The 60,948-nt window shown below is 37.6% G+C and overlaps 4 protein-coding genes across 4 annotated transcripts; 2 read left to right on the top strand and 2 right to left on the bottom strand.

Moving 5' to 3' along the window:
* The first annotated feature begins 1,015 nt into the window (after positions 1–1,015).
* Positions 1,016–32,775, top strand: LOC142981418 (nose resistant to fluoxetine protein 6-like). Its single transcript, XM_076127328.1, has 11 exons — positions 1,016–1,129; positions 6,600–6,772; positions 15,640–15,776; positions 17,038–17,246; positions 25,536–25,729; positions 26,170–26,342; positions 26,712–26,897; positions 27,273–27,603; positions 30,148–30,331; positions 30,613–30,755; positions 31,071–32,775. The coding sequence occupies exons 1-11, from the start codon at positions 1,039–1,041 to the stop codon at positions 31,242–31,244; spliced, it is 1,995 nt and encodes a 664-aa protein (XP_075983443.1). The 5' UTR covers positions 1,016–1,038; the 3' UTR covers positions 31,245–32,775.
* Positions 32,776–33,118: 343 nt separating this feature from the next.
* Positions 33,119–35,018, bottom strand: SmD3 (small ribonucleoprotein particle protein SmD3). The gene is made up of 2 exons (XM_076127824.1): positions 34,572–35,018; positions 33,119–34,113 (listed from the first exon to the last, which is right to left on the bottom strand). Exons 1-2 carry the CDS (start codon positions 34,879–34,881, stop codon positions 34,031–34,033), a joined length of 393 nt encoding a protein of 130 aa, XP_075983939.1. The 5' UTR covers positions 34,882–35,018; the 3' UTR covers positions 33,119–34,030.
* A 252-nt stretch (positions 35,019–35,270) lies between these two features.
* Positions 35,271–38,221, top strand: LOC142981651 (uncharacterized). The gene is made up of 7 exons (XM_076127691.1): positions 35,271–35,545; positions 35,774–35,901; positions 35,985–36,304; positions 36,548–36,860; positions 37,020–37,139; positions 37,321–37,396; positions 37,618–38,221. Exons 1-7 carry the CDS (start codon positions 35,390–35,392, stop codon positions 37,705–37,707), a joined length of 1,203 nt encoding a protein of 400 aa, XP_075983806.1. The 5' UTR covers positions 35,271–35,389; the 3' UTR covers positions 37,708–38,221.
* Positions 38,222–38,287: 66 nt separating this feature from the next.
* Positions 38,288–40,533, bottom strand: LOC142981652 (alpha-ketoglutarate-dependent dioxygenase alkB homolog 7, mitochondrial). The gene is made up of 5 exons (XM_076127692.1): positions 40,334–40,533; positions 39,747–39,934; positions 39,341–39,523; positions 39,038–39,162; positions 38,288–38,833 (listed from the first exon to the last, which is right to left on the bottom strand). Exons 1-5 carry the CDS (start codon positions 40,452–40,454, stop codon positions 38,662–38,664), a joined length of 789 nt encoding a protein of 262 aa, XP_075983807.1. The 5' UTR covers positions 40,455–40,533; the 3' UTR covers positions 38,288–38,661.
* Positions 40,534–60,948: the final 20,415 nt, after the last annotated feature.

Here is a 60,948-nt window from a genome sequence, read left to right as displayed (position 1 = left end):
AGACGCCCAGCTCAAAGACCAGTATACAGTCACCCATCTATGAAATGGCCGCGCCAAGGTTTGCTTAACCCACAGATCGTTTACCGACCGGTGAGCGCAACTGGCTGTGGGCGCCTCGAATTATGTTTATTTTATTTATTTATTGTACTTTTACAATTTACCTTAATCTATTAACTAGTTTATACTCGCCAAACTTATTAGTTTATATGTACTCCGGTATGTGATCGTACATACCCTCGACCCGTAGTGCACTCATTTTTTTTAACCCACTTATGTCCAACATCTGGCCAAGGGTTTTCTGCCAAACGAGAAAGGGGTTAGGCCTAAAGTAAAACACGCAGGCCAAGCACTCTTATAGCGGTTAGTTTGTAAGCAAATACGCCGAACCGATTAGTCTTATAAAAAGAACCGACTCTACCTTCTTCTTGGTTGCAGTTTCATTCGCATCAAATAGATAAGCTATTATTTTTACGATTAAAATATTCCTATATGAAATTATCTTATTTCATAGTTAAGAAAATTCTTGATTTCTTGAAAAAAATAGGCATTTATCCATAAAATAAAAAGTAGTACTTAGTTATCATAATATTAAGTTTCAAACAATAGAGTAGGGTTGTCGCAGCGAACCGAGTCTCCTTATTTATAATAAATAAACAATTACAATCGCAACTTTATTAGAACTACTAGAACTAAGCTAACTTAGAACTACATTGAAATGCGACTAATATATTACAAGGAAATGGATTTACGGCTTTATAGATAAAAGGCACAATTGCTAAATAGGTTTAATATGTAGAAAAGACCCTAAGAAACAAAGATTCACATTAAATCGTACATAACCTACCTGAGAATAACAATAACTAAATCTACCAGAAAACACAAAACTGAAAAAAAACCTACCAATAAACATGCCTATCTACCCAAAATCTATCAACAAAGACAAGTGGTACCCCTGGCGCGTACGGCTCGCGGTTGCGCAAGCGCATGTTGCAGCGCAGCGCTGCGCTGTGGTGCGCGGGCGCCGGCACAGTGTCCGCCATGCCTTCACCGCGCGCGCTGACCGCTCTGGCGCTGCTGGCCCTCGCCGCCCTCGCCGCCGCCGCAGAACAACCCCTGTTCGATCTCACCGGTAATAACACACGATATCTGCGAACTAACGCAATCTTGTTAAATGTACAACCTCTTTCACCCTTAAAAGGATAGTGAGATTTTTTGTGGGAAAATTATGTGGAAAATTTGATTTTTATGACCAATCAGACCGGTGACAGTAGTGAGTGGATCACACAAATATTTGTGCGGGAATCGAACCCACGATACGGTAGAGACGCGAACTAATGTTGTAGGTCTTAAACGTTCGGACTATAATGTTTTTACACGAATTATGTATCTACGTGTAGTACAAAAGTTGTCACCATTCTACGACTATTTCTTCAAGTGTCGTTAATTTGATTCCCATTCAAAGAAATTGATGAAGTTTTAGATGGCTATAGAATTTGTTCATAGAAAGATAAATATTTTAAAATCAAAAGGTTAAAGTTAACGTTACAAGATTGCGTTACAGCATGTCCTGATTACTTAGATAAGTGAAACTTATTCGTGAATCAAAGTGACTGTGTAATATAAGTTATATTGTGTTTAGTGTTTAAGTAAAGGGTTTGTGAGACGGCTTTCGGTGAGGCTTTGATACAAAAACTCATGTTATACAGTAGACAATGTAGTGTTGTTGTAATGGTGGTAGAGTCACAGTGATAGCAAAATGTAGCAGAAGCATTTGCTTAATACGCTTAATTTTTAAGTGTTTCTAAATATAACCTATTACTTTTCAAAGTTATAGATGTGTGAGAAATAGCTATTATAAACTTTAGCATAAAAACACGTTACACCCCCAAAATTCTTTAAACGCATCTTGAAACAATGCAAAGCCTAAAACGCACTTGATTAGCGTGGTAGACTCAAGGCCTTATCCCTCTCCAATTTCAAGATATGTTTGTCTAGAAGTGGAACAAAAGCCTAGAAGTTATACTGATAATACAAAGTGAAACTTTTCGAAGTATATCTAAAACTGAGTAAAACTACGAAATAGTAATAATAAAGTTAGTTGCATAAACAAGTGTAGAGCGGGTAGGTGCTGCGCAAGCGCAAGGAAAAGGTATCAACCTGAATACCACGCCGACTGGCTGCGGTCTGCAGATACATTTATATTAGTTAATTGACGCTCAAATCTAGACAGACTAATTCTATGTAGGTACTGACCGCAACTACCACGTTGTAAAATGATAGGGTCTATATCACATACAATGTATTTTATGAGAAAATCTAGCTTATAAACAGTCTGTTTGCCAGATTACCCAAATTTCATCAAAATTCAATTACATTATGTTTTCGCGTGATAGACTTACAAAAATGTATGCATCGTAAAGTTTAATAAAAATATTCCTGTTTATTTTCACCAAGGGATTCCGTTAGACGGCAGTTATTATATTTGCTTTAAATAAAGTGGTAAGTCTATTCTTCAAAAAGTAAATGCCTCGAAGAAAATCTGTAACAAACAATCATGATAGCTTTATAAACTAACATAGCTGCAAAAACTACTATAAGAAGAAACAAATGGCTATTATATGTCGAAAAAGCTCCTACTCACAACTTCGTCTGCGTGAAAAGATTCCCCAGAGTAAAAAAAAAAATCATATAACCCAAGTTACAAACTGTGTTCCTATCTAAATCCTTTCAGTGGTTGTTAAATCCAACCATCCATCTTGACAAGCTTTCGCATTTATAATATTAGTAGAATACGAACACACAATGCGCTATTACCATTAAGTGCACAGTGGTTCACAAATCACTTGTCACCATACACCATCCATTAACCGCTAATAGTGAAGAAAGCTGCACTCTATACACTTACGAGTAGCAATATGTCTTACACATTATGTTTATACACTAATGGTTGAAAGTGACATTATTCGTTTTTATTGCAAGCTTTATAATATACACTTTCTTAAATGTCTCTTGTAGATAATGAAAGAAGTAATTAACAATATAGAAAATGAATAGGGACGATGATAGAGTAAAAGAAATAAAATTGTAGTTACACAGATGATAAAAAATATGTATAAGTAAGAGTGGTTAATAGAAAATATTAACTCATTACAAAATTTTGTACTGCTGTAAACGATCGCTTCTTGGAATGAGAGAAGATTATTTGAGTTTTAGTTGCGTTTGAGTTTTATGACCATCACACTGGTCAAATGCGGGCTAAGGGCTATATGTTTCTGAAATAATTGTTTATGGAATCCTAAGAAAACGGTCTTCTGGTGATATTTTCTTTAGACTTTCAAAATGAGAGAACGAAAAATCAGTAATGTGTTGCAATAGGTGTGGACCTTTAAAAACAGTGTGTCAGAAAAAAAAAATATACCACTCGGTTATCATTCGTTTATGCGAATTTGATAAGGTTTCATAAAAATATCTTCGTTGGACTCCAGTCTAAGGGTGCTAGTATATTTCGTTATAACGATGACTATATTAAAAGTGCGCAAGTGTAAAGTTCATACATAATTATTGTAATGTAATTATACAACAAAGGAGTTAATTAAATGTTCAATCAACGGCAGGAAACGCCGCGGTACACAATACGTTCATTCATTCACTTAATTACACCTCAAGTTTAAGTTCAAACTAATATACTTAGCTCGGTATTATACGAATAATTTTAATAAATAAAATCAATTCATTACATTACAGATATGTCTTTTCAGTATTATTTTAAATTTTCTTAAAATTTTGGTATTTCATAATATATAAACGAAGTTTTAGTGAAACAATGCATTGGTTATTTGTTTAATTAATTATTACAACTTTTAAAGTAATCGTTAAAGAAAACATTTTAAACGACTGAAGCGCTATGTTTATTCACTTGGTTCACATTTCAATGATTTATAGATAATTCTGACCTCCGAAAGGAATCTACGTGAGCTACATAAACTACATACATGCTACATTATTATCTCGATAATAATATTTCAACAAGGTTTCAATGGTCGTGATCTCTTAATGATCATGCAACGTGAAACAATGTATTAAAAGCAAATGCTTTACTGGCTTCTGCCGCGACTCTATCTGCGTGCCCTAAACGATTTGCGTATCAAATTTTATCCCAATCCCTTCAACGTTTATGCATGAAAGAGTGACAAACATCCATCCAAACACCCTAACGTTTGCACTTAAAATATAACAACTACTATAGTAAAGGTTTTGACTGCCTCCGTGGCGCAGTGGTATCCACAAATAATTAATTGTTCCGGGTCTGGTTGTACTTTGTGTCCGTTGTTTGTATATTTGTAAAAGACCCCGCGACACAACAGCAATTCTTAGTACGGGAGTCGTCTTTTGAAAAGAAAAATAAAGTCTTTAGTTTAAAAATGTAATATATAAAATTCTCGCATCACAGTTTTCGTTGCCATAATCCTCCGAAACGGCTTGACCGATTCTCATGAAATTTGGTGAGCATGTTGAGTAGGCCTGAGAATCGGCCATCATGAGTTTTTCACACCCCTAAGTGAAACTATTTTTTTTTAATTTATATGGCAAAACAACGTTTGCCGGGTCAGCTAGTATTAGTATAAACATAGAGATCGAACTAATTCACGTATCAGTTATCAAAACACAGCTCGCTGTTAGCCGGTGGTTGCGTACAGCGGTGGACGGAGCACGTTGAGCAAGCGCTCGCCCTCGATACACGGCGCGGACCGCGTGCACCGCTCTTACCCAAATATACCAATATTATGAAATATATATCATTTATTATATCACTGCTTAGCCTTTGTAATGTCAGCGATAGTGACGGTTCACCCAATTTGGACTGATTGTAAAATTGTAGCAGGGGACTATTGACTTATAGCGGGCAAAGTCCGGGCTTATATTGATAATACATACGTACATAAAATTACGACATATTTCCGTTGTGGTAGGGAGATAGGTATTCATAGGCTTCTTCAGCCACGAACGAAAGTGCATGAATTCTACCTGACGTCACCTTAATCATCTGCAATAGATGTATTCAGGCCAATGATGATGATGAGGGAGTGATCGCATTTTATCCCAAAGGGATTGGCAAACATCAAAATACGGCACTTAGTGTGATCCTTACAAACTTCTCTTATTCACATGTTCATAATTGTCCATTGGAAATTGGAAAAACCAATATCACTTTGTCCAATTAAGGTATGTCAGTAAAATGCATATTTTTCCCCACACACTGTGTACTGTATTATGTGTTTAAGTAGTCTCTTTAGGTGTCCGAAACCCAGAGGGTAAAACCGGGACCTTAACTGAGACTTCGCTGTCCGTCTGGCTGTTTGTAACCAAGCTATATCTCATGGAATGTGATAGAAACTTCTTTTCATTAATGATGTATTTCTTGTGCCACTATAAAAACCGAAATTAAAAACAACATAATAAAAATATTTAATAAGTTCATGTAAAAAACGTCACCGCCTTTTTTCGATTTCACTTTTTGTCGTTTATATCTTTAGAGGACAGCTAAGGACAACTATTTAAAACTTTAATTAGTTTTACACCTATAGATGTATCTAGCATATTCTTTATTATGTAAGACTAGAGACCGTCCGCTACTTCGTCCGCGTGGAAATCCTTCCCGTGTTAATCCCGTTCAGTCGGGAACTCCAGGACAAAAAGTAGCCTATGTGTTATTCTGGGTCTTCTGCTACCTACACACAAAATTTCATTGTAATCGATTTAGTAATATTTGCGTGAAAGAGTAACAAACAGGCACACATACATACATGCATTCATACTCACAAACTTTCGCATTTATAGTATTAGTAGGATAACTAACAGAGGCTACGTGTAGTACGTAACAATGTGCCGGCGCATTCTACTTGAAGCAATGCCAATGTCGATGCACTCGCACGCGTGATGCATTCACTAACACCCTGATAACCACTTCCGATACTATTACTATACAAGTGCATGGAATTTCTACCACTATAGCCTTCTAGCTTTATTCATAAGGCCCTTAAAGCCCCGAAGAATAGAAGGAATTGGCTTGTTCATATCTAACTTTTCGATATAAATGAATGTCTTTATTGATATATTATATTGGTTATGTACCGCTGCCAAATTTCACTAAGGCACTTTAGTGATGCGGGCGTGAAATGGATTTTGTATGACTAACTTATTTTTTCTATAATAAGTCGTTAAAACGTATAATTCAATACGTCAGACTTTACGTGACATCAGGACCAAACATCACAAAGTTTTATGTACCAAGTAAGTACATCTAACGATAACAGAATCAGCAGCGCGTACCAAGAGGTTGGAATTTTAAATGTGCAGCAAAAGAAGTTAGAGCCCGCTAGAGTTGCTGATCAGATTGTCATACAACATGTTTCTGTAGCTAGTCGATGGTGGTAAACAATCGACTATCGCTACAAATACCTTATACTTGGACAGAAGTAAAATAAGCCATAGAATATTCCGAGTTTTATCAATGTAATCCCTTGTAACTTGCGACCCAAGTGTTCATCATCTTTGCATCTTCATGAGTAACATGTCCTTACATCGTTGTGTTGTTTCAGATGAGCAGTACTACTCAATGCCGGTGCTGTTCGAGCTGGACGAGTGGGCGGGGTGCGGCGCGGGGGGCGGCGCGGGGGGCGCGGGCGGCGCAGGAGGGGGAGCCTACTGTGTCGGCAGCTTTGAACTGCTGCCTGAACACACACATGATACGCAACTGTATGACATGATGAGGGTAAGCATCTACTATAAGACTGGAGCAATTGCCTTCAGAGAAAGAATGTTATAAAGTTTGAACAACGTCAGGTCGCTTATGCCTTCTTTCTACTCAAAGTGCAATAGCTCGCTTCCAGTTAGAATCGAAATAATCTAGCTAGATAATAATATAATATAAGCTAGCTAATAGACTGACATATAAATAAATGAGTTAGAAATAAATCCTATAATTGTACAATACTTTTGATAGGCAATGCATGTCATTATGATATTGTTGTTTAAGTCCCCCAAAGAGATCATGGAAAACTACACCTAAAAGAAGCTTGATTATGGATCAAAGATAGATAATCTCTCGTCTGTGGTTGGATTATCGCGAGGCCAATGCAAATTAACTTAAATAAAAAAAAAATCGTTTTAATCAAAAAACATAGACAACAACTGTAATTTAATATGTGCTTAATTCCCAGTTAAACATTGTCATAATCGTCTCAAACTACATTAACAACAATACAACAAGTTTAATTACAACTTTATCTGCCGGTTAGACAGTCAGTTACTAAACAATTGCGCAATGACTCATCTTGAGACGTGTTATATAAGTGTCTGTTAGTGTACTTGTAACTTCCGCGCTGGTGGATAACTCGCTTGTGTTGTATGAGCTAGACTTTCTAGTGCATTGTTTGAGTACTAGGTATATGCGTTATGACACAGATAATAATTTTAAATTGTGTGAGACAAGATGTATGGATGTGCGTGATGCAAGAAAAGTTGGTAAGGATCTTACCAAGTGGTGTTCTTTAGTCTCTGCTTATCCCTTTGGGGGAAAAGGTGTGAAATTATGTATGAATGTATGTATTTTCAATCTCAATAACCAAATAAAAATTAGGCTTATAGCAATTAAAATGTTTTTTGGAGACTGATTTTGATAACGAATAGATTTTATACTGATTTTGAGTGGAATTATAAAATTATAGATTAGATTTAGTTATTGAGTGGTATTAGTCGACATCTCAGTGGCCCAGTAGGTTTGCATAATATTGCATGCGTAAGTCTTGCGTTCGATTCCGTCTAACAACATTTTTTTTTCTGATTTGTAAGCGACCATAAGATCTAGTATTATAGGAAGAATGTCTCTGGCTTTTTCAATATCTGTTATAGTACTCATAAATACTCATTATACTATCAATGTCATTAAATTCTGATAATAACACAATAACAATGAGTTATTAAGTACATAAGCATGTCATATGAATGCATCATAACAATACAAACGATATAAATTAGAAACAACTACTAGTTATTATCACTCTCTCGCTGTTATCGCTCATTGTCCTCTGCACCGGAGACGCGTTATCTACTTAGTTCTATTCACTATTGTTTTATCATTATGTTCGACTAGCTGACCCGTGCGGCTCCGCTCGCGTGAATTTCGTACTGTTGCTTATTCGTTTGAGCACGCGAATTGCGAAGCACTCGATACACCTACACATAAAAATGTTAACAACTCTTTTGTCATCTAATGGTTATTTACGAAAGGGACCCGAAGGGCACACAATGTGACACAGGCTCAGGCAGGCCTGATTTCCTGTGGTTACCTTCTTTTCCGCTCTCGTCTGTATCCGTAGCAGTTTACAGTGTAAAATATAATACCTTATTATAGACTGACCATTGCTTACCCGTCTAGATTCAGAATATTATTATAGGTCCTATCTGCGCCGGAGCTCTTCAGACGCGTAATAATGTATACTTACGATGATACGTCCGAAACCGCGTAACCCGTAATTATTTTTTATACTTATATCATCCGTTGTTTATTTTTTAAAACTTACCACATAGTCTGTTTCATAGCTATCCAATTTATTTCCTTAATGCAACCAATTAATTTGGTTAGGGTCAGCGCAGACCAAGAGGAGCGCAGCGGAGAGGATTTTTTTAACGCACTTGAAAATCAACTTTAAATTAATTAAAATAAAGTGCATAATTGCTTAAACCTGTCAAAAAATGCTCGCGCGTCCTCGAGGATGCGCGGGTGTCCCCGCGCATACTCGAGGACGCGCGAGCATCGTATGAAAAATTTCAATGTTGTTACTGAGTTTAAAGAGAGAGAACGGTATTTTTATTCTTCTTCAGTCAAAAGAGCAATTATAATCATGGCCCAGTCTACCATCGTTGACGAATTTTCACGAAAACTGGCCTGTTTAATGAAGAATGGTAACCTAGAAAGATTTCCTCGCGCAGGCTCGAGCAGTCGCGAGCATGCTCGAGCATCCGCGAGCCGTAAAGAAAATGCTCGAGACCGCGCGAGGATTATTCCGGTCTGTCTGCGCTGGGCCTATTGCGAATGTTGTGAAATGGATTCGCAACGCCATCTATGGTATCTTTAGGGAAACGCAGGTTCGAAAGATTTCTACGTATTTTTTTCAATTTTCTAAAAATCTATGAAAAATTATGCGATAAAAAGTATCCTAGAAACTGCTCCACTACTTATTCTATGCATATAGCAAATTTCAGTGCGTTCTATCCGGTAGTTTTTACGTGATAGCGACACATACAGACGGAGGACAGACAGACAGACAGACAGACAGACAGAAAAGAAAATTATAAATTGCAGATTCGGTATCAGTATCCGTTACTAAACATCCCTCATTGGTTTTTTTTTAAATATATTCAATGTACAGAATTGACCTCTCTACAGATTTATTATAAGTATAGAATAGATATAGATAAGAATACCTATATTTATACCCAGGCGGTACATTAGAATCGCTGTGGGTTTGAAATAAATGACTATTAATGAGTAATAAAATTTCATATTATGATCGTACTAAATGAATCTTAGAGATTTTTTTTTGCAACAGGCAGCTAACAATCCTATTAAAAATAGATTAATAATTTAGATTAAGATTTAAAATATTGAATAACCAAGTAGGTACCTACTTATACTTTCAAAAGACTGCGGAATTTATGACAACAAAAATATTCGCTCACTCAATATTGTGATAAAAATGTTATTTAAATAAAAAAATATGTCAAAAAATGATAACATTGAATTAAATCACCTAAAAAAATTAACACAAAATTTAAAAAAATAAATAAATTGTACAAAAAAGAAATGTCACTCGTTAGGATTTGAACTTACTCTCTCATGACAAAACAAAAGTTCCAACTTGATATGTTACTACTTCGACCACGAACGCTATTAATATGCAAGATAAAATTATACGTTTATTCCAAAAAGGCGATTCGATTTTTTTTTAAATATTATAAATATCCTAAATGTTAATCAGATAAAAAAAACATACTTAGTACAAAAAGGATATTGTGAATAACGTTACAATTTTTTTTAATGTAAGGCCATTGACCTAGGTTTAGAATTAAGTATTTAAAATGGAATTATTTGGAACGTGATAACACTTGGGTTACTGGGTCGTTCTCCTGAAAATAAAAAGCAAAACATAGAACTACTTAGATTTTAATTCCAAAATACATATTATCCTACATTGATTAGGGTTGCCATAGATTTGGCTAGGCATTTTTAGGACCGCTTGCCTGACCTTGGCTCTTCTTAAAAATTCAATAGGAAATTTAGAGGGGAAATTAGAGCGATGAGTACTATGCAATATGGAAATTTGGAATTGGGGTGGGGGCAAGACTGCCGGACTCTGCTGGAGTGTAGAAGGCGCTGATACAGGAAAATTATCCGTGAAAGTGTAAATTTGACGCATATTTCACAACATCACTGTATTACCATACTCAAAGAGTAGGTATATCTTTTGTGTTCAAACCATGTATGGTCACTGAGTTCGTACTCAGTTTTAAATGATTCGTATTTAAATTGAAACATTGTTGGTCGACCTTCCGGTATGAGTTTTGTACGCCCTTGAATTTTATGTGAGGTATTTTTCTGAACTAATGATGCCTAAACACATTTTATGCTTAATAATGTATAGGTACTTGCGATGATACGTCCGGAACCGCGTAACCCGTAATTATTTTTTATATATCATCCGTTGTTTATTTTTTAAAACTTACCTATAGTCTGTTGCATAGCTATCCAATTTATTTCCTTAATGCAACCAATTAATTTGGTTATGTGTTACGAACTACAACGCCATCTGTTAGTAGCGGCGAACAACGACCACAAACGAAATTATTCGGTTTGCCACCTAGGATATCCCGACCGCACCGGACCCTCGTAAACCAACATTTTTGTGTAATAAATCATACAACATTTATGTTCGAAAATCTTATAAATGTATAGCCTGTTTCAAAGGTATTTTTTTTACAATAAAGCAATCAAAATAAATTAATTAGGAAAAACATGCTTTGTTGCGGACTATACGCCATCTATTGGTTGGTGCGAACAACAGGTATCGATACGGCAGGCGCCGCGAACTATATTGCGAATGTTGTGAAATGGATTCGCAACGCCATCTATGGTATCTTTAGGGAAACGCAGGTTCGAAAGATTTCTACGTATTTTTTTCAATTTTCTAAAAATCTATGAAAAATTATGCGATAAAAAGTATCCTAGGAACTGCTCCACTACTTATTCTATGCATATAGCAAATTTCAGCGCATTCTATCCGGTAGTTTTTTACGTGATAGCGACACATACAGACGGAGGACAGACAGACAGACAGACAGAAAAGAAAATTATAAATTGCAGATTCGGTATCAGTATCCGTTACTAAACATCCCCCATTGGTTTTTTTTTAAATATATTCAATGTACAGAATTGACCTCTCTACAGATTTATTATAAGTATAGATGACTCTTTGATAGTACCGTGATATAAGTTTTGTACTTTCGTGGTGCTTGATTGTTGTATAAATTTTGAATCAGTTTGCGACTACAGCTGATGTAACGTGCGCCGAAACGTTCAGTTAACTGAAGGATAATGCATGTTTATGTTATTTTTATAATAATGTGAAATCATTCTCAGCTTATTACTATATATTATGCTGAGCTCGTTACTAAACTCTCTACTATATGTATTGAAAATGTTATTTTTTCGACCCGAGTCTCGAATCCGTTACTGGTCCATTCATAGTCAAATACATACACTGGGTACCACTAGAATTGTGGGGGCTGTCTTACGGGAGTAAAAGTCAGTAATTAATTAGAACATTTAATATAAAGCCTAAACCTAAGTCTTACTCAAGACCTAACAATAAAAAGCTCTACATATTGTGAAATACCTGTCACAAAATCAGGTTAAAATCCTTTGAATTTTGTCACCTTGTAAACTATTTGTTTAGTTGCTAAATGACGTATGAACTCGTTCGTTCTTGTCACTTACGACCATTTTAAACTGTCACCACACTCATTAGTTACAGGGAACATTGTTAAGTTGCAAAACGACGTATGAACTTGGTCTTAGCTGTCACTTACGACTGTTTAGAACTGCCACTACACTCATTAGTCAGAGAGAACATCTCTTGTTTTGTGGAATTACAATACAACGTATGAACTCGTCACTTACGACTATTTAAAACTGTCGTCGCTACACTAATTAGTCAAAGTAACATGTCGTATGATATTTGTAAAGATACAAAATGACGTATGAACCAGTTCGTTCGTGTCACTTACGTCTATTCGAAGCTGGGACTACAGTAATTAGTAATGGAACATATTTGTGTGTAGTTGAAAGAACTGTAATTAATTAGTACCTAATTATGACATTATTTGTGAAGATGCATGATGTTAATTAATGCATGTCTACTAAGTAATTAAGTTCATTCATTTAATTATGTGCTTTAACCACAGTCACTAGGGTATGCAACTGCGAGTTTCGGGTTTGATGTCTGAGTTAAGCTATTAGTTTTTTTTTTTATTTCTTTCGATGAAATGAAATGAAATGAAAATAATTTTATTGTTGGCAATAAACAAATATAAACAATAAAAAAAAAGAACGATATGTGCACGTATTGCCAACAATGAGGCCCTCATTCAGCTATATGCTGCAATACCACGAAGATATTGCAGCGCTGGTTTTCAATGAGAGCCTCATGACTGAAATTAGTCTTGAGAGAGGTATTGTTCCTGGTGTATGGTATTAAGCTAACTTGCCATAGCAGAATAATAATAGTAAGAAAGGTTAATAGTGAACGTATATTTCACGAATTATTAACATTTGCGCATTTCAATAATGACAACGCTAAAGATGAGTTTATTCACATTAAAAATTCGTAGTATTACCAATAACTAAAAGGGCATACCCTCGTTGAATGAGTAAACAAACAATTCAATTGATCTCATCTAGTATAAATTTACATAATGTGTTTTGATTTCATAATAAAAATGATTTCGGTTAGTTCAGTATCGCTGAATGTTTCGTGTGACCTGACCTCTGTCCCTGTCTTCTTTTCCGTTGTAGATAAGGATAGAGATAGTTTCGTTATTATCAGTATTATTTAAAACGGTATCGTGCCGATAACAAGGTCCAGGTTCAAACGGCCACGGGATAGTTGTGGGCTATTTCTTATTGAGGCAATAAAAATGAAGGGCAGTTACACAGCTTCATAACAGGTGACAGATTGTCAGGTGCCGGATAGCCTATCAGATAGATAAAGAGACAACAAATGTGCGATATCTCTAAGTTAAGTATTAACCGATACTTCTTCAGAAGTACTGAAGCTGACCTTTAACCTGTATTGCGAGGACTTTAAGTAACATAAGATCGGTCAAAAATATCATATCGTAGAAATATTTGTACAATGTGGGAATCGAACCCACATCAGTAGCAGTTTGTTAAATACTATGATCACTGCGCCACGGCCACTGTTATCAATAAAAGATGTTTTGATGTTGATTGACACGGAAGAAAGCACATAGTCTGCTCTATAAATGTCATAGTTTTTGTAATTTGTGCAACATATCAACATAATTACAAATGAACTTTAAAATTAATTTAAATATCTAAAAATATTCGTACAAGTATGAAGTAAACGTCTCAACCACATTACTTGGCAAAGTTACCTAACACTACCACTCAAATAAAAACCAACCATATTTTGGTAACTGTAAGACTCAAATTCTCTTGGCAGTGATACGTAAACATTAATACTATGAAATTCAAAGATTAGTAGCAGTTAGGAGTTAGTGAAAGGTGGCAGGGGTGAGCCCTAGCGAAGAGGGGGGGAGGTCATTGAACTCGTAGGTGATTGGAGTCACCTTGAGCTGATGGTGCGGCTATTTTTGGCTGCATGGATGCTGGGCATCTGTCAAGGTAGTTCGAGTGATATTGGTCGGAAATTAAGCAATGGTTATGGTCGGCGCCATGGTTTATAAGTGTGTGAATTTGTTAATATGATAATTGTTTTTATGATGTCTGTAGGTTAGTAGTGAACGTGGTAACCGTGCCACTGCTACAGCGGTCAAATGTCGTTGGTTCGATCCCATACGCAGCAAATTTCGACTGAATCCATGATTGTTGTTTTGGGTCTAGGTTTAAAGCCACATATTTTTGTCTCAATATACCTATTCTTATTGCTCTTGTGCGTTAGTCTTGTCTTAAATTTGGATAAAATATATTTTTCTATGTGGGTATCGAACCCATGATCTCCTGTAATACTGGCATAACGATCACCTTAACACTGCTGTGCCTCTAACGCCGTCGGTAACAGTTATTTATTGGATTTTCTTAATTTGATAACAACACTCAGTCACAGATAGTTTACGCAACGTTTATCTCAAACGTCGGCGGCACCTCGCCTAACGAGTGATGCCGGGTGTCGCAACTAGTCAGGAACTGTGCTAAATGTGTTAAACACTTCACTGATATAGCGAATACGCGATGTTAGCTAACTTTATCCTGTTAGTTTTAGGGCTAGCTACTTATATGTAGTTCATTTTATAGACTATAAATTTGACCTGAGTATTACACAGGGCTAACATTGTAACAACACGTAAAATACACCAATTTTACGTATCCTCTGCCTTTACTAATGGGCATAACAGGCGTAATATTAGGAATGACATGTATATGTCTAAAAAAAATATTTATTCCGGTGAAAACATGCGGCTTGTTATTTAAAATTAATTATTTTGCATTCGCTATATTTTGATTGTAAACAAGCATCAGTTAGTATATTACTCACAATGTTAATTTAGTGTCGAAACCAGAACACATAACATTTGCAAAATGCAAGCAATGATTTTCAACAGTGTGCAGACACTTCAATAAAGATGTTTCAACAAAATGACTTGAACTAGAAACTTAAACATCATCGTACTTCAGGGCTCTCGATGCACCGTATTTCCAATATTTCTCGTAAACAGCAAAGTAAACACAGGCCGCTCGAGTGACACTTGTGTTAGAAAGTTTACGCGTTTCAAGTAAAGATGTTTGACTTCACTGCCCACTTCATGTGCTATGTCAATATACGCGTAACTGTGTGATCTAATAGTCACCAGTCATCGTCATTGAGAAGATCCTAACCTAGTTTGTGGTAAAGACGTTTAGCGGTCTCTAGTGCTTAGGGAAGTGAAATCCGATAACGCATTATTGAAGGTTTCTTAAGCTGTTGTAAGATTGTCAAGCGTCCATGAGTTTGTCACTAGTTAGAAATGTTGAGCCAGGCAGGGAGAAATTGCTTGAAACTATATGCCACTCTCAAATTATGATAGTTTAACGTGACAATAAAAAAGTAAATATTTAATTGATCCAAGAATAAAAACGACCGCTATCATTAATAATTATTTGCTTTATGAAACTTGGTCAAATCCAGTATTCCAAAAAAAATACTATCTAGTTATTGTCTTTAATAAAATCTTTGTATCGAAACAAAAAATAACTATTAAAACCCTTGTCACTAGAATGACTTTACAAAACATTTTCCTATAAAGAAAGGCTTCTTACTACTATTCATTCTGAATGTGCAGCGCTACTCAGCGAATTGGGTGGACAACTTCAACCACACGCGGCTGCACCGCGGCGTGTGTCTGCCGCGCAGCTGTGCGCGACATGCGCCCGCGCAGCGCCAGGGAGAACTCATGCCACCTTATGTACTGCAAGATTGGTAAGTGAAGAGACCTTATCAAAATAAACTAACATTATTTGATTTCTGTGATTTGATAATGATTTTGACTTTGCGGGCAAATCCTTTATAATGTGCAGATAACTTAAATAACTTTTTTTCTGCATTTGAAATATGGATTTTTACTAAACTTATTCATAGCTTATCTTATCTGTGTAAATCAAAATAAACTTCAACTCAAACTAAATGCAACTTAAGCAAGTGACAAAGGTCTACTCTCTCGCGGTAATTGTTTCCACAATCAAACATACTTTCCCAAAGCTTACCGTTATAAAAGCTTTATAGCACGATAGTAAAAGCTCCAGTAATTAAAATTTTTATGTTGAAGTAATCGTCTATCTATAAAATTGTTGACATACAACTCGTTTACGACTGCGACATTCAACAACGCGCTGAGAATTTAAAACGCACACAACGCGACTAACGCGTTGATGTCTTTTGTATGGAAGTTTACAACGAAACGATTTTTCACGAACAATGGCGATGTGATTTATTTTGTTCTTATTCAAAATGTTTGTTTGTTGTGTTTTTTTTTCCCAACATGAGATCCAAAGTTGATTCCTAAAAGTAGAAATTACATTAACTTAATCATTTTCAACTTACGCCATTATTAACTTCACGTGATAAGTTTACATCACTCTCCGCCGTTATCTTAACGACATTCTATAAACTCATAATATATAATGATACGAGTTACAAGCGCTGGGCGGATGTTTTATAACCTCATTAACATAAACAACGAGTTAGGAGACATTCACAGAAAAATACATCAGTTTTGCTATTGCACTTCGGAACTAGAAACGGTTACCCATACAATCATTCAAATAACAACTGTAACAATACGATATTATTACTATTCTTCTGTGGTAGTGGTTTATATAATTGATATAAAAGCTAAAAAAATTAATATAGCTGACACTCGATAGAATTTTTGTTATTCACATTTTTTTCTTTCTCTCACCTTTTTTTCATTTCCCGCGTCTTAAAGAAAATAAAATTAAAAGGATCGGCTGAATTGATTGAGCTGTTCTCGGGTCCTGCAATGAATGAAATTATGATTTTTATTTATGTAGACAAGAATGATTTGCAAATTGTTAATACTTTTCTATTTATTTTAAATAAACAAAAACTGATTATTGTATGCAATTTGTTTAATGTGCACTTTACTAGTGCAAATGCTAATCAAAAAATTCTAATTATTAACTAACCAACCAACTAAGCTAACTTATTCTACCTCCCAAAGGTTCTCAACATGTGTGAATGCAACAACGACAGCCGCCTACAATCTATCAGCGCGCCTGTTCAAGCTGGACTACTGCCGCGTGGCCGACGCCGACAGTGAGCCGCTCACTATCAGCCAGCGAGTGTTCGCCGGCTTCGTGGCCGCCATGCTCGCGCTCGCCGCCGTCTCCACCGTGCTTGAGGTCACGCTGCCTGATCATGCCAAGAAAGGTAACTTACACCCAAACAAATTTTGTTAAAACCATTAGGCGATTAACAAGAGTGGCCAGGAGTTTCTTGCCAGTTCTTCTTAGTTCTACCTTCCAAACTGGCGATAACTTCACTCTCTGTATCATTGACTATCATAAGCGCAACGATGACAACAAAAGAGATATTTCAAGTACACAGTTTTATCAGTCCCCTGAATTTTACACAATGTATCATATTTTCAGTCACCAGTATTATTGATCACATTTAATCAGACATTCAATCTCACGCACTCTATCAACCACAAGCACAAATAAAGCAATACATATTATATCGTGAAAGATAAAACAATACATAAATATGCGCCGGTTTTGTTTGTTTACTTGTTACGTAACACTCTCGTTGGTATCGTGAGGTCACGCGCCGCTCAGCTAATGTCACGGGTCACTGGGCGCTTTGTTATTTGTTATCTTATTGTTATTCGCCTAAAGAAAGACGTAAGAGAAAGATGGAACGAACCTTTGATGTTTTAGGTCACCGGATACAAAATATCACTGAGACAAATTTCTCCACAATCTATTTTGTAGTTTTATCGTATAGTTGCACTCATAATCAATATTGGTTTTGTTTTTTACCACAATATGTAAGGTATCTATATTTTAGCTACTACGGTTAAGTTTAAAATCGTATTGCAATTCATATGATAGCGATTCTATCTACTTCAAGGTTAATAATTGATTGTCAGAGAAAAAGAAAGAACTTTGTAAATTTATAAAATAACTTGTTCAAATATTTACAAAATATTTAAAAATTTCAATTCAAATAACTATATTTTAGACGGACCAGTTAATTGTTTCAGGCATACAGAAGAAACAGACTGACAGACTTACCTTCGCATTTATGATTTCAGTAGGGATAACAATGATGTAGAGCAGTTGATTCATTCGTACCATATATGGAGTTTAATACAAGTGATCTACTTCCAAAATGAGGTTATTTTCAAGACTCAGTTGAAATATCGTCGAACTGTTATCTTCAATCAAGTTTCATAAAGTGATTATTACAACATGTTGTTCACGTAAGATCGGTCACATATGTAATACAGCATTTTAAAGCTTATTTTATTTAATACTCTTTATCAATGTTTAATTCGAGCCCGATTTATTGGTCTTTATATTCAATCATCGAGATTTTAACTAGTATGACTTGGCAGTTTTGCTTTATTTAAAACTTCTGGACAGCTCTATTCCACGTTAAAATTCAAGAAAACCAAAATTCAACCTTGCCACAGACACATATCCGGGAACAAAACCTGAGAAAATAGTAAAGTGTTAATTGTAAGTACAGTTAGTAAAGGTGTGAATCATTAGCTGCACCAGGTAGGTGCGCTTGCACAGCCCACAGCGACCGCGTCACCACGCGCCGCCGCGCCGGCCGGCGACAGCTCTCTCGACGTTAAATAACTCTTGTGAAATAAATGAAGATAACTGTTCGATAGATAGACTATACGTTATGTTTTATGACTGTTTGTCACAGAATAAAACAGCCAGCTGTTTGTCTCCCATACTTTCACAATTAACCTGCTAAAAAACCTTGGGCATTCACGGGCACTATGACACAGACTACATAATAGACAAAATAGGGGCCATAGATATTGTAAAATTCCCAAACTACTGCACAATATAAGGAAACAGAAAACATCATCTTTTCCATCATCATCGTCTATTTTGATGATATTTACTATGAAGATAGTTCAAACACAAAATCAATCAGGCCATTTTTTTTTTTCAAAAATCAGTAAAATGTGTTTTTTTTTTTAAATATTGTATAGAAGTAATCAGACGTAGAGTCGGCAACGTTATCTCACAGCCAAAGTAATCATTCAACCATGAACACGTGTGAGCATACATCCACTCCATCAACACACGCTCACGTGCCGCGAAGGGACTGACCGCTCACGATAGTGTGTAAGTGTAGTAACGTGTGAGTAATAAAGAAGAAAGGTAATGATTGTTATGTGGAGCGTGTAATACTAACATTTGGTAACGTTTGCTAACGTTCGGTAAGACGGTAACACTCAGGGCCCGCGCAGGTGCGCTTGCAAAACTGATGGGCTATTATGACGAATTGTTTAAGTAATTACTATTTCTTTCTTATAAAAAGAATGGCTCTTGGGTCACATTTACAAACGTATAAACAACGGACAAAAAGTACAACCAGACCCGAAATACTTATTGGTTCCATGTGAGAATAGAACCCGAACTCTCAATGCGCTGGTGGTGTGGCGACCATCTTAACTATTGCGCCACAGAGGTCAAGTAAAGTAAGTTAACCCTTCCGTTCGACCCAAGTCTCCTTCAAGAGTAAAAGAAAGTTGAAGCCATAATAACCCATTACGGTTTGGAGTCTTTCAAAAAGTAATTCTTTCTTAAACTTATTTTTTTTTACGTGTATGCTTTATTACTTTTAGTTTATCTAATTTTAAACAATAATAATTAAAACTATACATTAAATTAATACATTAAATAATAATTATAACTTTATAAATAATAATTTATTCATATGAACTGACAATTATCGTAAAATACTTATAATGTGCTGTGGTATTGTGTACATCTTTGTACAGTGTACACACAGCACGTAACATTTTGTTTGAATTATTGTTTGTTTCATTCATTATTCATCCGTTGTGTTGGCAACACTGTTACCAATACTCAGTAAGCCGATGTAGGCTTAACTGCATTAACATTCATAATATCTGGGTAATTCTGTTACTCATACGTGCTGTAAACCAGTCATGAAAACATTTCATAAATTTCATAGACCCTTTTTCTTCATTTACTTTAGTTGATGATTTTTATAAACATACAACGATGTATTACTGAAAAAAATTGTTTCATTTACATCCTCAAGTATCTTAAGCGGAGAAAACGACGCGGTGACCATTGAACGCTACGTTCAGAACTCTGTCGCTTATTCCCTTGATATATTTTAACCTTAATTGAAAGTTGGACAATTGATACCAGGTTGACCATTAACCATAATAATCAAGTATCAATATATGTCAGCAGTCCACGTATTGCATTGTTAACACATTGATTTCTTAGTTTTTTAAAAAGACAACTCCAGCACTAAAAACTGCTCTTGTGTCGGTGGAATATCGAGAAATAATAGTTTGCATAAATAATTGTTTCGTGTGGGAATCGAACCCACGACGCAATGGTAGCGGTGACCTAAACCACAGAGGCAGTCTTTATAGAAAATTCTGGAAAAATAGCGTAAACTTGGTTCAAATTCCAATCAGCTTAATTAGCAAGTTTAGTGTGTTAGTGAGTGTAAATAAACAGGTTCTATTGAACATCCGTCGATCACGGCGCGTGGTCGCCGCGCCGCCGGTGACCGGTGCCCGGCGCGGGGCGGCCGCACACCGCGTGGCTTACTTTCCATCTCGCTCATAACACTCATTAGGCAATTGGTTTGTTTGTGTATGACACGTGCGCGTGTGTGCAGATTCTAGGTTTATTTTACATGTGTTTGTTTATAGTAATCTTTCTCCGATTTATTAACATTGAACGGATTCCTTAATTTACGTATAATTTATATTAATGAGCCTAATTCTGTGTCTCACTGCTAAGCAAGGCTCCAAAGTTTCATAAAAATATATTTTCATAATCCCTCCCATTCTGGGAGACCTTCAGTCAATAGATGTATTCCTAAATAAATGTTTTGTTTAGGAACACATATAATCCCAAACTATGTAATAACATTATTCTAAGTTTGCCGGTATCCTTATAAGTTTTTATCCTTAAAGGTCACTTTGACCTAAGGCATGAATATCCATTTAGAGGATTTAATAATCCTATCCTTTTACACACAAGTAAATGGTCATCTAATATGGTATTAAACTATAAGGTCTAAGTTAAATACAAAGTAGACTGATCTATGCACAACAACGTGTGTGTGTGTGGGTATTGTGTGTGTGTGTGTGTGTGTTACAAGGAGATACAGACAAGTTACAGCATCGCATGATGAATGGATGCGCGGTTTGCTAATTTGTAACTAGGTTGTGGCCTATTGTGGCTCATTGTGGCTTATTGTGGCTCATTGTGGTCTGTTGTACACAAACAACTTGTTGACTAGTGTATCTGATTAGTATTATTTCCTTTTGTTATTTAAATGTAGAGACAGACATGCGTCTTATTTGTAATTAATCATAATCCCTAGAATTACGCATCAATGATGTTCTAGGAACACTCGCTTAGATATAAATACAACAGTAGTTTTACTGATAGGTGATAGTTTAGGTTTAGATAAAACTGATATTATTGATAGTATTAGCAGTTTATTGCAATTAGATTTAGGTAAATTAATTATCTGCGCATTCCCGTACTCACAATCTCTTACAGAAAGGGAAAATAGGCGTATACATAGGTTGAATAATCAATTACATTTAATGACATCTTATCATAGTGATAAGTTATTGTTTTTTGACACTAATAAGTTTATTAGTAGTTTTATTTATACTCAAGAAACTATGTTTCTTAATAGTTCGGACAAACGACAAATTGCTACATTGTTAGCTTATAATATTAACACAGTTATAGGTGCTATAACGCAGTTTAGGTTAAGGGACGACCCAGTATTGTGTAGTTATTCTAACAATACTGTGATTAAATGTATAGATAGTGTAGTTAGCGACAAGGTTACGAATAATGTATCCGATTCTTTAAACTGACAGGTAGGACAATGGATAAACAGCTAGGCTCATTAAATTTAGTACATCAAAACATACAAGGTTTATCCAGCAAGGAATTAGAAGTAGAATTGTTTTTACAAAAACATAATGTAGGTATTTTCTGTGTGACTGAGCATTGGCTACACACGGAACAAATAGCAATAAACAATGAGTTTTATACAATTATTAGTGCGTATATTAGGAACAAAGCTAGACATGGTGGTTCACTGATTATGGTAGCTAACAGTATTAAATGTAAAGAACGTAGGGACATAGTTAATTTGTCAATAGAACGCACGGCTGAGGTTTCCTGTGTCGAGTTAGAGCGACACATAGTAGTTTGTATATATAGACCACCAAATAGTGAGTTTACTTTATTTGAGTCGATAATGGAGGACATATTAAAGCGTTTAAGTATAAGCAACAAGTATGTAGTAGTGTGTGGTGATTTTAATGTAAATTTACTTGAGCAATCTTCGACTAGTACGAGACTTAAGTCATTATTTAAATCATTTAATTTAGTTTTTTTATTTAATGAGCCCACTAGAATCACTGCACATTCTGCTACATGCTTGGACAATATATTCTGCAACTGCGTATGCTTAGGTAGGGAAATCTTAAGTGAATTAACATCGGACCATTGTGGACAGAAGGCTATATTTCCTGTTAGGGTAGATAATAGGTTAAAGAAAATTACTTGTAGGCCTATTACTAGGGATCGTTTAGTATTATTTAATAGTGAGATAGCTAGTGCTATGACGAAGTTAGACGACACCGAAGAACACCCGGATAACCTTTACACATCGTTATTCAACATTATTGAATCCAAGTTCAAAACTATCTTCAAAGAGAAAACCATACTAGATAACAATAGGAAACTCAAATTTTGCGATTGGGCGACAGCAGGTATTTATAAAAGTAGAGCTAGGTTGTATGAGCTTTATTCCATGAAACAGTTCAATTTTAATCCTAAATTTCTTGAATACGTTAGGAACTATTCAAAAATTTTTAAGAGAACTTGTGTTGCTGCTAAATCCTTACACTTAAGCAACAAAATTAAAAGCTCAGACAATACGATCAAAACCACATGGAATATCATTAACAACGAAACAGGTCGTGCTATCCAGCGCGAAAATAATTTTGAACTGAAAGTAAATGACACGATTATCACCAACAACTTAGAGGTTGCTCAGGCGTTCAATACTTTCTTCGCTGATATTCCCACAGCTACAACTAGCTCCTTGAATTCCTGTCCTGCCAAGGCAGAATGTTTACTTCGAAATAGTGTAGAAGAGTGTGGTAGTGTTTTTTTCTTCAAACATATCAACTCTAATGATGTAGTTAAGGCTTTTAGGTCGCTCAACTCCAAAAAAACACCTGACCTCTGGGGCATCTCTGTTAAATTAGTAGAAAGTATCATCCTGGAAATAGCCCCCCATTTGGCTTTAATATTTAATAGGTGCGTAGATGCTGGTGTGTTTCCGGACTTAATGAAACACAGTAAAGTAGTACCACTCTTTAAGAAGGGATCTAAGAGTGAGCCCAGCAATTTCAGGCCCATTTCCATCTTGCCTGCGGTTAGCAAAATCTTCGAAAAGGTCATATTAGAGCAGCTCGAAAGTCACTTTAACTCGAATCAGCTATTTCATGGTAAACAGTATGGTTTCACAAAGGGTAGGTCAACAATCGATGCAGGTATTTCGCTCGTCAAGCATATCTATGATGCTTGGGAGACATCCCAGGACGCCATTGGGGTGTTCTGCGATCTCTCCAAAGCATTTGACTGTGTCCAACATAATACGCTCCTTAGGAAACTAAACCACTACGGAATTAGGGATACAGCGCTCGATTTACTTGCGTCATATTTGAGTAATAGGATTCAACGAGTAGATATCAATGGTGTAAGGTCTTCAGGTTCAGCTGTTTCTCTCGGCGTGCCTCAGGGTTCGATACTCGGTCCGTTTCTTTTTCTCGTATATATAAACGATCTCCCCTTTCAGGTGCAGGACTTATGTGATATTATATTATTTGCAGATGACACTTCACTCATTTTTAAAGTAGATCGTTCGAAGTCTTGTTTTATTGATATCAATAGTATTCTTGAACAGGTCCACAACTGGTTCACTTGTAATAATCTGTTATTAAATTCTAACAAAACTAAGTGCATTAGGTTCACTATGCCCAACGCGAGGAATTTAGGTACTAACATAGTCGTAAATGGGCAAACTATCGATTTGGTAGATTCGGCAACTTTTTTAGGTATCAGTCTGGATAGCAAGCTCCAATGGGGCACTCAAATAGCGCATCTCTCGGGGAGACTCAGCTCCGCCGCGTACGCAATCAGAAAAGTAAGACAGTTTGCTGGTGTGGATGCGGCAAGACTGGTTTACTTTAGTTATTTTCACAGCGTCATGTCTTACGGTATATTACTGTGGGGTAAGGCTGCTGATATAGATGTTATTTTTGTCCTTCAAAAAAGAGCTATCCGTGCAATTTATAGTTTAGGAGCGCGAGACTCCTTGAGAGAGCTTTTTGGGCAGATAGGGATACTGACGGTGTCATCACAGTATGTGCTTGCAAACTTGTTGTATATAAAACAAAATTTAGGGACTTTCGCAACAAATAGCGATAGACACAATTACAACACTAGAAACAGACACAAATTAGTAGGTCCCCATCATCGTTTACACAAGGTGCACAATTCGTTTGTAGGTCTCGGCATTCGTTTCTTCAACAAGCTTCCAAAGCACATCATGGATTTACCCCTGCCAAAATTCAAAGTTGCTGTTAAGGAACATCTCGTTAGGAAAGCTTATTACAGAATTGATGAGTATCTAAACGACAATAGCTCTTGGGATTAGTCGCTCGCTTGATTAGGATTCTTTGAAATTAGGGAACTTTGCTATAAATTGTATAAACTCAGTAGCAGTAGGTCTAAATATTGTAAAATATGGGCAATTAATGATGCAAATAGGTGATGTTACGTACAATTTGATGTTATTCATAAAACTGTCACTTTTTCTTTTATAATGTTCACAACCAGTGTGCTCACTTGCTGCCCATATTCTTATTATCACATGCTAGTAGGTGCTCCCAACATACGGTATGATCAGAGACTAATAAATAACCTAGCTATGTTCATTTAACTTAATTGACGTTTAGTCTATATCGCTGATTGTTGGCAGCTCCTCGCATGATCAATTATTGTATCAACCACATTGTAAAACTTTTTGGCGATTGAAAAGAGTGGCCGTGAGTTTCTCGCTAGCTCTTCTCATAAGGCTCTACCCCCTTTCCGAGCTAGTGGTAGATTCAGTAATTGTAACGACTATCATAAGTGTCAATATTTGACCTAAATGAATAAATGATTTGATTTTGATTTTTTGATTTCTAATCGTGCCATCGTGACAGCCCCAAAGTGCAGTTGGACGCACTTAATCATCGCCTAAACTTACCCTCATTTCGAGAAAAGGTCCATGCCCAGCAGTGAAACAGTTCCTACCTTATGAGTTAAAATATAGCACGAGACTTATAAAACAGTTTCAATAAAGTCAATAACCTTTATTCCCTTTACCCAGGAGCAGAATGGGCTCTCTCGTGGTCTCTGCAAGGTTCGTGGCGCGTGCTGCACGCGGCTCCGCCGAGCGCGTCGCGCACCGACCTGCGCTCGTTCGACGGGCTGCGCGTGCTCACCATGGCCGTGGTCATCGTGGAGCACGTCACGTGGATCACCACGCACACCTATCTTAGTGATGTTAGGACTTATGAGAAGGTGCGTGAACTACCTTGAATTCATTTCATTTTTTATGTTATACAAATTTTTGTAATATGTTAATGTATGTAAGTATGTTGTATTGGGGTAAACCTGTAAAAACAGTTGTAAGGATGAATATAAGTGTTGATACAAACTTTTACGCGATTGTTAGCCACGATGTTTGATGTAAAAAAATTTGAAATAACTGATTCTTAAAATTTCCCTCCACTCCAAATAAAATGACATCATCTTTTCTATGACAATCTTCAGTTTAAGTACAATCAACTCCTCCAAAATTAAAGCTTTGAGTACCTAATAGTTCCGCTAAGTTTGTCCTTATCTGTACGTACAAATCTCACTCACATTTACACATCAGCACACAGTATTTCTTAACCTTAGATGTACGGCACCAGCGCCACCAGCGCAATACTTTCAAAACCATCGTCTGTTCCCCACAGATCCGCCGCAGCGTGGACGTGGTCCTGCTGGCCAACAGCACGCTGGTGGTGCAGATCTTCTTCACGATGTCCTCCTTCCTGCTCGCACACAAGCTGCTGCAGCAGCGGCGCAAGGGAGACAACACGCCGCCCGTCGCCACCTTCCTTGAGACTATGATCAATAGGATTATTAGGTAAGCAGTAACTTAAATAGGTACTAGTAAGTGGAAACCCATCTGTAGACTAACTGAGATAGAAGATGCTTAACCTACTGATTTTCAACTGGCCGAAGAATAATTCAGCTTCTATCTTCATTATTCACCGCCATTTACTCTTGATTTTTATATTAACTTCTGTTTTAATCTTTGTAATGAGAGATGATAAGAAGTTGTAAGAAACAAAGATACCATATTCGCTTGTGAGGCACTATTATCATACCTTAGGCAAATTATTTTACTGGTTTTCAGCAGTTTACAGTTTACAAATATCAAAAGATATTTACAATCGACACCTGCCTATATCTTACATACGTTAAGTTGATGCTACTTTTGTTTTGTTCCCAGGATAAGCCCCAGCTACTTCGTAACAGTATGGTTCGCGGCGTCCTGGTACGAGCGCCTCGGCAGCGGGCCCATGTGGACGCCGCTAGTGGGCGCGGAGGCGCAGGTCTGCCGCCGCAAGTGGTGGACACATCTACTGTACCTCAACAACGTGCTCTACGCAGACGATAAATGTCTTATACAGACTTGGTAAGGGGGTTTTAGAGCCTCATTATACACTGGTTTCAAAACAAAATGTAGGACAGTAGTAAAAGGAATCAGAGAAGAAAACAGTCTGGCGTCTTTTAATACCATTTATTGCGCCACAGCTATGAATCCAGTATACAAACCTTTGAGATAGTTAAAACTGCTTGTAAAATATACTAAACGCAGTCGTTAGATGCAATTGCTGATTGTAGGTTTGGTGGAATCCACTCATAAATCGCAATGTTTAAAGTTTGCAAAATGATCACACGTATTCCTTTAACACTCAATTAATACGAGACCTGCGTGTCGTACCGAAGGAAATTCACCTTCCATGTACTTTATAAGATTAAATTTAATGTTACAATTCATTTTCAACAGGTACCTAGCAGCAGACACCCAACTCTACGCTCTCTGCCTAATCCTCACACTAACCCTCATGAGATGGCGCCGAGCCGCTATAGCCGTCCTTGTCGCACTCTTGGCCGGCTCAATGGGGCTACTGTTCGCTCTTGCATACCAGTGGCGCTTGGTGCCGACGCTGATGATGCACCGGCCGGAGTCCGTGCGGGTGTCGTACGAGGGCGAGCCAACCTTCAACGTGCTGTATCAGTCGCCGCTGGGCAATGTGCCTGGAGCCCTCGCCGGCCTGCTGCTAGCTCATATACATCATACATTGTTGGATAATGATGTGCAGTTGCATCGGTATAAGGTAAAAAACATAATTTATTGTTTATAGCTTAAATAAATTTACTAAAAACTTCATGCCGTATTGTCGTTGACTAAGAATCACATATGTATGTCTGATTCTTTATATCATCAAAATCATCGTTACCTAATTAGGTACTAGGTCGATGTTGAGAATTTATGGAGGTTTTCTATCGTAAGTACTTTGCTTTTGAGGGCCTTACAAGTTTTAAATGTTGAGAGAATTCCTAGTCTTGAGAGTAGGTAAAGCTGCACCAAACAAATTCACAATCACTGTTAAGAAATTTTTGAGCGATCCTTTACCTAAGAGCTCTTTACATCGTAAAAATATTCATTTTCAAGCATACTGAATAAGTTCTAAGAATTTAGTTGCTATACATCACGGAAGTTTATGTAACATACCTTCAAACCAGTTGGTCAGAAGCCCTAAATACTGCATTAGCCGCAGTACCTAGTGCCTGAGCTGGGCTAGTTTCGTGGCTACTTTCACTCGCCGGTTCGAGTCCCGGTTGCGCAACACGCCGACAGCGATCAGTCGCGTAATTGATGGTTAAACGACGTTTATCTCGTTATACGACGACTTTTAGAAAAACAAATAACATTATCTACCAACTTCATTCACTTACACTAAGTACTTTAGTATCTAACCTACCTGCGTGTCTAATTTCATGTCTTGATGTTTAATCGTAACTCAGATTACCGTATCAAGTATAAAACATACTTAAAACCGCTAACTAAAATAACAATGTTGCAAATCTATTCAGAATATAGGCACTTAGGCAGATATAAACTGTCTGAGCTCAAAGGTAGGTATCAAATACCTATTAATTTATGATAATCACACAAATCGACCACCTTCCGTACTATAAACGGTTCCGTTTACTCTAAACAATAGTTTACAAGACCTTACAATGTAACGGATAGTAATTTATATCAACACTGACATTAAACTGTAGCAGCTATCGACAGGTACATAACTACTATGTATTACATACCACTTATAAAGTAGGTACCAACCTGCATAATTTGTGTAATTATGTTATTGTATCAACTCGGTCGACTGTCTGTAAGCGGCTATCAAACGCCTTCACACGTTTGTATGATAGTATACTATTTGATAACACGTGAGTTGAGATGGTAAATAATATATTAGAAGATTTGTTATACAGTACCGTCGCCCGTGGCGCAGTAGTTAAGGTAACACCGCTAACTTTTAACGCACGTAGAGATTTGACTCTCTCAAAAAAAGCTTTCGTAAAGCCGCTGTTTTGTTTCAATATACAATTCTATGTGGTAGACACAAGTCTCTGTTATTTTTTTTATGTTTGAGCAACAGAAATGTCTGTTAAGATGGTGATGGTTGCAGCACACTACAGTTCCCCTGCTAATGTCAGTGATATTAGACTGCGTTCATTACGAAAAATCAAGTTTTTAAATGGCTATTAGCATTATTTATTTTATACTGGTACCTAAATAAGTTATTGGAGTCAGCTTTCATCCAGTCTCTCCGGATGCAGCTGAATACCAATATTTTTCTGTCTGTCTGCTACTCAAGCACGCCTAAACTACTGAACCAATTCGCATGAAATTTGGTATGGAGATATTTTGATACCCGAGAAAGGACACAGGCTATATATCATCACGCTACGACCAAAAGGAGCAGAGTACCAGTAATTAATGTTACAAAATCTGGGAAAAATTTCACCCATTCTCTCTTATTGGACGCAAGCGAAGTTGCGCGGGTCAGCTAGTTTAATATAATATAACACGGTTATGGTATCTAAATAAACTCCTCATCTTCAGTATATGAATGTAGAAAGATATCTATTACCTCAGAGTCAAAAAGATAAACAGATGTTAACGCAAGGAGCAGTAAAGTGGCACTTATCTACTTCCTAGAACAGCTGAGAGTGGAACGAACAACACTTAAGCACTAATATTAGGTAACATTTGAGTAAACAGGTAGTGTCAGGTAGTACTTTCTAGACCATGATTATGAGAACTTTGCTTTTCCGGGTTTTGTCCATTGGCTAACTGGGTGATAGTCGGGTGGTCGTCTTAAGTGCTCCTTATTAACGTGGTTACTGTGGCTGGTCTGATAGATTGTAGTCGTAACAAAGTTCATCGATCTAGATCTGTTCTGATAGTAACGCTGTGTTTTGAACTAAGGTGAAATGTATCAGAGAATGCGTCACCGATTAGACTAATTGTGGCATAGTGTAAATTTCTGTAATTACAGAATAAATATAAATTTTAAAGTTACAAAGTTATCTCATAGCATGACGCGCAACACAGACAAACCACTAAAAAACTTAACTGTTTTCATAATATAATAATATATTTGCTGTCTAATCTAGCCCACTAGTTTACCTTATACTTATCTTTACGGGTTGTACTTATACAGGCATGTTCTGACACTTATTTTCACCTGCTATTCGAAGGGCGAAGGAATCCGGTTTAAAGAATAGTAAGTATCAACTTAATACAGACTTACAGGCAAAACTTCTTTACATGATAGTAACCCTGATTTCTAACTGGTGTATTTCAGGTGTTCAGTTGGATCTCAGTGCTGTCAGTCCCGGCGGCTACGTGGTGGGTGGCGGGCTCTCCCCTACTCCTGGGCCGTGGACCACCAGACCGGCTCGCGGGCGCCGCACTCGCTGTCATCGAGCGACCAGTGTTCGCCTTCTTCGTCGGCATGGCTTTATTGGGAGCTATGAATGGAGTTGAATGTAAGCATTACTTTTAAAATACTTGTGTAAGTAGGTACTTACTCTTCGGATTATTTGAATTTTGTTTCACCACATGCTGGTGACGAAAAAGAGACAGGCAATGAAGGTGTAGATATAGAAGGTGCAGACTAAAATAAAAGCTTGCAGTATTTTTTGGTAACGTAATATTGCAGGCTCACGCAACGCACCCTATAGAAGGATCTAACTCTAAATCCTACATAATAAACACACACACTACTACACAATCAATTAATTAAGCCCTTATAATTTCGTGTTTCCAGCGGCAGTAAGGCGCGTCCTGGCGTGGTCCGGGTGGGCGTGCTGGGCGCGGCTGTCGTTCGGCGCGCTGCTGCTGCACATGCCCATCAACAAGGCGCTCGTCGCCGCCAGGCTCTCGCCCTCGCAGCTCGACAGACCTTCCGCGGTTTGACTTTCTTTAACATCTTTATTTGGTCATCATTATCATAGTGTTCCACTACTACTACAGACTTTTACCAGTAGGAAGGAAGGAATAGCGCAGCTAATCACAAAAATGTCTGCGCGTTGAGCTCCTGCATCAGTTAGGGATCTTTAACAGACTGATTCCCAAATCGGCAGTTACTAAATTAAGCTCTCAAATAGCGATAAATACTGCATTAAACTACCTGTAATTTACGCACGATTAATGTGATCCATCAAATCCTTATCAATATAAAGCTATGCTCTGGACAATACTGACTAGTATGTTATATGTTCACAGATAACGGAATGGTTCGGCGTGGCAGCAGTGTCATATTTAGCAGCGTTACCCCTCGCGCTACTCGTAGAGATCCCGGTGCAGCGCCTGCACCGAGCTCTCACTCGTTCCCCGCGAGCCGCGCCGAGGCACCCCGCCACTGAACCAAAGAGGACCAGCGAGAAGGCCGACTTGTGACCGCACTACGTGTCTAGGCTGGACCTAGTCAATTGGTTCCAAATTTTGCAGTTGAGTGCACGCAATACCAAAGTTTAGGATGATACTCCCGGGAAAGCTGTCGTGTGTATCAAATAGGTGTCGAATTAAACTATAAAAGACGGCAGCTTAATGACGAAAATACCGTATAGGTACTGTGCTCCTTTTTTTCGTAATAGGTAAAATCTGACTGTAAAGTCCATATCGGTTCTTGACAAAAAAATAACACGAGTTATGTCAAGCAAAGTTTGAACAGTATGGGAGCCTTATCATCAGGACTTTAATATCCCACCATGCTCGGTAAAATGCTTTTTAGTTCATAAAATTACCTATAGGTAATTATAGAAACCAATGTTAAAAAAAACATTATAATTATAATATGGCCTTTATTAAATAGACTACAGCTCTCTATGCGTGCACTCAACACACAAAACTAACTACAGTTAGTTTAGTAATAAGTTTGATTTATTCGCTAAATTATCTAACATCACAATGAGTGGGCAACACCAAGCTTCTTATTTATTAGGTGTGGCAAGGAAGGTGTTTTGTAATTTAATTAGCTTCATGTTTCAGTCGCTTTACGGTTGATTATTTGAACAGAATGTGAAAAATCTTTGAGTTCTAGCCATACTGTCTACGCTACCTAAGCCGTGTTATGGAAGTCAGAACTGACAAGTTTTTAAGTTAAATTATGAACTGAAACAACAGCTGGTTCCGAATGATTGGACGGCAGAACGAAATAGCAGTAAATTGAAAAGATCTGTAACATTTAGTTCAGACTAAGTGTGCTCAGGTTAGTAGACGATGCATCGCAAACTTGGCCTCGACCAAGCTTCAAGTAATGAAAAGAATCAACATTTCACACAGAATTTATTTATAAGAATAGAGTAGAATTGAGTTAATAGGTAGGTACCTACTTGGGTTTGCACTTCGACGACTCGTAAGTTTAATGCTTTTCTCAATTTAAATCTGTGACAAAGATTTCATTAGGAAATAATTTATTTTATGTAAGGTCTTATCTTGCTACCCCCATAATGATTGCCATGTAAAAAAAAATAATGAGAAGTTTTTGTTAGAAGTTTCTTTTGTATGATGCATTATAATCAAAATTTTACTTATGTAGCCGGGGTCGAAGTGCAGAGTCAATGTAATAGCATATAGGGTTGCGAACTATAATATGCCTTATGACCAGTGTGACTGAACTGATTATCATAAGAAATATGAATTTTCGACAAAAAATAGGTATGAGGTTAACTTTATACCTAAGATCTCTTCAAATTAAAATAATATATTACAGTTTGTACGAAAAAGACCTATAGGCCTATTGTATAATCATAATTTATTATAAAACATTCCTATGATGTAAATCAGAGTAATTGAGGCAGTTATGTGATAGGTAAGTTTTAAGAAAGGGTATGGAATAGGCAACAAGCCTGTGTGCCAATATTTAATCTAAACAGAACACCAAGAATTTTATCTTATTGTTCAGTTAAATAAATGTGTACATAAACAAGTCTTTCTTTCATTTAATAAATAATTCGTGGTCCCAGCCTGTGGCGCAGCTACGGTATGGTTACGCGGTGCGGCACAGAGGCGCCAAGCTCAGTGGGCACTTAGCCAAACTTGAAATGATTTCCTTTCATTGTTTCTAGCAATTTAAGGAGTAAAGGGCGCCAGACTACCTGATTTCTGTTTATAATATAAATTGGCTGTCGCGAATTATTATCTTGTTAAATTATACAGACAATCCTTATCATGAATCAGGCTTAGTTTAAAAGCTTTAATGTAACACCATAATCTGATTTTTTCATTTTGACGAGTCACTAGCTATAAATAATAAAATAAAACAATACAAATGGTCTTCACATGACTTTATTCCATATCACACAGGTAGCAGTCTGATCACTATGGACTACACAGACAAGGTCTGTGTTACAGCTCAAACTCCCACACACTTACAATATTACATAGACAAATATACCAGACAAGTATTCTATTGTAAACAGCAACAACTTGCATACAATGCACAGAGAAATGTTTTGTACCAGATTCTGTGTAAATGACTGTAAATCTTAATATAGTAAGATATTTCAATAATTTTATCTTGAGTTTCTAGCTAATATATGCTAAAACACAAAAATAGGAAAGCTTATACACAGATCAGTATTTAATTTGACATAATAGGCACAATGAGAACTTACCTTTGCTAACTGTAGTAGTCAAAACATATAAAAATGTGGTCAGTGTTGCCAGTAAAAAATAATGAGTCTTGTTGATTGGAAATGTGATTTTAATACAATACTGGCTTTGGAAGTCATGAATACATATTAAATTATTTATTCTTATAGTACCCTACCTAAGAAATAAGACTTAAAACACATTTGGATGCTGGTTTTTGAAGTGGCAACAATATTAAATTATTTACATCTCTTTTTACTTGAACAATAAGCAAGATTCATGGTTTGATTAACCATTTTGGGTGGTGAAGGTGGCAGATCTTACTAGAAGTAAAACTGCCTAATTTTATGGTTTATAAGTTTTTATTGGTCAGATGTTCTGATAGCAAGCGGCTACAGAATCATATTCAAAGATGCAATGCAGCTAAAATTATTGGCAATTGTCAAAACCAGCATCAATATCACTGATGTTATCAGATGAGTTATGAAAACTCTTAGGAAATCTCCACACACCGACTTCAACCCAGTTAAAATGAGGCATAATTCAGTATTTTGGAGATTTCCAAATTGTAATAAGATTTAAAACTAAGTTTAGCGTCGCGAGGGTCCCGAGCCACCCTGCCAACCACCTCTGTGACCTCCCCCTCTACCTCCCGCCCGGCCCCGACCAGCAGCTGGAATATGACAAGATATTGTGAAGATACAGAACTTCTATGAAAAGCTACCAGTTGACCAACTAGGATTGATGTTAAACAATTTACAAGTAAAATAAAATCCAATATTATTTTTTTAAACTCAATTATTAAGGTTTTCAGTAATGTAGGGGGAAATGATAGCCCACTAATCTGCGGTATAAACGGTCAGTACGAAAATAACAAAAATAACCTTTAAAGTCTTGTATTAAAATCATAACAATAACATGTTTGGTAAATAAGAAGTTGATATAGATATTTTAACTTTGAAATTAACTCATACTATAAGTTTAAAACTACCAAGATACTACTGTCACTGTTGTCCAATGACATTTTGACAGCTCTAGGCATAACCAAACAAAACAAATGCTAAGCTATTTTAAGTATCAATAGGCCTAGAATTGACCTGAAATTTAAAAGGAACACGTAAAATAACTAACCTTGAGCTCGTAATATAGCACTTTTGCCTCGACCGGCGGTCGGCTTGTTCCCTTGTCGTTTGAACATAGGAGCATTTTTCAACATGTCTGGCAATATTAGGAAACGGATTTTCGAGCCCCTGATGTAAACATTCTCTAGCTGAGCAACCCTTCCATCTCTGTACGTAACAGTTACAAGGGTCATTTGGCAATTCATGTTATCTTCAGCCTCAATTAGCTTCCCGCGGTAAACTTCACCGGTATTTGTTTCACAGGTCACTACATGGCCTTCCGCTTCGTGAAGTACTTTAATAGGCACACCGATAGACATTTTAAATGTTACAGTAGCACAATCACTTCAAAATAATGTTGATTTAGAACGTAATCACAAGATTATTTAGGATTTAAAATGAAATTTCTTGGCTATCGAAACAACCCAAACAAAACAATCATAGACAATATAAAATGACAGATTATTGACAGATCATCCTTTTTAGAATGCCATTGATTTTGTGAAATGCCACTCAAAATTAAATGAAAATGATAAACTATAAATAAATATCATTAAAACAAACAATTTTATAAAATACGCGTAAAACTGACTCTCATAGATTACCTACTTAACGCATTGTCTGGAGAAAGGATTAAAAGACACAATATTCTACATTAAAAAATGAACTAACAAAGCCAAATAGTCTATTGCCTTTTGACATGAAAAAAAGTTACAGAAGTTACTTGTCAAAACTTTTCGTTGGTTGGCTGCATTTTTGCATCAATTTATTTTTTAAATAAGAGTTAATACTTCAAATTAGATAGTGTAGTGTTCTAACTAGTTCACGATGGCGGCTGAAGTAATGAAAGTGGAAGTGGAGAGTGAGACTTGTTGTATATGTGGCGGCGGTGGTGACCTGATGACGCCGGAAGAACATGACGCTGGTGCTCCTCCTATGCAGGTGCCTCTACGGTCAATGTTGCTGCAACTAAACTCTAGCAAGGTAACTAATCTTATAACAACCTTTAAAGATGCTTGTATTATCATAACAATGTCATAACCTTAACGTTGTGATAATATTTTGGCGGTAATTAGGCCATAGTGCTTTTATAACATTTCGGAGCAGATTATGGTTGGATATCAGCTAATTTATCTTAACACATCTACAAAACATCTATCAGATTCTCATTAAGATCATTAATATAGTGTTATTTGATTTCTGTTGGTGTAGGTGATACCAGAGGGTCGTTTGTGCAGCAACTGCATCCGTCGCGCACTAGAGTCTTATGAGTTCAGCACGGCGCTCACTAATAGAGGCGCTCCACCGCTCAGTGAGAAAATTAGAGCTCTACGCAAGAGGTACCAATATAATAGCATTCTGATCAGTTGTGGAAATACGTACAGAAATAATCATGACTTAAAAATTTTATTTGTTACTCTAGGCTTCATGAGCTTACTCAGAAGATTGATGTGTTCATTGTGGTCGGGGGTGCAGGGCCTGATGGCTCATACAGTGAGGAAGACATCATCATGGTAGAGCGAGACACTCTCGCTGCGGCTGCAGCTGCTGACAACGACGAGTTAGAGCGAGGTCGCAACGCTCGCGGTGACCAGGTTTACCAGTGCTCGGTGTGCCCTGCATCGTTCCCTAAGCCCAATGACTTCCGGACTCATCTCGCTACTCATCCACCTGACTCCTTGCATTCGTGCTGGACTTGTGGTGCTCAGTTTGCCACCAGGACCGCTTTGACGACACATTTAGGTGATTTTTTTTTTATATCGCTTCTGCAATTTCGTCTCATATTTTTTGTTATGATAACTTCTAATGGTCGTTTAGATTTCCTTTATACTGGTGATGCAGAAAAACTATCTAATCGATTTCTAGTGTTATTTTAATGATTATCTGGTTAATTTTTTTTTTATTTTGCACTGGTAAGTGTTCGGTGTGTCAGGATGCCTTATGTTCGATGTGGAGATGAAAGTATAACGTGTCGTGTTCTGGTAGGCGATGCGTGTGGCGCGGCTCTGTCGTGCCAGCTGTGCGGGCGCAGCGCGTCGTCGCCGGCCGAGCTGCGGCGCCACGAGGCGCTGTGCCCGGCGCGCTGCCCCGCGTGCGCGGCGCTGTTCCCGGACCGCGGCGCGCTGTCGGCGCACGTGTCGGCGCAGCACGGGCGCTCGGCGCGCGCGCCGCACGTGTGCCCCGCGTGTTACCGCACGGTGGACACACCCGAGCTGCTGACGGCCCATCTGCTGCGCCACCGCCAGGCCAAGCAGTTCGTGTGCGGGTACGACGCCTGCATCCTGCGCTTCGGCACCAGGTCTGTTTCCCCGAAAGTTAATAAACCGTTTTCCGCACCGTCCTAAACGATAATACCGAAGACTCAAATCGTAACAAAATATAATTGAGCTGACAAAAATCCTACTTAAGAAACAGATGAATGTGATACGTAGATTAAATTTGTAATATTATTTTCCAGAAACAATCTGATGGCGCACATTCGCAAGTGCCACACTCACGAGCCAGTGGAGGAGGAGCCAGCACCGGCACCTGAAGTACCGGCTGTACCCTCCACGACATGCGAGACTTGTGGACGCACGTATGTATAGCTAGCTATACTTTGCTAAATTCGATTATAGGTGAACTGAATCCTATATGTTGTTAGTTCGTTGTGTATGCCCTGTTTTAAACATTTGTCGAAATCAAGTCTCCCTACATTGGTGTAAATGGATAATTCAAGATATTAGAGACCTTTCGTAACAATTTTATTGTTGTTCTAGGTTCGGTTCCGTTGCGGCCATGAAGCGCCACGCCCGAGTGCATCGCACACAAGTTAACAACACAGTCTCTGCACAGGTAATATACCTAGTATTATAAACTCAGAGGGTGGGGCCAAAGTCTTTCCCAAGTAGACACAAACAAAGTCCTGCACAGATAGCACAGCTGGGCTCAATGAAGCTGTCCGCTAGAAAGACATAATGATAAACTCATGAGCTCAAACAATTAATTTTGTGACTAAGACTAAAATAATTTTTTTGCAGAATACAAAGTTTAAATTAGTATTTTGGTGCTTACAGGAGGAAGGCAACGAATCGCAGGAGGAGATGGAGGGCGAGGTGGAGTACCTGGAGGTGGAGGAACTCGAAGACATGGAGTTCCGCGACTAGGACTGAACTCATCACACCAATACTACTACTTAATTCACATTACAATCATTTTCATAAGATCGCTGGCATTTTAATAATAAAGAACACAGACAATTGTGAATGACCATAATATTATTTTCAGAATTTTTCCGCCAAAGTGTATATACCTATCATAACAAAGTCCCCTCATTTTAAGTTTTATCCCAGTATACTTATGGGAGGTCTACTTAATCATAAAAAACGGTAATCACATACCAGCATAGGCATTGATTACTGCTTAGGGGTAAGATACGTGACTGCTAATTGTAGCGAGTTTATTGACCAAATGTCGTATATTCGATGTACTATATAACAATAGCTATAAATTACTGGCTTCAAAGCCACATTATTGTATTCTTAAAGCCAAAAAGTGTGGCTTTAGTATATAAATATAATAAATTGTTTAAGATAAAATATGAGTTCTGGCATATATCATTTGTTTTGTAATTTACAGTTAATACTGTCTCAAAATATATTATTATATGTAAGTAAGAAATGTCTTTCATTTAACATTATGACTAGGTATAAAATCTATTTGGTACGAAAAACAGATACCCAAATGTTCAACGATAATACTTTATTACAATAATGTAAGTGGAAAAATACTTTATTACTAAACTAATAATATCACAAAATTATATATAGGAATTAATCGGAAAAGGGTTTTTTGATTGGACATTTAGACTAGTTGACCTGTTCATACCTGTGGCGAGCTCAAAGGAGGGCACCACTGTCCAGGCCTAGCCAGCATCCCTTATCAAGCATCTGATTCTCTTAGATCAAGTGCTCGCAATAAGATGATCAATGTTGTTATCAATCTCACCATCTCTTATTTTTTCGTTAAAATGTGCCATGTAGCTATGTAACAACATCAAGCATACTGTTTCGTGTGGCGGTGTCATGTTTCACAGGCCGCATTTCAGTCAAACGTGTTTATTAGTCGGTGTAGCTGTGTACAGTGGCGTCGGTACCGTCGCTGGCGTCCCTCGGGCGCGGCTGACTGCGACATATAACTGCCACGCGACGTTGTCGTGGAACCTTCTCGCCGCGGAATACGCTGTGCTCGCCGCCCAGGACCGCGTGCGAGAATGAGTAGCGTGCCTCTCCCCTAGGGAACATCAATTAGCATATATAACTTCACACGTGTTATGATTGCCTACTAAGAGCTTCATGATAGTCTTAAAAGGCGCAGATTTTGTGTAATATGCTTATGATTATGAACCTGGTCTTTTTCCCAAAAAAAGTTGAAAAGAGCGTCAAAGTAAAGGTCTATGTCGGTTTCATTACCGCAACAAATACATAGTGCGCTTACTTCATGATATAGAGTGATCTCCTGGCGAGCAGCACGTGCAGCGACAGATCCTTGTCGGTAGTGTGCTCCAGGTGCATGACGGCCGAGGACACCAGGCACAGACCCGCTATCACGTCGCCGCAGAACTACACACACATCACAAAACTGTTACATCTCACTCCTTCCATCGGCTTTTGGTGCTTTAGTTATTTTGTTAAGTCTATCTATGATTTCAACCGGCAAAAGCATGACTGGTGTAGTAATTAGGTAATTAGATTACTTCAACTTTTACATAAAATAATAACAATAAATTAGAATGCTTACCCTGACAGCATCGACATGAGGCTTGATATACCCAGCGGCGGCCAGATCTAGTACATGCGCGTGTGGCAGTGGAGTGCCAGCTCCTGACGACGGACTGAAGGCCAAGGCGCGCACTCGCGCCAGCACACACTCGCTCGACTCTGACCAACGAGTGCGCTCGGTTTCGCGGAAACCGTGGATCGCCTGCGCAATGCATACACATTATTACAGTGTCGTGATTCGTGAAACCATAATAATAAGAAGCCTACCAACACTTCAACCTACTGTCATATATTTTTTTTTAATAAACTGTTATTTACCTAACAAACTCTGACACTTAATCACAGGGACTTTTAACAGCAATCTGCATAATTACTGCATCATAAATGTAAAAGTCAAGATAAGCATACAAGATAGTGTTACTTACATTGTCCCAATGATCAAACTCATATCTCATTCTCTTTAGTGTTGGCTCAAGCTCGGCCAGCATGTCAGCCTCCTCTCGCTCCGTGATAAAGTCCGGGTACACTTGCATGTCCTTGAGCACTGTAGCACGAAGCTCTGGCTTCATGTCTTCCTTCCATGATGGAGATATTTCTACAAGCTTTGGATCCGCTGGAAATAGAAAACACCATTCAAAACAGATAAATATTAATTCTTTAAATACAGAACTTGCAACCTATGACTATATTTACAAAATTAAAGCGATTCAGATTTCCGGCATTTGCGGCAGCGCAGTTAATTTTACACATACACAGTGTTAAACATTTTACTTAAACCTGCTAATTTGCTTATCACGCATCACTGTATAACGCATATTAAACGCATTATAACGTCACACAAAAAACAGTTACTGATTCTAAAGCCACGAAATGCTTAGTTTTGAGTTACAGGTAGTGTTGTAGACAAGGCTGTCTAGACTAAAACAGTACCTAGACTTAGTTAAGATCTATTTTATTGGTAACTAAATATAATCAGGTTGTATAATGCGTTTTATCACTAAAATAGACTCACCTTCTTCTTTGGTTGCGTCAATATCCGGCTGCAACACACCCCCGCTTATCAAGCGAGACATCCCATAATAAATGGACTTATACTTGCAGTTCTTCAGAAAACTGAATGTTAATAAACGCATTTTTAGAGATTAAACACTCGAGCTCGTAGCAAAAGAAAAATGATAACAATGAAATGTCAGAACTGACAACAGCTGAGATTGACACTTGGCAGCAAACAACTGACTATCATAGAGCGATAGCGTTTCGTTTTCAGCCAGTATAGTTTTGTAAATAACCACCTAAAATATTAAAATTTAAAACATTGTAATTCTTTGACATCCTGATTTTGTTTCGATTTTAGATAAGAAAATATAACAACAAACTAATTACCGAAAATCTAACTTTGTGACCGAAACCCTCAAAAGACTCTCACTCAAATACTTTTGATAAGGACAATTTATTGATAATTCGTGTTTATGTTTTTCTGTCAATTTGAGTTTGGACACTTTCAGTTCTTAAGGGTCACGCCGGGTCACGACACTGTTTCAGTTTTGATGACTGTTGGGTATAAGGCGAAGTTTAGTAATGATGATAAAATGCCACCTTAAAAAGGATTGATGTAGGTATCAGCGGCCTAGGTAGAACGCGAGTAAGCCCGCCAGATAAACGCTAAAGCACTATGGATAACTTACCGGACGAGTTGCTCGAGATGGTGTTCCAGTACCTTCCCACCGAGGATCTGGTGGCGGTGTGTGCTCGTGTCTGCCAACGCTGGAGGGGTATCGTAGAACACCGCGCACTGGCACTACGCGATGAAGGAGATCAGCAGCGACTGCACCGCGGTATTCATGGCGTGCTCATAACCATGTGCCCCGTAGACTTGTTCGCGCTGATGGATGACTTTGCTTCTAAAGCCACGTTCTTGCGCGAACTGACAGCGCATGCACCCGCGCCTTTCAACCTGCCGCACTTGGAGGCATTGCAGTTGCTGCCTCATCTCTCGCACCTGGATGTGTTCACGCGGCCACGCTTGCTCGGTGACACCATGGGCCTGGTCGCTCGGCAGCTGAGCTCGTTCGTCATGAACGAGACCATAGAAATCGGGCTGCTGCGCCACCTGGAGAGAAGCACTCAGCTTACGGCGCTGCACATGTACGGGCGCTCCGGCCACTACCCGCGCTGGGAGCTACTGGCGGTGCTGCGGGAGCGAGCGCCTTTCCTGCAGGAGCTAACGCTGCGCTGCGCCGAGTTTCCCGACCCCGCCTACGAGATCATTGGCATGTGCAGGAATCTGCGCGTGTTGCAGCTCTACTCGTGCAGCATGCTGTCCACCACCAGCCTCAAGACTTTGATGAAGCTGAGGCACTTGCGCATACTGCACTTGACGGGCACGCGATTCTTGCGGGCCGAGGCGATCGCCGCCATGCTGGCTCATCTGCCGCGGATGATCCTCGAGCTCAACGTGAGTAACTGCTGTTTTACCGACAATCACGTGCCAATATTAACGCAGCGCTTGCCCGAGCTGCGCATCTTCGAGCTGTGGAAGAGCAGTCTGACGGCGGAGGGGGCACTGGAGCTAGCGGAGGACCTGCCGGAGCTGGAGGTGCTAGACCTGGACATAGTAATATCCAAGCGACGCCTGCGCAAGCTAGCCCAACACCCAACTCTACGCTTTGTGCGCTGCGTCCCGGAGAAAGCGGCCCAAGCTCCTGTCCCGGAGAAATACATGGAGGAGCACCCTCAGTGCACGATGGGTCGACTGCGCGTGCACGCCACACAGGCTCCCTATGAGAACAGATACTTCCGTGCGTCCGGGGACGGCTTCCGCGGCATGTTGTTCTACTACTGGACGCGACAGGTGCCACTGGAGCCGCTGCCGCCCTTCACTGGTGAGGACTTCAGGGAAGTTCACGACCTGTTTTACTAATGCATCGTCGTGACTTAGGGCACTATATTGCCGGCTGTATGCAGGGAGTTGTTTAGTTTTAGTCGTCATATTTACGGGTATTAACCTTTTTGGGAATTAAGAGAGGAAGGTCTGTAATCTGTCGCTCAAGTGAGACAGGGTTGGCGCGGGTATTGGTCCCGGCGTATGTACGAGAGAAGGCTGACTGGATGAGACTTAAGGCGTGCCACGATAGTAGGTGTCAGTACTGGGAACCCAACATGTTGTATGTGTGTCGTATGTAGTATCTACACTGTACTAACGCGTAATCTTCGACTCATTGTTTATACTAGTCATTATTTTTTATGTGAAACTCTAATGCTTTATTAGTTTAAGTGTACCTGTTTAAAACCAAAGCGGTCGATGTGATATTAGATGTCAATGATATTATCGATGTTAAATGTTTCGATGTGGCCGCACTCTGGCGACTGTCGTTTGAGAAACTAGTCGTTTGCTGAAGCTCAACTATTACATATTTTTACTCAAATCTCTCGCAAAAAAGTGACAGTTACCATAGTGCAGTTCACTTTTTTATGTGTTATGATGTCATGAAGAGTTGCATCTCTTCGTCTCTCATCCTTAGCTTGAAGGATCAGAGATAATATGCCTAAGTCAAGCACAATTTATTCTAGTCAATGTTTACCTGTAATCTACCAAATGTATTAAAATTAGTAATTTATTACATTTTCTGAAAGGAACTGTTGTGTTATTTGTTGCTCAACGTTTGTTATCTGATCGTGTGTTGCGCATTCTCCAGAGGTTCATTATCTCTTAATCAAGCGTTGCCGCCATTGTGCACGCCGTACAAAACACGTAATTATTACCACATTATAGTATAATCTACATAATTATTGTACGGTACTGTTCAATAAGCTGTTAAGCGAATTATCCAGTAGTTATCTATCAAATGTTTGTTTAACACAACCCGTTAATTGCATTTCGAAATTCATAAATCTAAGTTATGAAATTTCTAATTGGATTTCTATTCAAAACTTAATTGTGATTGCTAGCGCAGTCAGAGGTCACTGGGTCAGCATGTGTAACAGTTTAAAATAACTACAAATAATTGAATTTATTATAATTAAAAGTCAATCAGTCAGCGTAGGTGCGCTACAATGTGGTCACTGTGTAAAGCGCCTGATAATTTATTCATAATTTGAGGTTATGTTGCAGTTATGCGTGATTGCATAACAATTATAAATACCCACTTAATGTCGTGTACTCGCTAAAATTATAACTATGAGAGCAATTAGGTACTGCAGTATTATAATTTAGTTTGTATAGGGTAAACTTTAATGACCCACTTTCCTTGTAGGTAGCTTATAATGACATGCCATATACAAACAAAGAAATATGGATAAGGTAAGTAGACACTTAATGTCCTGAAGAAACGAGTTCCTGTGAACGATAGTTACTGGCAGCTTTACCAGATATACATAGACTAACTAACAAGTAATCTGACAAGTAGTATCAGTCAAAACTTGTTAGCTAACTGATACATATCCGGAGGTAGTGATACCGAACGTTAGGATTATATAATATACTGTTTAGTACAAGATAATATTTTATTTAAATATTTTTACAAGTACTTTGAGTATGTAGGTCACTTTAAAACAGTGTACGGTGTTTTCTCAGCGTGTTACAAGCGCCTGCAGTTTTCCTATGCGCAATAATTGTAGGGCGTGCGCGTTGCTATGCAAGTTTCGCGGTAGAAAGCTGAGAAAGTTGAGTGGTTGTATATTTGTTTAGTGCGTAAATATTATAATATTGGCACGCGGAAATATTTACACAGTTTCTAAGTAAATAGAAACTTGTAATGTTGAGGTGAAAATTGCTGTTCTGATGGTAGGTCATGGTTTATAGACATTGATTAGGAACAGCCACCATTAAGTAGGAACTACGTAAGTAAGTAGGTACTTACATACCGACTAAATACATATTTTGTATATGAGTAGATACTAGGAAGACTCGGGTATTTAACACAATCTGACTGCTGAGTATCCCAATGTTGAATACGTTACTTTCCTTTCCAATATAGGTACAAATCTTCCTCGCCTAAATTCTACGGGAGAAGCCGTTGTCAAGCAATAACTAGGAACTTGGGATACTGCTCAGGGCTTTAACACCGAAGGAAACTGTACTGAAAGCCATTAGATAGCATTTCTTACTTCTTTATTTTCCCTAATAATGGACAAATCCATGCATCTCAAATATTATCTGGTATAAGAGAAGGGTGGTCTTGTACCCAACGGAGACGCTAATTAATTAATTATTAAATTGCCTTTTAAAATAAATATAAAGCAGTATAAACAATAAACATCCAATTAAATATTTTATGACCATTTTTATTATTGTTACATAACATTTTTATAGTGTAAGATGTTACGTCGTAATTCTTAAGGTACGTAATAATATGATCGCCCTGAACTCGACGCACACACTTGACCTAATTACACTCTGATCATCGATATTGTAGCAATATATTCAATGATACTATAGTGGCTATGTTTACAATGTACAGTAGCTGCACACGATATATATTTTATTGTTCATTGTTAACGTAAGTTAATGCCTTAATGGCGATTCCCTGCCCTGAATATCATATGAGATTGATCAATGTTTTTTTTGGAACTGGTAATTCGTTTGCTAGTAAACAATTGTGGGTATATGAAAATAAATAGCCGCACGGAGCGATCCCTGAGGTTAAGTTATTTTTACCGAGCTTAGTTTGTTGATGGGTGACCATATTATACATACCGAGATTCTCCCAGTTTTGACGTTAGATTGTAGGTCTCGGCTGTCATTGTCTGACAATCGTTACCAGTGACTAAAAGCTTGAAAATCGGACCACTAGGTATACCGAAATGTAACTGGGTGGTGGACGACCGACAGGTAGTCGATCGAAGTAAAATACTGGCATACAGATGGCTTCTACGGAAATGAGTAAGTGGGATACATATCGTTAGCTGCTTATTTAAAGTTATGAATCACGGACAAGAACGATGACTCTTCCAGACTCTGATCAATTGTTTGTGAATCAAATCATTACGACGGGACCGGGCACCAGACTGAGTCAACATTTTGAATGATTTATGTTGAAATCACAAGGAAATACAACATATTTTTTCGTTTGGTTTGAGGCCTATTTACTTCCCTTACACACTAGTAAGGGTTTAGAATACAAATTGAAAATTAAAACCGAATGTACGTCACGCCAATCTTGACCTGTATTCCAAAACACGAAGACCCTTACCTCTAATACAACCAAGCACTGACCTATCTATGTAAAGAGCTTGCAACTCTTCGATCGTTTATCGACCGATATGCCGAACTATAACCACCTATTTCATTACTTATGAATTATAGTGATTAAAGCTAACTATTTACTTTTTGTGAAGGGACCTAACTACAGACCTAAAATAACAGCCTGTCTTCAAGATGTGGCAAGTCTTAGATACTCATTATAAATTGTACTCGAGGCTTGCTAACAATGAATGTTGCTAAATTGCTAAACGTAGCAGTTTGGTGTTAGAAATAAACAATTGTGTACAATGATATGTTAAGATGTGTTAAGTGTGGTGAATGTCACAGGTAGGTGTTAAAAGATTAACTGTTTGGTTAAGTTTGTACGTGGTGTAGAAATAAGCCTTTGTGAACCTTTGTAACTGAAAGAATATAATACATTTCAGCATTCACGTAAAGTATTTCTTTTTGCAGAGCGGGTTGGGTACCCGCACTTGGCCAGCGTAGTGGATTCAAAGTCTTCAACGTCTTCAAGTCCTTCCCCCGTTTGGGAGGTGACTCTTGCCCAGCAGTGGGACAGTTGCGGCTTAATAAGAAAGCTTTTACTTTAACTATTGCCTCTATCGTCTGAGTGTCAGTATGCATTTGTTGAGGTCTCAGGTTTCACTCCCGGGTTGGAGTATAGAACTATTGGGTTTTTCTTCGTTTCTGATGGAATGTTAGAAATGTTATTTTAATGGCGTGTAACTCTAATGTAATTAAGTGACTGACATCAGAAATTAGCTTACAAAACTTACGTTAAGTGCTTTTATTCGTTTCCACCTTCTGTGTTCTATCTAACGGTATATAAGGCGAGATGGTCCCTATGGTAAATACATAAAGAAAGTCGATAAAGCTCTCAAGCTATGACGTCACCAAGGAAAAGTATGTATTTATTTAGGTCACGGGGATAATGTTGAACACGTGACTGTCGATCACGTGCTCTAGGGTTCGATACTCGAGTTAAACGGAGAGTTCGTATTGTTATGGATTCTCAATAAATGTAGAAATATTATTGTAAATAGCAGTCCGGGCTTTTGTTAAGCGCTAATTATAATTATCTATGGCAGAAATATTAAACATACTTACAACCTATGAGTATGTGTACTAACCATACTGTCAAGATGAATCAGGAAACTTCACTTGTGAGTAATGTAAGGATTTTTTTTTTAGTTTTTATTTATTTTTATTTTAATAGGAACGTAAATAAGCTTCTTCTATTTTACCTACCTTCTATTTTAACTATCTTCATACACAATTTTCATGAACATCGGTTATCTAGGCAGACTTTCGCATTTATAATATTAGTGTAGTAGTTAGTGTAGTACATTTATAAACTACCAGTAGGTAACACAGCCTACGTAAGGTATTATTACGAAATTGCTAAGGATTATCTTTGTCGATAGTGCAATGAACCAAGTACAGACCTCGGCATATTAACACAATACGTTAACTTAAGAAATACATGTTTTGTATAACTGTGAATTACAATATTCTAAAGTAACAGTTAACTACAATGTATCTGTTTAACTGTCAAGTTAACTCACAATTTAGTTTATGTGTAAGACGCTATTATAGTACTTATAGACCAACAACTTAGTAGAGAGTCTTGTATGCAAGGTTCGCGACTGACAGAGGTTTATAAAATTCAGCATTTAGGAAATCAGTGAGCCGTAGCTCGATTCTCTACAATTGACATCATTGACTATTGAGAGTTTGACATTTAAAATGTACGACAAAAATAGTTTCTACGACGTCCGCTAGAGGCGCTGATCAAATATTCATAGGTGCCTACAACATTTTTCGATAGCTAGCCGGTTGTCGATAGTCGATAGTAGAAGAGATCGGGAATCGGGATACCGTAGACTTATGCAACTAGCGATGATAATACAGCAACTTTATTTTAGAAATACAGAGAATCTAAGTTATAATTTAGATAAATCGTCCATGGTAAGTCTCTCTACTAAGTCGTCGGACTATAATACGACTTATTTGATGTGTAAGCAGCATTACAAAGTAAAGTACTTATTATGTTAGCACACAAGTTGTCTGTCAATCATAGTTTAAACTTTGATTTATACCTAACTTGAAGGTTGTAAGCGTGTTTGTTCATCACGATGCGACGTCTACTGACGTTTAATTTGCTTGATTAGTTATCAAAAATTAATATTTTTTTATAGAAATCGTGGCTCAAAAATGCAGCTGAAGTAAAAAGTCCCGGATTCTGCCACTAAATACGAGTAACAATAAACTTAATGTTAAGAATGAGTTTAATAGTATAGACTACGTTTTACCATAAACCGTAGCATAACTAGTAAAAATGTGTGTATTTTGCATCCAAAACCCCTGGGTGCGAGTTATAGCTTGGATAGATAAGGTAAGATAATTGAATTAATTTAAAAAGGGTGAGTTTATTATTAATTGCCGTATTCTGGACTATTGGCAACCTACCAGATACAAAGCCCAAAATCTTTTTCTGTATTAGAAATCGAACCCAAAACCACGAAATCCACCACAAAGGCAGAACAATACTCTCATGTAATTTTACCAACTTATGTCAAAAACATTACAAAACATCCTTAAAGTTTGTTAACACGTTTCCTTGTCCCACATGCGATTACACTGTAAGCTCAAGTTACTCGTTATTATCGATTTGTTTACCAATACCGGCTACTGGCACTTAGTAATTATCTACTGTTTAGTTATCTTCCCTTGACATCGTTGAGGCAGGTGTTGTGGCTCCTTTTTAGGAAGGTATTTACAATGTTGTGAAGATGAGTCATTTGACTACTGTGTATTTTAGGGTTACCATTTTCGTTGGATGATAGTACTGTTATGATAGTACCTACTAACTTAGTACAACTTTTCTATTAAATAATTGGACATCTTGATAGGTTATGTGTTCAAAGTATCATAACAAAAATAAGAGAATAGAGTTAAGTATTTCATTACGGAAAAGATTCTAACATAACAAAATTATAATAGTTTAAACATAATTATAACAATTTTGATGGGGTTTTAACTGAAAAATAGAAGAGGTGGCGAAGGGACATTCACGGGACTTTTTATCTCAGAATTTTCACCAGATCACGATTTACTTAGAATTTAAAAGTCTACGAAAACGACATTGCGGACATCACCTAAATAGTACCTACCATATAAATTCTTAATTTCGAGTCATCGCTTCAATTTCATCAAGATTTGCAGTAAAATGTAGTATGCTTAATATTATATTGGATGGCTGGCAACCCTATTACAGCTAATGTGTGCTCATTGAGAATCACAGACGTGATTGATTACGTCTTCCTTAAACGGCGGCAGGGTGCCATACTGTTAGACTAACGGTATGTGGCAGACTGTTAGCTAGTGTTGGCTGAAGTCCATTAGGACATTTTAATACATATGTATTTACACACCCGTTATATCGAAGGCCGAGTTGAGTTATAAACACATCTAGGTGGCCGCTAGTTTTTTTAGAAAAGGAAAGATACATTATTGAAACTTACGGCAAACTACTCCCGTTTGGGCTGATGCGTAGAATTGTTTTACAGAAATCAAACTTCGATTATGCATCAATTCATGATAATTGAACTTAAGGTTCAACTCTACTGTCATTGTTGATGTAGATACAAACCCTTCAGAGAACTACTGATAACCTAGACTGAATTAATATGCTTATCTCAACTTATATTACAAGTCACGACTAAGCCCTTTTCAAATCATCACTATCACTCAACATTTGAGAATAGGAACATCTGACCTCCCTCTTTCCATCAAAAATCTCGGATCTACAAACTGCGCAGGCTTTGTCAAACCTCCAAAATCAAGACAAGTCTCAAAAGCACTCAGCTCAATATAATCGTGTCTATAAAAAATAAGGGCGATTCATTGACAAAGCATCAAGCTGGCTGTGTCGTACGTGATCTCTGTTCATCCTTCATCGCTTCATCGTCGCCGTGGTCGCTCAATGTCACGTCCCAATTACAAACACACGTACACACGATCAATTAGCCCGAGATTTTAATGCTCTGACATGATTATCAAGTGATTTTTATCTGAATTTGACTTTGAATGGCGTTATCGTTTTCCAAGTCCAGTATAGGGTCAATCTAGAAGTTTAAGCGCAGTAAATGTCTTAGCACTGGAGCTGCACGGCACTCTCATTGAGATTTCTATCACTATCTGGCATTTTTAGAGTGCATGGAGATTTCTATTACAATCAGTTTAGTAAGCAAACAAAGCAGTTAGCTGTTGTTATGTGTCTGCTTGTAAATAAATGTGAGCTGCTGAAACCAGGTAAAAAAACCTATTATAACAATGTTTTTTCCAAATAACGCAATGACGCAATAAAATCAAGAACTTTATAAACTTTAGTAGGCACACTTATCAAGGAAATATCCAAACGACGCCACAGTAAAATGTCACATCCTGAACTTTATACTAAACAAATCGATGTATCTTTATAACAAGACGATACTTCACGATACTTTAGATGCATTCATGAATAATTCCTGTACTTAATAGACATGTTAAAATGTAGTTTCGTGTTCTGAATAGTAATAGAATCTGTTTTAAATTGTAAAGTTAACTGACTCACTGACTCAGTGAGACAATGTGCAGCCTAAACACGGAACCTGTAGAGCGATTCTCTACCAGTATAGACTATCGGCAACCGGCTGCTGCAGAAATTTTGTATAAGAATTTAATGAGCGCCTCTAGCGATTCCCGTAGGAACTAATTTTGAAGAACGTTTTATATACCAAACTCCCGATACTCGGCGCTACTGATCGGCTTATTAAGTTATCAATTCATGATAGGTAGGACTTACAGCCCGCCTAGCATCGCCAAAATTATACCGGGTTAACCAAAAATAAATATACACTTAAACCTTTCTCCAGAATCACTATCTATAACGAAAACTGCTCGAAAATCTATTCAATAGGTTTTGAGTTTATCGCTAACAGACAGACAGATATGCAGGGACTAACGTACTTATATAATTTTCCAAGTCAGTTATGTCTTTGGTTCAAATATACTGAGAGAAGTCAACGTTTATGTTACTTGGTTATCATTAGGTGCACTTTGAACTTTGACCGCGTTGACATTTGAACTTCTTACCCATAAGTAGCTAATTGAATTTTGTAATGGTTGGTGAAAGTGTAAATTCTTAGCTAAGTAAGTAATTGTGTGTTTTGGTCGTTTCACTTCTTTGTCACATTATACCGGTCTTTTTGCACTTTTGACATTTTGTGAGTTAACCCAACGCGGCAGCGTCTTTGATGCATTCGTAACCTTTAGTTGAAGTAAGTTTACAGCATAAACTATGATGGTATCTATACTGTATAGACAGGCAGTGAGACGACATCAAAATGTGCGTGAGCAGAGACTGTCTGTACAAACACCAGCTGTCGGCGATATATGAAAAATCCTTATTACTTGTGTTTTTTCCCATCCTTACTTGGTGATATTAGCCGACGTATGTAGCACCATGTCAGACGTATGAAATCGTAAGTAATATCATTATGGATGATTTACAATATTGTGGATACTACTTTTTGTTGTTACGAATCTACTTGTTCTTTGCTTACAATATTCATCGTCATCGTCATTCGTCATCAGTGGCTAAACTCTCTACCTGGCTAGCTGTCGTAAAATTTTGTATGAAAATCTGATCAGCGCCTCTAGAGGGTGTCGTAGGAAATACTTTAGCAGTACATTTTAAACGTCAAAATTTCGATATTTGACAGTACCGAATGTACAGAATCGCGCTAATGGACGCAAGCTTATCTAATTATTGCGAGAAGTGTCTCCGAAAAATAAAAAAAATATTAATAAAACAAGTATAAAACATGTATGTAGTACGCACAAGAGACCGGTCTCTGCACAAAGTTCCGCTTCCTCGCACAGCGCGCAGTTTTTGCGCGAACTTGCCGAGATCAGGTTATTTCACCAACTAATTGTGTTTTTTGTTCATAAGTACGTTTAGTTACGTCAGTTCATGGGAAATCGTGATACGTTCTGATAACTGCGGGCTGTAATGAAATTATGGCGTCGATTTCAAACTATTTATTATGACGTGATGGCTTTTATTGGTATTACGTCAGTTTTCGTTAAAGGCAGAGGTACAATCGTTTAACATTTTTGAAGAAATATTGATGTATGATTGTTCTATACAGATTTTATCCCCATTTCCAGAAGGTAGTTTAATACTTGACATGAACAAGACACAAACTACGCATACATTGACACATTATATTCTGTCGACTTCTTATTAAACCTACTACCACGAAATTACGTTTTTGGATTATTATAAAGTAAGTTACATTTTCTTTGAAAACTATTTTTCTTAACGATGCATTGCGACCTTAAACAAGGAAGTTAGAACGATGCGTTTTGACCACATTAACAGCAAACAAAAAGAAATACTGAAGATGCATAATTGTATATTTCGTTCATCTGATCTGTGAAGCATGTCAGCATGACAGCACGACAAGCAGTCGTTTCCTGGCTCGGTGCGTGGTGGCGTGCGCGTAATGCTAGGTATTAGCAGTGCGGTAACAGCAGCGCTCGGCGCGGCGGGCGGCTCCTGCTGGATGCACATCCGGCGCACGCAGCCCGCCCTACAACTATAACCACGGATGTCGAGCTCGTAGCACACGTAACCAACCGTTTGATAAAACGCAGTTTACTCATTTTCAGTTTAGGACTGCCGAAGATCCTATAAATATAAATAAATGTAAACCATTCATGTCCCATTGCTGGGCAAGGTCTCGTAATGAGGGAGGTGTTAGGCCCTGAGTCTACCAGGCTGGCCCATTGCGGGTTAGGAACTTTGCATTCCTTCAAGAACTGCTCTACAATCTCTCAGGCATGCAAGGTTGCATAACGATGTTTTTCATTAAAAATATAACTTTTGTAAAATTATACATTTACCAAATACCATTGAAGATTCCAATATTTTTCAGTAAGTTAAGTTAACATTGTAAAGTAAAGATGCCACAATTAACGGTATGTGTGCTACAAGCTCATATTTGTAGGCTACAATCAGTCGTCAGTGAGTACGATAAACAATGTTATAACGTGATTACGTGTTACCGACGCGGCGACGACCACTGTTCCGGTGTCTGGACGAGTACTGCCTGAATACTGCCATTACTTGAGAGGTATAAGTTTGGTACAAATGTCTGACCTACGCAACTGATAGGTGTTTGTATACAAGTTTCACGAAAATTACTATTCTTTAGGTTGATTCGAGTTTATGTAACATACATTTATTATTCACTCTTTAATAAACTAAGCCTGTACAAGAAAGATACATGGCACACGTAAATTTTCAATTCAAAAACCATACAACGACTGCAAAGTCACACGTGGGTCTGGCCTTGATTGACATGCTTTGAGCAATCATTAAGAAAAGCCTGACAAAATATATAAGTAGTTAGTTTTTTGACTGAAAATTGCATTTATAGCAAACTGAAGTTGAGGATAAACAATAATATGACACCCAAACCAAGTTATCTAACATCCCGTGGATCAACAATAATCGTTGCAAATTGTTTTACAAGCTCACTAATAGTCAGTTACTATAGATTAAGTGTTGACGTAAACCTCAGTAATTACCATCACGCCATTGAATCAAGCAACACTGCTCAATGAAATACCCGCGGTAGTAGAATTGAGTGGAGATTTAGACATCGATAGATTGCAATGTTATTGACAAACTATTTACAAATGTATTTGTAATTATTTAAAATTGTTTTGGTTACTTTACCTATTCATGTTAGTCATTGGCAATAGTGTCGACTATTGCCAATATGGTTGATTTTTTCAATTTACAAAAGGTATTTTTTTGGTATTTATTTATGTTTATTCAAGAAACTTGAATGTATAAATGATGGAAGAATCCGTTAAGCTTTAGTATTAATATAGAAAATTATTCATAAATAATATCACTCCTTTTTCCCACAAGGATAGGCAAAGATGAAGGAACGCCACTTGGTACAATCCTTACCAGGTTCCTTTGCCTTATTTAGGTACGTCCATATTTGTCATACAGGATTGCCGGATAGGAGTGCTATGCGCCTGACCTTTTTACAGGACCTCACCAATATATACATGTCTATAGAAAATTAGAGAACTAATGTAATCACATTCTCATTCGGCAACATTCGGCACATGTCGTAACCACTCGGAAGTCACGATTGTTCCCCAGCCCTGCGCCGGTGGCCTCTCACACCGTCTGCCGCGGATGATCTCATATGATAATCTTAAAGTTCCTGGTACGCCATCAGATTTCCCCTTCCATTATCCTGTTGTGAAGTGAGTCATAAAGGCATTTATTAAAAGGTGTGTAACTTTTTTATTTATGTGGTTATGACCACAAAGGTGGTATTAAAACATAGAGTCAATGATCTCAACGTCGTGGTTAAGGGTCACCTGCTGCATGAAGGTTTTTTTGTGACTTCCGTATGCATCTTAAATCTTCGATCGGATCGTGGACAAAATATCAGATTTATGGACAGAAATTAAATTAAGATCCGTAATAGAGGATTTCTCTCATGTGTAATTTTGAACAAAAAGATATGTTTTATCCCGACTACATAATATTGCCTTGTTAAATAACTGTAAGTCAAAATTCGTTAGTTTAAGACATTTTGTTGGGAACAATAGATACGATTAGATACATAAATCACGCCTATTTTCCATGGGGTTAGGTAAAGAAAAACAAAAGAACACCACTTGCTAAAAACTTATTTTGCTTCATTCACATCCATGCATCTTGTCATACAGGACCGCCGGTTATTAATATCACGCACTTGACCTTTTCGAAATGAATAAAAATAGACAGTTTCTGAAATTATAATAAAAACAAAACTATAAGCACAAGACATTAGATGTTTATCCGTCGTCATGGCAACGCGCTTGGAAAGTCGACTTGAATTGAATTGTATGTGCGATGAGAAATTGTTTGTTTTGAGCACTTTTGAGACGCGGACACCGTAGCGCCGACTGGTTTGTGTTAAAGTGCGTACTTATTCCGATATTATTGCATTTACGCATATACAATAACCATATATTTGTAACTTTAACTTACTTTCTTTACCAACCAGAATATTATTATTTAATGCCAATTGCTGTTACACTTTCACAGTTAAACCAGAAATACAGATTTGATAAACTTTTGCATAGTGTGTTTCAAAACCAAGAACTGAAAATAATTCTTTGAAACAATACCACCTGTTACGTGGTATAAATAAGGGATGATGAGGCCACCTAGCTGTAGCCGTTCAGTACTAGTATTAATGATATTTAGACTGATAATAACTGCTAGCCTATTTTCTATTAGAAATACATACATGTTCCAAAAAACTGACACTTAGAAATCGCGCAATGTGAAGTTATGTTAGGATGGAAACAATTTTTTTTTTCTTACATAGTAACTACACGTCAAAGAAATAGTCGAGCCCGTATGAAATACCTAGATAATAGCATCTATATACAAGCAAACAATTGAAAAACATTTCAACATTGCCTATTTTCCCTCTCAGTAAAATTGAAATACAGTTACAAGCTACTCGAATCCAGATCCAGCTCGCAATCTCCCAACGATATGTATTGATTGGATCGTGTGCAAACAGGAGCACTAGGTTATGTAGGTGTACCTGACGTGTCTGGGTCAATGACCGGACCTGCGCACTGATGCAGCGACATTGATTGATGTTACGTAATTAAGAGGAATGTAAGATATTTATGATTGGCCCTTTTTGTGTTAATGGAGATGGTCTTTTTAATTTGATTTTAAGTCTTATATATAAAATTTTCCATGACACAATGTTAGTTACCGTACTCCGCCGAAACGGCTTGACCGATTGTCACGAAATTTTGTCAGCATATTTAGTAGGTCTGAGAATCGGCCAACATCTATGTTTCATACCCCTAAGTGAGACTATTTTTTTTTAATTTATATGACAAAACTACGTTTCCCGGGTCAGCTAGTATTTTAATATTATTGTTTTTTATTGATGGTGATTTTTTAGATTGATGCTCTTTATGCAGTAGTAGTTGTTCCAAGCAAGGTGGTTAATTTGTGGTTGTCAGCTTTATAGTCGTAATTGAACTGTAGATTGTAGGCTTATAATAAGGGTATATTAATATCTCTTTAAATCGGCTTGGAATGAGTATCCATATATGCACTTTAGTATGCTTTTGTTACGCAGGGGTCTCGGGTTCGAATCTCGGGGCAAAGGACGAAAGTTTTGAGTTATGAAATTCTCAGTGATTGTGGTGGGTAAAAGCCGCAGACTACTCGCTGATCATGTTAAATACCGTCCCACTGGGTTTATAGGGTTATTAAGGGAATAGAGAGACTGCACTATGCACACACTTACAGAGTCCTGCGTTAGTCATTTTCGATGAGACTAGTTATCATGCCTAAATGTCGGTCAGAAGGCTGCACTACTATACACGATTATTTCCTCAACGTATTACATTGATACGGAGAAAACTACAGGCTGTCCGAATGTATCATAACATTGAACATTATACGACAATCGTACAAAGAGTAACTGTACAGTTGTGTGTTGTGTCGTGTCATTCGACCTCATCTTACAAACATTAAACGTTTATCAACAGTTTACGATATCGTAACCATTTTGTACCCATGTGTGTAAATACGCTATTGTCATTTCACTGAGACTCATGGCTTCTCTGTGGTCTGTGGTATAAGGTTTAATTAATTCATGTTTTTAAGAAAACCAGGCAATAAAAACTAGTCACGCACCCGTTTTCTGATAGATACAATTTTGTCTTATCTTGCCGATCAATAAATACCACGAGTTTTAATTAGTCACGGACTCCACTCGTCTAACTTTACAACTACACAGAGACATCGAGTGTATAATCCATCCACAAAAATAAAAATTATATAAATAAAATAAGTCCCCAACCCGCTGTTGGCCAGCGCGGAGGACTCAAGGCCTAACCTCTCTCATTACAGGAGGAGGCTCTTGCCCAGCAGAGGGACATTAATGTATTTTCGTTTATGAATTTTGAGAAAAATAAAAATCCTTTTTTGTTACGTCTGCATTGATGAATCGTCGTTAAGTTTACGATATGTTTAATATATCAATTAATTTCGACCACTATAAAACAGCCAATGTAAACACACCTTAAGCCTAACACAGGAATGTTAATGAGCTCGCACTTGACCCTCGATTCACGGACCATATCGGCCATCATCACGTTACACTCACACACACACACACACACACACACACACACACACACGCGTCGGTCGCCATACGTCCGGTGTTGCGACACTATCGGACCATCGTTGTCACATGTTACTGAACCATCGGCATAAAACAAAAGCCAGTAGCTGTCACAGGTTGGTAACAGATCAGCCACCTTTGATAGCTTTCGTGGTTAAGCTGGTCATCACTTATACTGCGTCAGGAGGTCGTAGATACGGTTTCAATTTGCAACAAATGGACGTGCTATCCCAAATTAGTAGTTTCGGGTCTGGTTGTACTTAGTGTCTGTTGTTTGTATGTTTATAAAAGTCCCCGCGACAAAAGAATTTCTTTAAAATATTTAAATTATTATGATGGGGACTAATTCATTAAACCACTGGTTTTGATTCTGTCTTAGTTCAGTTTTCACATTAAACCACTATTACACAAATATTTCATTCAGGCAGGACTCAAACCACACAAAGCCTCGTAGCAGTGACGTCACAAGCATCTTACCACTACGGCACATGCTTTCTTATCTGTTCGTCTCCTCCAGTCTTTGTCAAAGACATTTGAAACCTGAACTTTGACACCAAGTTGACTGACTCCACAAGAAATAAAGAAAGAGAGAACAAAAGCTGTCAGTCAACGACACTTGCTCCACGCACCAGAACGAGCCGCCACATGTTGTTATAGGAAGCTGTTGAGTCATTGTCGTTATACGAACATTTTAACTTAAATACGAAGCTCCTTTTCTTTACTTGGTCAATCTATACTAATATTATAAAGCTGAAGAGTTTGTTTGTTTGAACGTGCTTATCTCAGAATCTACTGGTCCGATTTGAAAAATTCTTTCAGAGTTAGATAGCCCATTTATCGAGGAAGGCTATAGGCTATATTACATCACGCTAGGGCCATTAGAAGCGGAGTAGCAACGAAAAATGTTCCAAAAACGGGGAAGATTATGACCCATTCCCTTGTAGTTGTATGTGACGCAAGCGAAGTTGCGCGGGTCAGCTAGTAAAATATAACCAGCTACCTTATTGGCTCCTACTATCGCCCTAGTGGTAGAGTATTACGAAGTCTCGAGTTCTATTCCTGATCTAGAGTAATTATAAAAATGTTTACAATTAAAGTGAGTTTCGCTACTTGAGTTACTGCGTCTATAATTACGTGCTACAATACATATAAATGTCAGAAAGTGGGAGTATTTCGAAACCTTTCTTTCTACACCTTCAAGTATAACAGGCGTAAAAACACAAATATCCTGTGCATGAAAGCGTTTAATTTTTCATGAATAATCCTGTAAGTATCCTGCAAAAATCCTGTAAATAAATTCAGAACATACTTCAATAATTTTCAATTTCCTTGTCTGTATTTCGTGTTTAATATCTTCCCTAGTCTGACTACAGACTAAGTCCTAGTCCAAAATCGCCTCACAGTAAGTTAATGTAACGTTTAATAGTAACTACTTAAATTAACTGTGGTTCTGAGCACTACGCTGCGGTCTGCGCATGCGCATAAACGCTAATAGTTCTTAGTATATCTGGGGGCACGGAAGTGCCCCCGCAAGTCGAGCAAAAAAAAGCGGCACGGCTGTAACATCCTTTTCTCGAAGCAATTCGGGCTATTTTTGACACCCCTATAATTTCGTTGTGGATAAAACAAGAAGCCTGGATTTTCAGCAACTAATCAGTCATTGTATAAACACGGTATATTTAAAATTTCAGTCAATTTGAACCAGTAGTTTAAGAATGACAACTAGTTAAAATTTTGAATTTTGTCACTCACTGATTCACTGACTCACTGACTCACTGACTCACCGATCATCAAAAGTCTAAGGTACTTCTAGCAGACTTAGAAGCTTAAAATTTAGAATACAAATAGGGTTTAGTGTCTTAATCATGGGAAAAATTTAATATTTTCTAATTTCGGTCCAGTTTTCTAAATACACCAACTGCAACAATAACTTTGTAATCTCATATAAATGTATAAGATTACAAGGTTACATTTGCAGTTAATGAATTATTATTACTGTAGAAAATAAAATAAATAGGTGTAAATAGATACCTACTATATGAGGCATAACGGGAGAGGGTATAAGGTGGGTAAGGGTGTTTAGCCCATGAAACTGAACAACATTCCCATAGGAAAATATGTTGAATTATGAAAAAAAAACGTCTTTCCATACAAATTGGACTTATGTTCGCTCTACAAAAAGAAGTGAGATGCCATCAAAAACATTCTGTAAAAACCTCAAGTCTCGCCGTAAAAAGTTGTGAGATCTATATAATACCAAGTCGATTAATCTATTTAGTCTCTACTTAAAGGACCTTCTGTCTTAAGTTATTACGTATGTTATCATCATGCCAATTTTTAAAAAAATACCTTTAAAACAAATAGATCGACTTGGTCATCGCAAGAAAACACAAATTCGCCATTAACATTTCAGGAGTATTAACTTCTCGTCGTGCTGTGTAGTGTGATACATACTAATAATCAAATCATGCGATGGCCAGGTCGGTCTATTTGTTTTAAAGGTATTTTTTTAAAAATTGGCATGATGATAACATACGTAATAACTTAAGACAGAAGGTCCTTTAAGTAGAGACTAAATAGATTAATCGACTTGGTATTATATAGATCTCACAACTTTTTACGGCGAGATTTGAGGTTTTTACAGAATGTTTTTGATGGCATCTTTATTATTCACTGTAGTTTACAGAAATACTGCTTCGAGGGAACTCGTAAACGAGAATTGTGTTAGGTTTGAAGCTGTTTTATGCTAGTCTATTTCTACGTTTGTTTGCGACAGTTGAATAAAAATGCTTAGTTTAATGATTTGCATGTAATTTAATGATATGTAACTTACATAGATCCACAGCTACCTGAAATTCATCTTCTACGGCAGCCGTTTTCATTGAACCCGACTAACAGAGCCCAATTTATTTAGTGTTTAATATTTATGTGCACTATATTTACATTTTTTTTTTTTTTTTTTTTTTTAATAACCCATATCTGTCCCACTGCAGGGCAAGGGTCTCCTCCCAAACGAAGGGGAGGGGTTAGGCCTATATAAATATATAAATGTATTAAACAAATTTTAGGCATGCAAGGTTTCCTCACGATGTTTTCCTTCACCGTTAGAGCAAGTGATAATTATTTCTAATACACACATAACTTCGAAAAGTCATTGGTGTGTTGCCTCGGATTCGAACCTGCGACCACTTGCGTGGGAGGTGCCAACTTAAACCACTCGGCTATATTTACATAGACATCTATAATAATACACAGGTACACTCTATTTCATCACCTATACTTAGGTAAATACGGACGATATCCAACATAACCGCAGATTTCCTCATGAAGTCCTTAAAAAATACAAACCACACCCTTTTTTGCAAAGATTGCATGACTAATACAATGAATAAACAGTATCGAAAAGGGCACATGTTGTATATTTTGCAATGTAAGATGAGCCCTTTTCAAAGTTGCATATTCAAACATCCAGATACCTCGCGATTGTTCAGATATTAGATAGTGGTAAGTGGTTGTGCAACATCCTGTGTTAAATCTTAAGTAGATAATAAGTCGTGTCATATCGCCGCCGTGACGGTATAACTCAGTATAATGTCAGGATAAAGGTCGCAACGTGTAGCACACACGTTGTTTCCACATCGTATGCTTCACTCATTACCACACGATTTACGAGAATAATTATTGATTGGATAATTATAATAATTAAGTACTTAGTAACTGTTTTTACTTATTCTTTGAATGTTTGATTTTCACGCTACTTATGCTATACTTAAAGTTGTGAAGTTCAGTTAAGGTTTGCTGTTGAAATGTAAGTTCCCCGGGAAGACCCGTACTTTACCGGGTATATTGCCGAAATCCTGGCTGTTACTGAGTAAAATGCCTACTATAAGAAATTAAAAGTAGTCCACAACACTATCGGACTCGGTTAACTACAGCAAATACTCTTAATTCTCAGTCTCATACCCGGGCCATAAAGGCAGTCAATTGATTTTGCTCTGAAAAGTTAGCTTAGAAAAGCGTAGACAGAGCAGGAGTGGTGAACAGGGCGCTTTATTCCTGTCTTATTCTAGTAAAATGTATTTATTTATTTCTAAACTTGCAGCGCGGTGTTACATCTCAAGTTACGTCAACAAGTAA

Source organism: Anticarsia gemmatalis, chromosome 20, assembly GCF_050436995.1.
Source record: "Anticarsia gemmatalis isolate Benzon Research Colony breed Stoneville strain chromosome 20, ilAntGemm2 primary, whole genome shotgun sequence".
In the NCBI taxonomy this organism is placed as follows: domain Eukaryota; kingdom Metazoa; phylum Arthropoda; class Insecta; order Lepidoptera; family Erebidae; genus Anticarsia; species Anticarsia gemmatalis.
Note: the sequence above shows the minus strand (reverse complement) of the source record. Positions and strands in the feature narration are given on the sequence as shown.

Bases quoted from the DNA above. Each gene is read 5' to 3' on its own strand.
- LOC142981418 (XM_076127328.1), top strand. From the start codon at position 1,039: ATGCCTTCACCGCGCGCGCTGACCGCTCTGGCGCTGCTGGCCCTCGCC. The intron at 6,773-15,639 runs GTAAGCATCTAC...CTGAATGTGCAG, and splicing joins AACTGTATGACATGATGAGG to CGCTACTCAGCGAATTGGGT. The intron at 26,343-26,711 runs GTAAGCAGTAAC...TTTTGTTCCCAG, and splicing joins ATGATCAATAGGATTATTAG to GATAAGCCCCAGCTACTTCG.
- SmD3 (XM_076127824.1), bottom strand. From the start codon at position 34,881: ATGTCTATCGGTGTGCCTATTAAAGTACTTCACGAAGCGGAAGGCCAT. The intron at 34,114-34,571 runs GTTAGTTATTTT...GTCATATTCCAG, and splicing joins TGCTATATTACGAGCTCAAG to CTGCTGGTCGGGGCCGGGCG.
- LOC142981651 (XM_076127691.1), top strand. From the start codon at position 35,390: ATGGCGGCTGAAGTAATGAAAGTGGAAGTGGAGAGTGAGACTTGTTGT. The intron at 35,546-35,773 runs GTAACTAATCTT...CTGTTGGTGTAG, and splicing joins TGCAACTAAACTCTAGCAAG to GTGATACCAGAGGGTCGTTT. The intron at 35,902-35,984 runs GTACCAATATAA...TTGTTACTCTAG, and splicing joins ATTAGAGCTCTACGCAAGAG to GCTTCATGAGCTTACTCAGA.
- LOC142981652 (XM_076127692.1), bottom strand. From the start codon at position 40,454: ATGCGTTTATTAACATTCAGTTTTCTGAAGAACTGCAAGTATAAGTCC. The intron at 39,935-40,333 runs GTGAGTCTATTT...TTCTATTTCCAG, and splicing joins TGACGCAACCAAAGAAGAAG to CGGATCCAAAGCTTGTAGAA. The intron at 39,163-39,340 runs GTAAGCATTCTA...ATGTGTGTGTAG, and splicing joins CTCATGTCGATGCTGTCAGG to TTCTGCGGCGACGTGATAGC.